The 72089-nt window shown below is 38.9% G+C and overlaps 3 protein-coding genes across 3 annotated transcripts in view; 1 reads left to right on the top strand and 2 right to left on the bottom strand.

Moving 5' to 3' along the window:
* LOC139121855 (dual specificity mitogen-activated protein kinase kinase 1-like) overlaps nt 1-4417 on the bottom strand; it is an 18990-nt gene extending 14573 nt beyond the window's left edge. The window contains exons 1-3 of the mRNA XM_070687083.1: nt 4153-4417; nt 3712-3946; nt 8-154 (exon numbers count right to left, since the gene is read on the bottom strand). Of these exons, the coding sequence (XP_070543184.1) occupies nt 8-154; nt 3712-3946; nt 4153-4244 (474 nt within the window). The 5' untranslated portion in view covers nt 4245-4417. The remainder of the gene's footprint in view (nt 1-7; nt 155-3711; nt 3947-4152) is intronic.
* A 20641-nt stretch (nt 4418-25058) lies between these two features.
* LOC139121854 (somatostatin receptor type 2-like) lies at nt 25059-26520 on the bottom strand. The gene has a single exon (XM_070687082.1). The coding sequence runs from the start codon at nt 26383-26385 to the stop codon at nt 25198-25200; it is 1188 nt and encodes a 395-aa protein (XP_070543183.1). The 5' UTR covers nt 26386-26520; the 3' UTR covers nt 25059-25197.
* A 7862-nt stretch (nt 26521-34382) lies between these two features.
* Nucleotides 34383-57698, top strand: LOC139121852 (fibropellin-1-like). Its single transcript, XM_070687079.1, has 20 exons — nt 34383-34478; nt 37578-37736; nt 38382-38668; nt 39856-39925; nt 40709-40858; nt 42412-42681; nt 43195-43279; nt 44764-44877; nt 45578-45691; nt 47179-47295; nt 49627-49740; nt 50518-50631; nt 50911-51024; nt 51789-51902; nt 52236-52349; nt 52509-52628; nt 52935-53048; nt 53499-53618; nt 54157-54273; nt 54877-57698. Exons 6-20 carry the CDS (start codon nt 42559-42561, stop codon nt 55725-55727), a joined length of 2445 nt encoding a protein of 814 aa, XP_070543180.1. The 5' UTR covers nt 34383-34478; nt 37578-37736; nt 38382-38668; nt 39856-39925; nt 40709-40858; nt 42412-42558; the 3' UTR covers nt 55728-57698.
* The last annotated feature ends 14391 nt before the right edge of the window (nt 57699-72089 follow it).

The raw sequence follows: 72089 nt of genomic DNA, 5'->3' as shown, positions 1-72089 counted from the left end.
TACTTACCATATATTCCATGCAAATACTTATTTCTCCATCACTGTAGAATGCTGCATAAAAGCCTACTATGTATGGGGAATTACAATCATGCAAGACTTTTAATTCACGGATAATCTGATTTCTGATTGCTGGCTTGATTTCTAGACGAATTAACTGTGGAGAGAAGATAACCATCGGTGCATTAGCTCAATTTGGGAATGAATTTATCATCAGCTGAAAGTGAGACTGCATACAGAACAATTACACAACAGTTAAATCATGCATGTTTTTATACAGCAACTGAAACCACCTGTGTAACGAGAAATCAGGGATTTTTACACAGGGTGAGGTACATGTACATGTATATCCTGGATGAACATGTTGCAATTTGCCAAGCCACTGAATATAAGTACGTTCAGACTGACGACTTTGCGTCGGCCCAGGTCCCGACCAGGGCCGGGGCCGACGTAAAAAACCAGTGTGGACACGCTGAGTCGGCCCTGGGCCGACTCAGTTTGGTCCCGGTTAGAAGGGGGGGTTCAGGGCCGACTCAGGGCCGACGCAAAATTTGGTCCGACGCAAATCGCCAGTGTGGACACGTTACGTCAGCCCTGGTCCCAGTTGACCAGGCCTCCGCTATGGATCGAAGTTGAACTAGTCACACTATTCGCACAAAACAAACGACGTTTGAAACTAAAGTTTACACCTATCGAAAGTTTTCAATCCAGTCTTTACATTTTAATATCATCCCATGTACGCTGAACTTCCCACCAACCTTTGTTCCGCAAACGAGACCATGTCATTCGATTCCACAGTGCACGTAATAGACTAGTAGAGAGGCATGTCAAAAATGCCGCGCACTGGTTATTTCTCCACCGCGGTCTTATTATGCTCATCCAATAAATGGTGAAGATCTCTCCGATGATTAAAAGGGTGAGTGGTAGTCATATTTGCCCTTCTTGTGCGTAAAAACACAGGAAAATCATGAACAGTAGAAACAGCGTGCCATATTCAAATGCGCCATTTTGAACTTTGACAGGTCAGAGGTCACAAAGGAAGGTAAAGTTACGTCGGCCCTAATTCTGGTACCGGTAAGTGTGGACACGGACCAAATTTAATCCCAAAAGGACAATTATTTTGCGTCGGCCCAAATTTCAGTTGGGTTGCCAATGTGAACAAGATAATTATCTACAGTGCTCTACATGTTTACTTTGATAGACTGAAAGGATAGAAACAATGATATTGATCAGCTGACTTTTGTTCAAAGTTAACAACAAATGCAACAAACAAGAGCATCAAAGTGATAGCTAGAAAGTGAGTTTTCTATTTGAAAAAATAAATTAACATTCAAATGAAGTACTGCAACATGTTTGAGGTTTCTCGGTACAGAGTCAATGGTAAATCATGCTTTGGGGTCATGGGTATTTTTTGCTGAACATGTGCAGTGTACTTAGTGGAAGTTCTGCACATACCATGTCATGATTTTTTTGGAAAAAAAAAACTTTGTAAAATAAAAATAAATATACACTGTTACATGTAATCACTGAATGTATTCAAGAGATGCTATGTGAGCATGTAAAAATTGAAGTTGCCAATGCTTTTGTATCACAGTGAAATAAATGTCAGCATATCCTAAAATAGGTGGTTCGTTTATCCCCAGGGCACTATTCTGTTCCTCCTATGGTATTTTGCAATACAAACAGCACAATGTTCAGCTAGCTACATACGGCTATGGGCGACTGAGTATCACTTGTTTGGCTTCATGATGAACCAAACATTCAGCTCTGATAAATACAGTACGTGTCAAACTTCTAATCAAAGAGCACTGAATGAACATACTGATGACATTAGTAATTTCTATGAAAACGCCCACAGTCCAAAAGTTTCAATGACATCTCGATCAGTGCAACAAACTGCCCACATATAAAACTATTTCATCCCACATACAGCTCAAAATGTTAAATAACAACATAATTTAAATGTCTGGAGATACACCATGCAAATCAAACACAGACACATTTGTTTAACTCCTAGTTTGTGATGCATGGCTGTATGTAAGTTATATTTAGCAACAAACAGAATTGCCACCATCTGAACCTGTATAATAACATGAACAACTGAAAGTCTCCATGGTACAGGCTTTGGCCATATACATGTACTGTAAGCCAGCAGTACCAGAAAAACTTCAGCTTTAGCTACATGTATGTAGCCTTCTTTGGTTCAGTGCTATCATGTTCGATGCCTATCAAAGCAACACACTATACATGGCTGTTACAGGGTAAAGGCAACAGTTTCACATCAAGAACAACAATTATGACAATATTCTCCTGCTTTTTTATTAGAAATTCAAAAATGATCACTTTTAATGAGTCTCCAGCACCTACAAGAAGTTTGAGTATTAATGGTACTACTACTAAATACATACTGACATTCTCAGACATTGTACAGAAAGTGTGACCTCAGTATTGTTTGACAAGACAACAAAACCATCACACAGTCATGAATCAATGTCCTTTCACCATGATTCCTTTCACCACGGTGTGGAGGCTGTGCTTTCACCTACATGTATCTATCCTTTACTGACTACAACACAGCTCAAACTGACTTTATTAGTGAAATTTTGTAGCAAGTCACATTGAAAGGCTAAGACCAACAGTCTGGCAGTACAGTTATACTTTCCAGGATGACAATAACTGCTGCTACAAGAAGAAAAAGTAAAGCTACAGAGAGGTGCTGTGATATTGTAGTACAGGGTATGGCCAAGTCGTACAATATTGTAGATTTTATGATTTCAACCAAGGGACTGGGTTTCTTCACTTACAATAAAATAGTGAGCCTGACTACTGACGAAACATGATTCCTAACAGATTTGTAACACTATGTGAGGGTACGCTGTGTTCAGTCCTCAAAGTCAAAGCTTTAAGATAGATTCTGAAGGGAACAGATCATGTAATCACTCACATTCTTCAAGATTTTCAGACAAAACTTTGTCACCTTTTTTAGGACAATACAAGGTGAGGGAATTTGATGTGAGTTGTAATAATAACATTCTGCAGGCATTTTTTTTAAACAAGCAGAGGAGGATTTTGGTTTGTACATGTAACACATGTTCCAGGGTTGCCAGATTACGAGGTAATCCAGATACTTTTTGATAGTGTACTGCAGCTGTGTGCCACAGCCCTGGTCACCAAACTTACAGAAAGTTTCAGTGCATTGTAACTATGCTGTTTACTTTATATTCTCAGAGTGTCTGGTGAGATAGACAAATCAGGCCTGTATTGAGAATTGAAACTACACCCACTGAGACTATCAATACAGGATGTCCTAAATCAAACCATGGAGGTAGCACAGAGATGATCAAATAATGTATTAACATCAACAATACAAGTACTTGTCTCACTACGGAGGAAATGTGTTTGGCATTAGTATTATATTTACATGTAGCACAGACAAGATTCCGTTGTTGGTGTATGGCAACATGACAACACACACAAGAGGTCAAATGCCTAAGGGGAATAGGGTGGAAATGCTTGCCACATGACATCACCTCCTGTTTCCAATGCAATCACAGTACACTTGTACGGAAGTTACGTGAATAACCGCCTTAAACGGGACAATAAGAACATTATGTTTCAATCTTACTTTTCCTTGATAACCAAGAAAACGGACTAAAACTGCTATCCAAGTCCACTCTAATATTTACTTGGCGAAGATAAATATTTGAAACTTACCTTTCTCGCCATGATCAACGAGCTCGGCTTGTGCAAAACTTTAGTCACGACCCCGCCATTTCCTTGGCCCAATTCTTCGATTTTTGTAAAATCGTCACCGTTTAGGTCCCCTAATTCATTTAATTTAGCTTTCTGGGTGAGGAAACTCTCCAGTCTCTGTCTCTGCTGCTCATCTAGGTCTAATTCATCAAGTTTCTTTGAGAGGGCTTCAGCTGTCGCCGAGGCACAATTTTTCCTGTACATGATCAAATAAGAAAACTCGTGTTTTACAGTGGTGAAAACAATTCACAGGCACTTCGTACATGAATATGCATGCCAACTATAAAAAACGTCAAGAGTTGCAACTAAGTCCAACAAATTACGAGAAACGAGATCTTTAAAAGATATTCAACGCCTTGGATTGAACATAGTCCTTTATCATGGGCAAAGATATGTACTTACTCATTGCTCCCCGACGAACCGTTGTCATTCGCTCCATCGACAGTGGTCAATGTCAGATTTTTTATGTTCTTATTGCGCGCTTTATACGCCATAGCGGCTTGCAATACCTTTTCGAATAAGCGTTCTTACGACTGCATGTATGCAATGACTGTAACCGTGATCAGATGGTGGAAATTTTGGCTGAAAATTAGTCAGCACTCTCTGTAGTACACCAACACAAGCAGATAGACTGGGGTCAAATTGTCGATATCCCATAATACTAACTAGAGAACTGCGCATGCGTGAAAACTAGGGCGCAGGAAATTCTAAAACTGTGACACGGTATACGGCAAATGTAGTTTGGCAATGTGGTGACTCAGTCATCATGGTCATGACCCGCATGTGTGTCAACTGAACAAAACTTGTATACGGGTACTGAAGTAATTCGTTGTTTCAGTGTTTTTCACTACCGAATCTCACTGCAAAACATTAGATGTGAAAAGAAAAAAGAAATAAAAACGGCGTAAAACGAACAATAAGGGGTGGTCCATTTGATTTGTCTGGGGGAGCTTGAGGAAATAGGTATGGCGACAATTTTTTAACCACCCTGGCAGCAATTTTTTTTTACTAGTAGAGTCAAAGCAATTTTTCCCAAATAAAAAATCACTCTTTAATTTTTGGTTGACGATAGAAATCATTACCATAACAATTACAATTATTGTTATGTACATGAACCACCACTCTATCAGAAATCCTGGGGAGAAAACTGAAGCGGGTATATCTAATATTGATTGCGTATTGTGATCATTGTTTGTGTATAGCATAGTTTGATATTTTGGTATGCTAGTTATCTGTTGTTGTAAAGGTCAGTTTGTTTGTTGTTTCTTGCGTGTTCTTGCAATATTTTGTTTTATTTTCATACTTTTCAAGTAACAGTTCATGTTTACTTTCGAGTGTTGAATTGAGTTGAATTTTGTGTTCTATTTTATCACACCTGTTTTTTTGTCGGCCTAGTTTATTTAGCAATGCGAATAGTATAGTAGACCTCATATACGTTGCTCATTTTTGAGCTGATATCTTGCAATGTCTGTATTTAATTTTTTTTTTTTTCATTACTGTAGTTTTATTTAGCTCTCTTGTCTGCAGTCGCTTGCCTGGTCGCTCTGAAAATTGTTTTAGAAGTAGACAGTGATCTTATCTTTCAGTTTCGTTTAAATCATGGCAAAATTTGTCATTTTGTTCAAAAATAAAAACATTCAGAATTTACTCAATGGCATCCTTTTTCTTTGAAATCTGGTTTATTAGGGTATTCTTATTATGAAGTTTAAATTTATAGTAAAATTATCAGTATCATACATTAGGCAACTTTTATTATTAGACACCAATGTTTTAATTGAAAAAAGTTTAGAGTGAATATCTAACAGGTAGACATCAATGGACTGTTAGAAAAGTGTTTCACAGAGATTACATGCTTTGTTCATGTTCCCTTATTTAAACGTAGTTACACATTTTCAGTTAAAACATTTGTAAAATTGTTTGAGTATATAACACAGTGTATTGTTCATTTATTCTTTGATACTTTTTACAATAGATTTATTTAAATATAGTAATATATATTGTTTATTTTGATCCTATCGGGAAGTTTACTAATCTTATCCTTAGTACATTTCCAGTCATTGTTTAAAGTACACCACCAAGGCATTATCAACAAATGCTACTGAAGACTTGAGTTAAAGCAATTACACACCCAATAAATATCACAAATCATACATATTTACTGAGATATGAATGGCAGATTAATATTCTTTTCTTCATCATGAAATATCTGATCAGATGGCATACAACATGACATTGACATTCACCAAGTGTTTTGTTTTCTGGTAAAATTTGAGACAAAATGTTAAACTTTAATAGACACATATCTATCAATAAAGTGTTACCGCTCCATAATGAGATTTATTTGTTGTTTTTTCATTTCAATCTCTTTTGTAAACTTGACAAACATTCTCACGTTTATTCTAACACCGGCAGCATTGCATTTATAACACAGTGCAGTCGGGGAGTTCAGCAGCAGAATACAAGTACACATTCAAACGGTCACGCTGTATGCATGGTCACTCTACACAGAGTGAACGTGATTCATGCTGCTGAGAAGAGGTTTCTGTTTCTATAGATACCCATTCAAAAATGCCGCCGCAGCTAAAAAAACCAATACAATTCGGTTTTCAAAGATTCTTGTTCAAAACTGCCGCCGTAGGCGTCAGCTTCAGAGACCACTGAATGCTGTCTACCACCCAAGGGTGCATCACAGCAATATTTTGCAACCCTTCAAGAAGCATTTTCTTCCTTCCCTTCTGCAGAGACAATTTTTTCCAGCATTTGGCCGGCAACAGTTTTTTTTCGAAAATCAACCAGGCACCCCCGAAATCATACTGGCCAACCCCTAACGACTGTTCCTTTCTTGAAGAGCCGGCGAGAGTGGCTCCCGTGCCCTCATATTGCAGATGAACTTGAAGACCATTCCAACTGCCACTATATATTTTTTCGGCAGCGGGGGGGGGGGTTTACGGGTCACAGATCATGGACGAAATCGTGTAACAATCTTTCGGCAAAGTGTTACTAATATCAGGGTACGTTGATCTATCATCTTCTATTCCATCACTATTTTATTGATGGACCATCGCGTAATCCCTCCCCCGGGCCCAGGGCAGTAAGTCCATCTGATCATTTGATGGGCTTATAAGAGTTGGTCTGGATCCAGTTGGGATTTTTCGGCCGAATGTGTCGGTCGAAATATTGACCTTTATGCTCAAAAGAATATGTAGGTCAACAGAAACGCAGCGAAAATAATAGTCTACCCAGTTGTGCTTCTAGCAGCACAACTCGCAGGGTCCACTTTTACGGGGTCTATGCTTGAACCTGCTACGTATGGTGGGTCAAATATGGAAAAGTATGAAAAAGTCATACGCATTAAAAATTTTCACAAAAACCAAAACAAAAACAGTCAATATTGGTGAACCGCACTCCTAAAAAATGACACCCCCGGAGGAGTGTCCAACTTTATTTCCATTAGAGCTGGAGGGTTTTCGGGGGGGGGGGGCATCAATTTATAACAGGAGGAATAGGGGTGGTCACACAAAAAACAAAAAATACACTTTACCATTATTAATGAAGCTAAAGGGACTTGCAATCTGCCAATTCTCGATGTGCTTTCCTAATAAATGTTCAGTGTCACCATTAAAGGGAGGCGGTCAGTACTCTGCTCAAAGGTTGCCCGGGACCCCTACGACCGATGTACATACTTTATCTAGGGTACGTTGGCGATTGTTGAAAGTTGAAACATGTTTGTTAACAATGAATATCGTAAAATATAAATGTTGCAGCTATGTTGAAGTGATGCATCTAGATATCATGCATGAAATACATTGTTTGTAAACAAGAAAGTCGCACACGCGCAGTTCCGACGACCGCCTCCCTTTAAGGCTGCGTTTACAAAAAACGGTGCAGGGGGCTGGAGGAATTCAGGGGGATTCGAAAATTTAAGGGGGACTAAGAAAGTTTTGCTCGACCTATAGCGGGATCTGAAAGTTTTTTGGTTCCCTTTTTACTTTTTACGTTTTCCGATTCCAAACCGGGGGGTGGGGGTCTAATTGCATCCATTGTTTCATCGTGACTGCCGATTTATTACTTAAAGCACTAGACACTCGCAATAGACTTTCGAGTGTCTATGCCCAGGGAAATAAAAAACAAGCGGTATTTTTGGTATTCTTTCCTTTCAATGTAACTTCAAATGAACCCTCTCTCTTTCAATATATAATAACATATATTCCGTCCACAGTACATGTATTGTGATAGGTTCGGCCTCTGTTATACACCCAAGGTCCAATGTATCACGCATAAATAAAAACATTTAGTTTGCAAAAATGTAGCAACTAATCAAGTTGCCTTGCCGGGTCGTGCCACGCAACTAAGTATCGTGTAAGTTTCCAGACTAAAAGGTGTCTATCGTATACTGAGGGAGCAGATCGGAGCTTTTTGCTTCTCGGTGCGGTGACATTTGTTAGCATGATCACCAGTATGTTGAGTGAATTTTGAACGGCAGCTTTTATTATTGGTGTTATTTCCATTTTATTTGCTTTCTAGCAGAAATGGGAACCCCAGTAAGCAGCAAATACTCACGTATTAGCAAATACTCACGTATTTGCAAATACTCACGTATTAGCAAATACTCACGTATTTGCAGATAAAAAAATGTTTTATTTACGAATTCGAAAGTGCTAAGGCAAAGTGCTATCATACGGTCACTGTCATCATCACTGTCTTAGATACTGACTGCTTACACTTTCACTTCATCTACTTTTTTTTTAATCTTAACTATTCTCATACAAGAAATATTTCAAATTTCTTTTTCAAAGTACAGGCTAATTTATTTCTTGAATTTAATGCCACAATTTATAGCGGAATTTTCTTGTTGAAATGTCACACCCCTTGGACTGATCATGTCACTATCATGATGACTATCAAATGGGAGCTGTGGGCTTCAGAATTTTCACGACCAACTTATTTATTGTGACTAATTTGACAAAATATATATGTTGAATTGAAGAAAAAATGCTCTGAATGTGTTTATATTGTGAAATACCCAAATATGCCTCGGCTGTACAAGACCTTGGCCTGAATGAGATCTATGCCGCCATGGCATCACTAATTCTCGTTTTTACTAAGCTTATGTTACGTGGGGTCTGACGCTCAATTTTCGCGGTCACAGGCTGAAATGTTTTCAGTTGTCGCTGAATAAATGTTGCGACATTACTATCGCATAAGGAAAGAGTATAAGTAAATACTTTGCTAGAGTTGAACACGGGATGGCTACCATTTTGAATTTTAAATATCGGTATAAATCTTGGGTTATTTTTGTTTCTTCAGGACCATTATCAGACAAAATTTGCACGGTGACCCCCGGTTTTACTCTTGAAATGTGAGGTTGAAGGAAAACCATTGGACGCGTTTTGCCACGGATTCCCTAGGGCATGCTGAAATACACAATTTTCAGTTTGTCGACAAAAGCATGTATATATAAATATGTATTTGGTGATAATTGAATTAGAGTCCAGACTGAAAGTCATTTAATTGTCGATGAACAAATGCACGGAACACATACACAGACTGTGCTGGCCAACTGAATACTGGACAGTTAAACATGCTGAAGGGAGTAGAACAAGAACGCAGTTGTACAAAAACATTGTCAAAATTATCATTGAAGTTAATACAGCTGTCGAGTGCAGTGTCACTGTCACTACATACCGGATAGCTCTGACTCGGATGTAGTTGAAAAAAGTTCGGGTCAAACGACGCTCAGTGAAATATACTTGTGCACAAGATCAGGCCAGAAAGCAACAAATAATATGGAAGACGAGGAGACTTGAAAGTATCAGGAATTTTCGATTCTGGCATACGAGAATAATGCTTGATTTTCCAAAATTTTCACATTTTCATAGTAAAATAACACAAAAGTAAAACTTTCAACAGTAAAGATTAATTTAACTGAAAAATGTGCAACTACATGAATTTTTTTTTTGTTTTTTACCAAATTTGCCATTATTGCACCAAAAATTTCACAGATTAAAAGTAAGGTTTATTTTATGGAATATGTTAACCCCCAGTATTATCAATTTTGAGCAGCATATCTAAGTCACATATACCATTTACTTCTGTAAAAATATTGTTTTGGTAGGTCACTGTGATAAGTTTTTCAAACTTTGGTAAAAATTTAGCCAGCAATTTGCAATTTGCATACTCTCTCATGATCGTCAAATCGTTTGCTCGTCAACAGGTGCCACTGATCTGCCCGGAGGTTGGATTAACTCAAATCGACTTAGACTGATAAATCCAAAGGTCCACTGATGCGTTTAAAAATGAATCAATTTAAGAGTTTGCCTTAGGAGTATGGCTCTACAAACTTCTAATAACAGGTAAGTTTAGTGTCGAACATCTGCAAGTAGAACTGCCCAATACATGTTTATTTTTCAATTTGATTGCATCCCTAATAAATATGCAGCTATATGATAATTGGGGGGAGGACTTGAAAAATTTTGATCATATGGACAAAGGGACTTGAATTTTTTTGAGGGTATTGAGGGGGATCTTAAAAAATAAGATTTCAGTCGCGATTTCTCCAGCCCCCCCCCCCTTCACTATTATTTGTGAATGCAGCCTAATGTAATCTGAAGTGCCTCCTGAGTTGTCAGTTTCACTGTTGCTACCATTCTCAAGAATTCCTGCAATGCTCTTATCAGAGTCACTACTGTCTTTTCTTACCTATCTGTGATTTCAGTGGAGAATATGGACCAGCGATGACTGGCCGTCCCCAAAGTGTTAGTGACTCTGTAAATATTGCCGTTGGTTTTTATAGAAAACCCAACATTTGATCCTCTATAAACTTTATATAGAGGGCCTGCTTTGATGAAAGGGGAATGGGTATCGTGGATCAAGACTGGATTAGTTTTTCGATCCTGATTATCACGGTGAAAATTCAAAGATGTCATTTTAGCTGCACATAGCATAGCAGAGTGAACCGCAACAATAATGCTAAACCGGTACACAGCTGAGTTCCTTTCAACCTTGTTTGATTACGTATGTAATGATCATTAAAGTATTTTGGTTATTTCCTTCATTTTCTCTGCTCCCGAGGAATGGAGATATGATGACATTCTCAATTTATTGAGAGATAAATAGAAGACAGATTTGAAAAGGCAAGTGATAGATGTAGGACAACATCTGTGACGAATGTTTTTTGTGTCTTTGTTTTGATAATATAAAAGTAATTTCTTGTTTTTCTTAGTATGATAAAGTTATCATATGGTGTGTGTATGAATGTATGTATGAATTGTTTGTAGGGGGCTATGTAAAACAGATCAGGAATTCTGAGGGGACGACATAAATTTTTGCCATGATTCCGAGATGGGAGAACCCATCAAAATACATCAGCAAAATGGACATCCTCCGTCCCCACTGGAAGTAAAACATTTACACTCCATTGGAAGATTATGAATATTTCATGACCCCCCCCCCCCCGCAATCATTGCTAGGGCATTGGAATTTTGATATTTCGATATTTTTGTAGTTTGTCGCGTTGTTAAAGGTAACGGTATACCGTATGTCTTACTGCCGAATTTTTTAGTATTTTTGATCAATGTACAATGTATCAACCAGTTTTTACATGTAGGGTTTCATACAGCATTTGGCAATTCTGAACCAAGTAACTAGTCCGTCAATAGCGCGTGCAGTGTGCAGTACGGTGAGGAGGGGGGGGGGGGGGGGCTGCTGTCCCAGGAATTTTTTGGGGCAATGCAACTTTTCGACTAGAGAGCGATATTATTAAAATCGTTATATATAACATATGACGATTATGAATACGCTTACACTTCAATTAGAGCTGTACCTTCGACATCAAAATCCAAACTTCAATTTTTATCATTATGACAATTGAGGAGAACAAACTCTATTAATCTCGGATTCAGAAACAAAGAAGATAGGAACAGAAAAAGGATGGCAGAAAAATCCGTTCAAAATGTTAGTTTTACTTCCCGTTTTTACCTGCAGAGCCTGTAGGACAAATAATGTGGCAAAGAAGAGGATTACTTTTCGTATAACGTACTTGGGAAGAAAAATCCGCTGTTTTCACTCTACTTTGGATGTGACACCTTTTCGGGAGCTACAGGATACAACAAAGGATGAGAAGCCAGCAGCCGGCGAATTGGATGGCTTTAACGGCCTTTATTGAATAGCACAGTGTTTGATGACCTATTTTGCAGGTGCCGCCAACTGGTAAATTTCATGAATTTCGCAAAATCACCACAAAACATGTTTTGAAGGCTGATATACCGATATTTCGTATTTTTGACCTTGACCCAAAATTTGGAGGGGAAAGTAGAGCTGTTCGTAACTGCCCTCCCACTGGCATACACGGAAAATATGCCCTCCCACTGAATTTTGATGCCCGCTGCCCTTCAGTATCTATAGTCTGCCCGCTCCCCACTCCCCACAACATTTCAAGCTCCCCTCTGCCCTCTCCCCACTGCTGAAATTTCCCATTGCCAACTAGATGCCTACTAGGCAACCCAGATCAACGCAAACCGTGGGAGCAGCTGGCAGTATAGGTTGGAACATTGCTCCCCTCTAAGTTAGGCGCTAAATCTCCCCTCAAGTTCTATAAACCACGCCGCTTTCCCCTCCCTCTACGTATCTTCCGGTGCCCACTGTAAAAAATTTTCTCCCCGCCCACTGAAAATAGTGAAATTTCTTCCCCGCCCACAGTAAATATAGATTTTTCTCCCCGCCCGCTGATTAGCTTTGAAATTTGCCCGCCCGCCGAAAAACTTCGCACGAACACCTTTTTGCACGAACAGCTTAGTTGGCGGCACCTGATTTTGAAAGCACCGAATATAATTTTTTTCTTACAAGACCGTTGGAGAGTAGAAAAGAGAAAATACAGTGAACGCTAACCACTCATTACATGAGGGACAAAAGTAAGAAACGGGATAAAAAGAAAGAAAACAGGACACTTGCTGAAAAAGAAGAGAAAAGTGAGATCAGAGTGCTATTACAGATGACAGTATTTACCCTGAAGGGCTTAGCACGATTAATAATTGAGATGTAAAGAATATGCATAAAATCACTGAAAAGGGAGGGGAAACCACATGCAGTTGAGACATCGATCATAATCACAGACTGTTATAACTGTCACATCATGACCACATTTTCCCCTACAGATTTTTGATGATTCCTGTTGATGCAAATGAGGTATCCGTGATAATTAGGTGTAAACGTCAATGTGTATACGCACTGATTTTGAACTGGACATCAATATAGCATGGTTATTGAATGGTCAAATAGGCTGTTCCTACTATCACAAGTACCCCTCTATGTTGTGAATATCCGTCAGCCATGAGAAACGATGGGGTGTACACCGACAGAGCAGACCTGATATTTAAAATCTTGTGAATAATTGGCTGGCGATGTTTGGTTGTGATTGGGTAATCAAATCAGCCAATGGCGCCATTGTTGGAAAGATTGAGACCTGTGCCCTATAAGATACATCTATTGACTGCATTGCGCTGGTTTTGCTTGAAGTTAAACCGGTATTTCCCAATCTCTGGTTCTCGCATTGGTTTTTGCTGACATTCATTGTTCATGTTATTTTAAACTTTTGTTATCCTTTGGAAGTTCATTATGCAACCTGTTATTAGACAAAGGTGATAAAAATGCTCAAAACTTTACTCAATGAAACTTTTAACCAGTGTCTTCCAAAATAAAGCATAAAATTAGGGGCTTAAAGACTCGAGCAAAACTTGGTACTGAAGAAACAAATTACGACAGATTTACCGATATTTGAAATTTAAAGTAGTCACTATCGCTGTAATATTCTATGGAGAAAATTACATTTTCCATTTTTACAAAACCGGGACGATGAAAAGTTAATTTACTACATAAACTACAAACCATGAGTCCACTGAAGCATCATGCCAGGAAAGTATTGTAAAATTATGAGAGAAAATCTCTCCTCAGGGCGCATTCTACGATGTACAAAATTAAAAAAAGAACCTATTCCGTAATGAGTACATCCGTTTGAAATTGTACTCAGTGTTTCTTCGTATCGCATGGTGTGTAAGTGCTGGGCATTCATTGTCGTAAAATATTATTGATTATTAAAATACGACAAAACATTCACTATATAGCCGCTTCTGCTTTCTACCCAAAATATCCTATGGATACTTTTATTTTCTCTTTTGCTTTACTTTGTCGCCGCTGATGGCGCAATACTAGATCTTCATAGCTTTCCTAAAATGTTCATTTCAAACATGCTTATGGCGAAATGATACAAGGCTCCGCCAGGTGATAAAATGTCATTTGGTGCGTGTATAGTTACTGTGGTAATTCCAAGTTGTTAGTCAAAGTAAAAAGTCTACGTTTGAAACTAGATAAAACATTAAAAAGATTGATTACACGATACTTATCAACGATATTAAAACGATCTATTTCATCTAAACACATTTTAATATTTTAAAGTTGTAACGGGTTGCTGATTATTAAAATAATCAATTTTACAGGTTGAGTCGAATATTTCTGAGACTGACGTCAGAAGTCATTTTAGTTCCCAATCACCTGTCAAAGCTCATCAAATTGGCTGATAGCCATCGTTATCTGACGTCATCATCGTCTATTAACTTTATTTTGTAAAATTGAGCATATTCTTTCCTATGAATAATTCGGTTTGTGGTACACAAGTACCTCGGTATGATATGATGGAGAATTTACTAAAAATTATACAACTTTCGTTCGATGCCACCCTTCTCTGAAACACATTGGCCGGTCGCTCGTACAGAGATATCTTTGGATGACATAATTCAAATTTGTTCAAATTATTATGGTACATTTGTACTTTTAGGGTCACTTTTATAAAATATAGGGTTTTTTTTTTTAATTTTCCTGTGGGTTTGATATCTGAACATTGCAGATCTCTTCGAACAGCATTTTTAATGTTTCAGAATAACCCAGTTATATGATAATCATTTAGTAGAAGAATACATCAGATATATGTCAGGTTATGATATCGAAATTCAAAAGAATTATGATTTCATCGTGATCCAGCTTCAAAACCATACATAGTACGTTGATAATCTACCACCAGAATAAAAAGAATACAATGGAGATGTGATATTAAAATTTCGAAATTAAAAAACAAAAATGGAATATTAACTCAGAGTTCTGTGATACTAAAAATCTGAAAGGTCGGCGGGTTGATCATTGCGCTCGCGTGCCACGCAGTAAACGTTCCTTGAGAAGAAAACAACGTAATACAAATACTTCGGCTTAAAAGAAGAAGATGATGCGGGCTAGGTGTAAAACATGCTGGCACTGTTATTGAAATACCCATCTTACACACGTTGTTCCCTAGTCCTTTGGCGATTAGCACGTTTCTCTTCCGACGACGATATCCTCTCATCTATATGTTTGTTAAATTAGTCCCCAAATCTTAGAAAACTACAAGAGCAAAAAACTTTTGAAAGATCGACTTCTTCAATGGAAATTTACGATACAAGAGGTGAGAAGTTTAGGTTGCAGGAGGTCAATTGCACGTGAAGAATCCATAGTTTTATTCTAAGCGATGGTATCTGAAAACGTTATTTCATTGTTCTAATATTCGTTATGCCCGATTACGTCTAATTAGATAATTACTGCCGTCAGCAGAGTTAAGTTTGAAAATCTAATTCATTTCTCTGTAAGTAGGTTTACCAGCTTCCATTGTTATCGTCATTAACGGTATTCAAGAACTTTACTTCAATAATAATAATTTCAATCACTATAATGACCACAATCCTCGTTATTATAGTCTGATGATTGCCTTCATTCAAAACATTGCGCTAATGCTTGGACCTCTTCGGGAATTCGCTTCTGGTCGGAATGGCCACTCTTGAATAAACAATTTCTCCCTATACGAAGAGCCATGAAGTTTCCCTATACAGTGTAATGTTGTAAGATTAATGTTGTAAGATTGTAAGGTTACTACATACAGTACATTTATCTAGAAGTGAATATTTACACTTTAATCCCAAATTAGTATTTTAAGATAAATGTTGCATCCATACAAAATTCTTTTTTGCTGATTTTGTAAATTAATTGTGGTGAATTTGAATGTCCGGGGCTATCCTTGACAAACCTGGTGCGCTCGCTGGTACGTTGAAAGGTCACTTCATAGACAGTAGAGCCAAAGACTCTAGACTTCCACTCTCCTGTCTATGGTCACTCTAACAATCTATGAATCCGAGTCTATCACAGACGTTTTAACACGGTCCCCCCGTTCATGGAAATCCTAAGTGCCTAGACATGACAATTGATCTGCTTTTCATTTTATAATTGTAATATTCTTCGACAAGTCATGCAAAAGCTCCTGAAAAAACGCGTTTATGCAGAAAGGTGTGGTGAGCAAAACAAGCGTATAGACCCCTTTCCAGGCTCATCGCAGGACTTTACATTTTAAATTCCTCGTAATAAGTCCATTATATGATTATCTTCCTCCACGTTCACCCTCATGTGTTGGTTTATTCGGATTAGCAGCATCTCTGCAGAGTCCCTCCGAAGACAGTGATGTAGGCCTGCCGGGCATAGTGAATTTTGTAATTTCGCAAAGTTTTTTCATCTATAACATTTATTGTATTAACTTCATTAAAGGAATATACACTTGGTGTCAGACAAGTCGAAATATACTATTTGTTTCTGCGAGTTTCTCACTATTACACTCCAATACTCCAGCTTCCCTTAATATTTATCTGATTTGGTTCATCTCAATATTTCCGTCGGGTCGACCCCATAAGCCAACCGTAACTCTCCTTTGGTGGGAAGTGTGTTATCATCATCAGGTAATAGCTGAATTCCGTTTCCAGACAGTGAAAAAATAAGTCGATCTGGTTTCTAGTTCTATATTAATGTTTGCATGAATTTGAGTGCTTGGAATGACCAGTATACACAAAACTTAAACAAATCTGTATATATTTTTTAAAACATCGACGAACCTTCATTAAAATGATATTTTGATAAATTATTATCCTGATATATACCAAAGATTTCATCAATTGAGTACATTTTCATGGAGATTTCACAGAACCAGCATCCATTAGAACTTTATCAAATAAGAAGTATGTTAAGGGGCATCGTGTAATCGACAGGCGGGTCTCATTTGGTGTTATTCAGCATCAATTAAGATGACTGTGACCTTTGACCCACCCACTGACATTACCCTCTAGGTGTCTCATTTTATTCGAAACATAGCTGGGTATGATTTACATTCAACCATGCCAAGTGACAAACCATGGCATATTTTGCAAATTAGCACCGTGACATCCTGTTTTTTATTGTGCAAAATGATAAGTGTACAGACATGTGTCATTCTATTACTTTTCAAGAATTTGACTTTGTTAGGAGGTACTGTGTAGTAAGAATGAAACCTTTGCTTTCAAGCCATACTGACATCCAGCTATCATCAGGTAAAATAATTTCGTTCACGATGTTCTTGGCAGTCAAATATCTGAAAGGCAATTCATGTAAAACATGATAGCTATAAGTCACCAGAGAATGTCATTACTTTATGTTGAAATCCATTGTATTTGAAATTCATATTTTTCCATATCTTTGGGTCCCTATTTAGATCCAATTTCCATGGAAACAGACATGGTGACTCCCATTTTTCATTTTGTTTTTAAATGGTACAAACCTAAAAATTGTATTTGCCAAATTTCATGAAAAAACAATACTTTGTAATACTTTTAATTTTAGTAGTACTTCGCCTTACAGCTCCTGTTTACCGAAATATTAATGAAATTGCTCTGTATAATGGCAGTTGGTAGATATACTCCACACATCGTGTCGTGTCTAAATGCTCTGTGTTCAACTTTTCTATGCATTCTGTATGTTTGTAAAGTCCAATATTACTGTTGACAACGACTTTCTAGTAAGGACCAGAAATCAATTGTAAGCAAAAACATTGCATATATTGTACACAATACATTTGTTTTGGCAATGCTGATATTTTCTTTATTTTCTGATACTTTTGGAAGAAGAACAGATGCAATCGTCTTCTAGAACGCAGACGATAAAAATATCATTTAAAAAATGTCATATTCACCAACCTTGCTCACTGACGTAATGCAGTGTTGTCAGTGACTATGTTGCATGTTGGGCTATTCTGTTATTATTGCATATCTATCATTGGATTGGGAGTTCTGAAGGATGATAGAGCATTGCCCTCATATTCTTCTAGCATATATACTAGCTGTACCTAAAATAAAATCACCATTATACTTACATTATAATCGGATGATCTGCTCCAATAATTCGATAGGATCCACATTGTAAAATAATCAAACAAATAAGAGAATTAAATAGTGTAATAAACGTGTATTTCCAGCACATATTTATGAATTCGGAAGTACGTAAACATACAGCATATAAGTACTGCATGGGTTCCCTTCGGTGATAAAGCCCAGGGTTGTCAAAAGCTATTTCTCACCACAACTTAAACTTTGCTTGAACATCTGTTATTTGTGGTCAAAACGATGATGGCCGCCCTCAGACGGCGAGTTTCAAGTCTGCGTTTGTTGCACCAACTCACAGTCCCTCCACTGATAACGCTACTTTGTGAGCCAATTCAACGGTAATAATGTTCCCTTGTATACCGATGCAGTATAATAACTTTTGATCACACCAAATCTCTCTCTCTCTCTCTCTCTCTCTCTCTCTCTCTCTCTCTCTCTCTCTCTCTCTCTCTCTCTCTCTCTCTCTCTCTCTCTCTCTCTCTCTCTCTCTCTCTCTCGCAAAAAAGGTGAGGGGGGGGGGAGAAGTTAAGTATGATAATTGTTATCATTGTCGTGTCGTGTCGCACCAATTCTTTGACTTACACATCTCAGCATATTTACCTCATGTCCTCATGATCTGCCGTACGCTCCTGTGGGTTTACCCTGTGAGATGGCTAGCCTTGAAGGTTGGCGAATCACCGAGATGAAATCTGTCCGTGTTTGCCACAACCGAATCAATTTGACAGATGATAGAATTACGACAAACGAATCAGGGAAATAATGAAATAATTAGACCTTTATGAAGTTTAATTTTCAAATGATGAAGACAGGAGATCACATGATTTTCATAACTCTGGTCAAAATCCAAAATCCGACCAACAAGCTGTACTGAGCTGCGAGAATTCATTTGTGTTTTGTTCAGACGTACTAATGATGTGTATTATAGAACACGACTGGGATCGATATCTGGGCGAGACAGAGACCTCTTCAGAAAATGGAAAACCGATAGCACTGAAATTCATTTATTTCTTCCTTGCAAAGGGTTAATTTTTTTGTTCGCAAAGAAACCTGCATGGCATCATCGTACAGAAAGACGGGCCGTAACGTTCACGGAAATACCTGTCGGTGATGCGACAGAAGGAGTGATGTCTTGACGTACTCCTTCGGTGGAACATTTGCCCGATGGCGTGTGGATGCTGGAAACTCAAAATTCAAGCTTGATTGACCTCATGCCGAGGCGGATATTTCATCTAGGCCGTGAGTTTCAAAGCAATTAAGCGTGTTGAACCAATGATAGCTGTCACACCGAAAACCACCCAGCCGTAGACATACCACGAACTTTACCGTGACCGCCTCAGATATTCCCGGATGCTAATAAAATTTACTATGATACCATCATCGACTCTTTTCCCAAAATGAAGCCGTATCGTGGGAATTAAATAAAGCTGATTTAAAAGTAAGATGGCAGGAAATAAAAACATGATTGAACTGATATAAAGTTAATGAAGGGCAGTGGGCTATTTTGCATTGGGAAGTGGTCTCCGTCCCAGATGCTACCTTTCTGTTTCATTTGAGCGATATTTATAGTGCCAGTATATTAGCTTTTGTCTGCAGTAAATTGAATCAGTCCTTTAAGCAAGACTGTTCACTTATTCTATTTACAGATTGTTACCATGATTTTGAGTGGAACAGCGACTAAAACGTCCATTAAATGTTTTGAATAATTTCTGTTAAATTTGTTTCTGAAAATATCACAGAGGATTATGTAAATCGGGGAGTTTATTCAAATTCGCAAGAAGCGACTCGTTATTAAAATGCCATACCTGTTCAGAATAGGATGACTATAGGCCATGGTAAGACAAAATTGACTCTATTATTTAATATGTAGGTTGCTACAGTGACTGCGGTGGAAAATTCCTTGTAGGAGCGACCCGTCCACCTACTAGTTAATTAATAAGCCGTGAGGCATCGATTTGACTTGAGCCATGCGTTCTAGGGCCGACAGCTAGGGCAAGGCATGTGTAGCCTGTTTGATACATTGCAATCACTTCATTACAAGCCACAAATCCCTCAAAGTAGTGAAGGCGAGTTATCGGCTTGAATCCAATAATTCAGTCTGAGTCCAGAGTTAAGCAGTATTAATCGTTAACAAAATCCGACCTTTAATCTGTCTTCAAGAATGAACAGGACTAGAGACTTTTCTTGAGTTTCCGTCAAGCAGCGGATTTATTTGTCAAGTTTATAAATTTGCTTCTGCCATTTCGCCATAGGAGATATAGCTGCGACATATTTCACATGGATGTTATTGATGCCATGCCATTCGCTGGAAAATTTACATGCAGTCGATCATTAGTCGAATTTTTACATTTCTTGTAGTCATTCTGGGGTGACGAAAGTGACGTATTCTTATCATTGCTACACATACGTCACAATTTTTGCTGTACCTACAAACAAGCCGAGCAAGATATATTTCATTGTGTTTTTGCGAGAGGAGAACTGGTTCCCTTTTGTACCAGACGAAAAAATTCCACATCTCTGAAGAGAATAATGAATCCATCCTATTGTGCTAAATAGCTGCGTCAAGGACGTAAATACTCAAAACGAATGCAAAGCGACCACAGTCGGCAAGAATTTACTCGGTCAAGCTTATGTTATTGCACGCAACTGTCAAATCAGATCACTTCAATCGAATGGTTAAACCAAACACCAGCCCAGATTTAATAACATTAAAGTTGTCACTTAAAATAGATTGATCGAATTTATCTTGTCACTTCGAAGCTTATAAATAAAGATTGTCTGTTTCCTAAGTTGCTATAGAGACATTTGCAAGTTATTATTTTGACTTCATTCATATGCTCCCGCTTCTTATTTCCATCTGTCTGCATGGTTATGTCTGTCTGTCAGTCTATCTGGGTGTCTACCGGTCGTGTCTCTCCTCATCCATTGTCTCCATCTCTCAGTAATTGTTTGACTTTGTGTTTGTACCCCTCCTCTGTGTGTGTGTGTGTGTGTCTGTCTGTCTGTCAGTCTGTCTGTCTCTATCTGTCTGTGTCTGTCTGTCTGTCTGTCTATATGTATGTCTCTCTCTCAACTCTCAAACCTCGTCTGTCTATAAATTTTAGAGTTTATTTGATAGGTCATCGGTCATCATTGGAGTTTTGATGGGCGTTTTTGCGACATCTTTCTATCTATCTGTCTCCATATTGATTTTGGAATCACATCTCCTGTTCAATGAACACCACCGACCAAGCTTCATGAGTGAGCCAGGACCTACATAATATTCGACTTTAACAATTTGCAGATCGGTTGCTGAGAGTTATGGATGTAACCGCTGGGAATGTTGACCTTTTAAAGAGAATTTCATCATAACCCATGCTCGTTCGTCATTGATAGATGAAACATTACTAAAATGTAACGTTTTTGACATTTTCCTGTGAGCAATTTTAAAGAAGATCAAAAAATTGAAATTACGGAAATGTCTGACTACGATAGCATAAAGCTTATGACAGAATAAGTCTTGAACAGGTCTTAATACCAAGCATTTGTCTTCCAACTGACTCAGTTCATTTCATTTTTGAGAAAGAAATTTCAGAGAAATGTACATAGATTTCTGAGCAGTAGCATCAATTATTTTCGGCTTTCTATCGTCATCGGGCACCGTCAACACCCGATTTTTTCACCGTTGAGTCCCAACGATCATAAACGTCGGGCCATATCTTCGCCATCGTTTATTTTAATTGTTCATTTCCTTGGAAAGAATCGGTGATTGAATTAACGAGAGATTTACAGCTTTCCTATTAAGTACTGCGAACATATTCCTGACAGTTTTAATTCGTTCTTGCAAATATCTTGTCTGTCACAAGACAGCATGATAGCATTTGCGACCGTTTACAAGGAAGGAGTTAGCAAAACGTAATGAAAATATATTATTTTAAGTGTAATTTATACCCGGCTTAAAATCACATCAAGAATTGAACGAGGCAAAAACAGGTTTACAATTTCTATCTTCAAAGATCTTCAATTCGAAAACCCGACGTTTAGGCGGCATAATAATTTCAAATATTCGCTAAGATTATTGATCGAGGAAACCTACATTTTAATGTCAGATATGTTTTCAGAAAAATGTTGACCGCTTGGCATTCTGTTTTGTCTACGTTAACGGCTAACTGGATATATTGAAATTCAGGGACTTGCTTGGGGCTTGCTTGAATTGCAAAATGGAGGGATAAAATTAGAACACTGAGCCAGATGGAATTACAGTTTTTTTTGGAGGGAAGAAGAGTTGAATATCGTTCTTTTACTCTGCAATAGATAACTTCGAAGACGGCGGTTTTGATCTTTCGAGCTTTCTGGTTTTGATTTGTGATCGATGCTTTGATAAATGACGAAAGCCGAAGATCGCCATGCAGAGATCTTTTCGAAGCTATCGGCCAAGGTAATATGTAGGAGAAAACAGCCAGCGAGAAGCCATTAGCTTGACCTGCCGTTGACTGTGGGAGATTGGAGCATGATCACTTAATTTAACGAACTCACCCATCTGTGATTCACAGCCAGATAAATTTAATCGATTCCTTTTTTTCAGTCATTTGATGCATTTTAACATCAACACCATCAGCAAACCGATGAAAGTTTTACCCAAATATATTTTCAGCGACGAAATGTTAGAATTTGTACAATTCGTCATACTTTATCCGTTCAAAATTCTTGAAGTAATAAAAATCTTAAGGATTCCGATGATTTAAAATGATTAACTTTCGATGATGCACATAATACTGAACACCCTTTAATGAATATTGATATTGATCAATCAACACTCGCTTGTGTTGCTTACATAAGCAACACTTTTGGACTGCTCATGCGTGTGACGCTTCAATGGCCAGTTAGATGAACCAATCAGCGCACCGATCTGCTTTTCACCGTTACGTTCGTCGAGGTCGCTCCAATCACAGTCCTGGAGGGATCGCGCTCCAGTCTATCATTTCAGAGTTGCAACGATCAGCTCGGCGAGCCAATTGGAGTAAGCCGTCCTCTTTTCGATCGAGCGCCACTATATTGGAACAATAATAGCGCTGCCCTCGAATTTTCTCGTCTGTACTGACGGTAGTGATGACAACAGAGGTCGCCAATTGGCAATTGCACGTTAGTTTAAGTCATAAACCATGCTCAAATACATAGAGAATCATGGACGATATACAAAGAGTTTAACTTACTTCACTTGGGCATATTTTGCCTCATGTACTAAAGAGAAAATTCCCCAAAGTTCAATTTAGGTACTTTATAAGCCTTACTTACACTGCGTGTGTGAGAGGGGAGGGGGATGTTTTCTTGCAATTAGGGTTTGAGTCGACAATCATTTCGTAAAATCCATGCGGGAGTCAATGTTTTGCAACGTAGCAGGTTAGCGAAAATAAACCTTGGGGACGAATGATCGTATCGCGTCTCGCTGTATTGCATGTACACTATCTGATACAATTATTCGAGTTCGGTCGAATGGGCCTCGGCAATTGTGTAGAGGGCGTCTTATCACTTTAATTACATGCAGTGTACAAAAAAAGCAAGGGGGAGGTCAAGGGGGATTTAATTGAAAATTGATTTTCTAGAGCAAATTGATCGTCAGGTGTACAGCATGTACGTCGTTTTGAGAAGACACCAGCAGTAAATACCCTGCTGGACTAGATGGCTCTGAATTTGTTTCATGGGCTTACCGAAATGAGTTGATCTAGGCAATAACATCTATCATGTGTCTGTTTGCTCGTTAACCGTTTCTGTATGAGCGGAAACTTCCTCACTCCGGCGAAAATTGATTGCCTAAGGCTCGTCCCTGGATGATTAATGCGTCAAAAAAGTCGACGAAATCGAACAGCAACGATCTCCATAACGTACAGGTTGTCACGGGTCCGCAATGTCTAATCATGATCCATACTCTCCGTCCAAAACAAAAATCCATGACCATCTTAGAACACGGATATTTTGGACAGAGCATTCTCCCCTGACCGATGTTAAATAAAAACAGCATTGCTTTTCAGTTTCATGGAAAACAAATCGCAATTTTCGCAGTGTTTTCTCTTATTGGTCAACTTGCCATGCTTTGAAAATTTGAAGTACACGCTGTGACTCAAGATTCCAAAGCTATACAGCGATTAATATTTATTCTATCACAGACGTCAGTGAAATATCTATATTGTACATGGTACATGTGGCAAACTGAACGGGTTATATTAACTCTCTACGGTGCGTAATTAAGTTTAACATTGCAAAAACATATTTTCAATCAATTTAATGAGTACAGATACAAGTTTGACAATATAATAATCCCTTTTCCGAAGTTTTGAAATATATTAACCAATACTGAGATAGACGTAATGATGAAAGGTATGTCCATTCCATGGGTTACATATCTGACTGATTATGGCAGACTATATCCGCTTATCAGTCTTGTGATGAAATGAAGACCTCTTTTGTCGGCCCATGGAACTGATTAAAAACAAAATACTTCATTCCACTGCTCATTGTGGTTCAGTTACATCGAGCATATGTCCGATAATATCGAGGGAAAAATCTTGATCCTCTTATAACATCAACAATTGTTATAAAGTATTATTAACAGATGTCATCTACTCTATTAATTACCACAGAAAAATTCGAACGGAAACAAGTTCGTATTTGTATGGAAAATACTAATTGGAGATTCCTTGCCACGGGAACTAAGATTTGTGGCGACGTGCTTTGGTCTTTGCCAAAGCGCTTAGCCGTGATAACATCATTCTGAAGACATGTTCGAACTTAATTGAACGAACCTGCCAATTTCGGCATCGTAAGATCCTGTAAAATCGAAGCTGCCGCAGTCATAACAGTCATTTGTCTTAGAATCGACAATCACTTGCTGTGTACGGCCTGTTATGCAGTCACTATAGAGATTAACAATCCCGCAATGATAAATAAGTATGGTAGAAACGATCCCAACGGTTTTCTTAAAACAATAGAAAGAAATGATGCCGTAACAACGGTTGAAAGAAGACGTTATGATCACGAACAGTATATTTTGAGATACAAGACAGATACTGTCAATTTTGTGAGAAAAGTTAACTTGAATTAAGGAATGCACAGTGCGGGGGATGGGATATACAAACGTTTATATTGGGGATGTGAAAATACATCACTGAGATAATTGAAGACAAACTAAGGGAGTAATCTTGACTAATGCTAGCAATCTTGATTAAATCACTGAAACAAGTTCACTAATGACCTCTCGCGAATTGTTGGGAATCACAACGCATGACGTGTAGGTAATCTCGGAATCCATGTGTAGGGTTTCATTGCGGTGGCGTCGATAGCGACGTTTTTGTCGCCAGTTTTTGTGGCCCCTCTCCTTGTGCGAGCCGTCGGTCACGCCCCGCCGCACTGTGGTTCGCATGTCGGATGTTCGGAATGAACTCCTTCGACTGCCCGATCGCTTCCTCATCTTGGCCAGATTCTTTCTGAAATTGCCACCGGTGTACGTGTATATGAGCGGGTTGAGAGCGCTGTTGGCGTAGCTGAGGCACAAGGTGATGACGAAGAAGGGTCTCAGAATACTACTGTGAAAGTGGAACACATAAAGGAGCCGTGTCACATAGAAGGGCAACCAGCACATTGCGAACGCCGCGACCGCCAGCGACACCATGACGAACACTTTCCGCGAAGCAGACGACGACTTGCGGTTGTTCTCCGACTTTGGTCCCGAATGGATGACGTGAAACAGAATGAAGATGTAACAGCTTGATATAATGACGACAGGTAGCACGAAACCGATCACAAATGTGTAAATGATAAACCATGCTCCATCGATGTGCTCTGGCCATCTGATATCACATAGGCCGGGTTCGTGCTCATCTGAATAAATCCATACGGGCAAAGTTACTAATGTAGACAGCAGCCAGAGCATGCAATTGGTAATCTTAGCCGCTTTTACAGTTCGGTATTTCATAGAGCGTATACCGTGTACGATGGCCAGGTAGCGATCTATACTCATCGCCGTCAGAATGAATATGCCGGTGAACATGTTCATGCCATCAATGCCAGAGACCACTTTGCACACAATCTTGCCAAAAATCCAATAATTAATATGATAAAAGTATGTTAGAAAGGGCAAACTGCACAGAAAGAGCAAATCGGCCAGCGCAAGGTTGAATATATATACGTTGGGGACAGTCCGCAGACCCGTGTAATAGAGCAACATGAATATGACAAACCCGTTTCCCAGCATACCGGTTATGCATATCACGGCCGAACATATCGGGAAAAACACCGTACTCAGCCACTCGTCGGTGCGGGTGGAATTATCACCGGTGTCGTTAAACATCGTTGCCGTCGTCGTCGTCACATTGGAGGCGATATCAGTAACGGTGGCAAACTGTGTTCCCATCACGCTTATAACGTCTCCTCCAGAGCAATGCGACTAATCCATAATGAATGGATGTGTGGGACTTCACAGCTGTTGAAAAGGTTCGCAACGTTTTCTTGACATGATCACATTATACTGTTCACGCCGATTGGATCAGAACTAAGCTTTGATGTGAGTAGCTCGACCCTTACAAAACGAATAGTTCGGAGAAGCGCTCTGAGAGAAAACATCGGCGCATAGCTGCCTACGCCGCGTTCAAATACATCATTTGGCGAGTTATCTTCTGCACATGCGTACCAAATCCTCAGATTCCTGCATCCTCTTTAAAAGTATCATCACAGACGAGGGAGAGACAGTTTCGAAATTAGATTCCGCTAATGAGATAATAAACTTTATTGTCATAATGATCGGTTCGAAATTAACCTTGATATCTGGCAAATCGCATCGTCTTAAAAGACAAGTGGACTTGACAAACATAACGATTGAAGGGAAATCCCGTAGTGTCCATAGCGTGAGGAAGTTCTGACCAACTTGTCAAAGTGATGCATCAGACGTTAATTACGCGTCTACTTTATGATATCCCAAGTTGGTCGTTAAGAATGGCGTGAAAAAGAATAGAGGATAGACTCAGTATTAAACCAAAACCACGCCAAGAAGTCCTGGTACAACAAACTTATTCATGAAATACAAACAGGTAAACGAGCTGAGGTTATTCTGGACTCAGACCTAGACACGCACTTTCTGATTAACCCATCATTCTTTTCAGTTACACAGTATAGTTGGCTGTCGTCGGTTTCCATTCGTCGTCCATCGCCGACGAAAATGTCGCCGGCGACTTGTTCCCTCGGGCGTCGTTTTCATCTCACACTTGTTTGGAAACTGGTCAGTCATAATGAACCGTCAATTCGGTAGATCAGAGCGGGGTATACTTTTTTTTAACTTGATGCTGCAAGAGTTCTACGCGGACACAGATCATCTCTGCGCATTGAGTATATTTGTGAACAGGTAAGTCCTGAACAGCAAAGCTGCCCTTTATTTAGCGCTAACAGTTACAACGAGTAAAAATTATGAAATGGCAATCTAGTTATTTCGTTGCTCAATTTTCTCGTTCATATCTCGTCCTGCATCGTAATTTCAACACAAAGCTTGCAAGTAAATTTCACAAGTACCATAGGCTCGATAGTAAAACATCTCAGTCAAGTTGTATTATTAATTCGTCACGCCGCGGATGAGCATATAGCAAAGATAGGCTGACAGATAGACAAACATGCCTGTCAGCTAGGCCTGACTTAGCAGCTTAGATATAGGAGCCGTATACACTGACCGCTAAAAGAAAACTTAATGTCAGACTGACTTCAATGATTAAAATGAAACATGCCATACCGACAATATTATTTTTCCTAGACCGACCAGCGCCACTTAACTGTCAGGAAACGTTGATAGTGTCTTCACATTTTGACCCAGGTTGATTCAACGTCCATTTTTTCACATCATCGGACGTACATTTTCAGAAGAAACTAACAAGAAACACGCTGGATTCAAACCCATTAAGAGAACAACATACGTGTATAAAATAGATAGTGTTATTGATAACGCCAATTGGGAAGCGTACATTGTACCCTTCTGTGAGAGCATACTATATATTTGAATTAAGCTCTTGTGAATGTTCCTGTCTGAATGATACGAAGTCTGTTTTCCTTGTAAATAGCTTAAGTAGATACGGTGGCAATGTCTCAACACTCGTTGATTGATATTTTTCTGGAAATGGACACATTATCGTGCACGGCCACAAGCCTAGGTGTTAGCACTCGCACTGCTCAGAATAACCAGCGTATACGATGCGCGCAGCGTGAAGCAATGCGGTTTTAAGTGCGCGTGTGTATTGCGTAGATGCGTACGTACACGTAACGCATTTCAGTCGAAGTTCATATCATTCAACTCAGCCATCGCTAACCTTGGCAATGAACAATTGAACTGAATGATGAGTGGAAACACTGTCGTGATGATAACACAACGCCTTAGGAGATGAGAGTTGCATCAGTTAACACAGGCCAATCGAATTGTGCCAAACCAAACAAATCTTAAATTATCTATTCCCGCCAGTGTACTTCTCTTTGGGTAAGGGTGATATCTTTAAGACGAATGACAAAAGAAATCTAACAATTTGAGATTTCGCAATTTGCGTTACTATACTGATATATTCAGAAAGAGTGGTACGTCATGTTTAATACAGAATTTTAAACTGAGCATTGCACTATTTGTTCCGTGATATCGGACGGACCCAGCAGACAAGCCAATCTGCTGTTACGCTGGTCATTTTAGTCGGCGAATTCTGTCTTCTCATTATCTCTCGCTTTCCTTCACTCCTTAACGGCCACTCGAAAGCTCGTGCGGGGAAAACACGACATTAAGAAAAAACCCTTCGGGTCTGGGAAGATGTATCTCTCCGTGGTGACTATTTGTCACCTGAATCGGCGTCTGAACGAACGACCGCTGAGTTATTGAGACTTACCAGCAATACAACAGCTACTAAGGATACCTATAGTTAAATTTAATTGCCCTGAACAAGCTGCCTATTGGCTAATACTTAAAACAAAGCAAATGTCTGTGAGCCGTATTGATATATAGAGGACGGTTTAATCAAGTAGGGGACCATAGCCAACAGAATATACGTTCGAAAACAGCAGTAGACACATGCTGTCTAGTTTTAAATACCAAAATATACACAAAACTAAATATTTTCTTTAAAAATGAAGAAAATAGATCGTTTTGTAAATAAAGATAGACAGACTAATAAAATGTCAGTGTTCTTTGTCGCAAGTATAAAGATAAAGATAGAAATTTCTCTGGAGTCGGGGTATTATTTATGCAGTCAGACGTAGCCTACGGTTTCGTTCTGAATATGCCGAAAGTATGACGTCATGTTAGAAGATCACGTGATACAATAATTGCCATTTCACCGATCCAAGGTTGAATCGATTTTGAAGATGAAGGAAAAGATAGAGAGTTATTCTAGTCTTTTACTTCCATTCTTATTATTAATGACATCTGTCTTGCTGTGTAACTATTTTCCCAGGTGATTCCCAATGGAAGACGACCGTCTCAAAATTCGTCGGTTAATTTGGATCTCCTTGATTGCGTTTGTAAAACTTTTGCCGAGAGAAATTAATGCCAGCTTGATGTAGGGTGGCGTTTTGGCACAGTTATGCTTTTACACTTTTGCAAACTTGAATAACCGATTGCGTGTAGAGTTGAAGTCTAAAAATTCGAGAGGGTAAGTACAAATTCAATGAGCACGAAAAGTAGACGCACAGAATTGTCAGGAAATGCCCCCCCCCCCCCCGAAACTTGACTGACAAAATGATAGAGAAGTTCCACCGCTTTATCAAGATATGTTTGGAATTGCTGGATAAACCCAATTTCCTTGAAAATCGACTGGGGAGAAGGCAATTTGGATTAATGTAAATGGTTGGTTAGACAGCGCTCCACCAAAGCCGCATCTCCCAGGTCGTAGCCTTAATAGGAAGCCAACAGCAGATAAAGATCTAAGTTTGAAAGAACAAGCCACTCCACTTAGCATGCCCGGAGAAAATCATCAGCCGTGCTGCCGCTCCGTGGGTGTACATGCACAGAAACACATCATACCCAATTCTCGACTGACCCCTGGGTCTCGTTTCGCCCAGAACGAAACCCTGCCATAGACCTCACCATCCATTATTGCCCTACGAAATCTTCATTTGCTGGGCAATGACCAGCTAGCGTCAATGGTACGGTTCTAACGTCCGCCTCCTTGGTACTGATAATCGAAGTGGGCCGCGTTGAGAGTTCCGTGGTCGTTCCTTAAATCAGTGTTTTAAACGTCTAGTTTGATTTACATGACTTTATGAATATTTCATAATTTTAAAGTTCTAATTACATGTTCACAAATTGAAGACATTCATCTCCCGACATTGCGATATTGTGCCCAACCTTCACCGCTGATGAACGGCGGCAAACTAATTTGTACATGTATGAATCAGAGATTTTTTCAAACGTTTCCATAATCACATCAACTGACCGGTCATCGGTCATCGGTCAATCGGTCCATGCATGACACAGCGAATTTACCTGAACGGCACAGCTCTTGTGTGATTTCTTTAGATGCATCTACTAATTTAAACAAAGGCGGCGAATCCACGCGTCTAATGAAGACCGTTCTTTGATAAAATGAAGACTAACATGCTATGAAATTTGCTGTGATCAACCATAGATTGGATTCGTTTATTTTACTCCCATCTTCCCAACCGACAAACCAACCGACATTAGGCCTACCTGCTGTAGAGACTGCCACGTAAGAGTAAAGAAGACAATACGATATCTTGAATTTGGTTAAAAACCGAAGACTTTGTTGCAATTGCCGTGTGGTTTGTCAGAGTTAGGTACCTTGTAATAACATGCAATTACTGATTTACATGTATCTGAGGTCAAAATTTCAAACGGAAGTTGTGCCATTGATGTCGAACGGAAGTCAATCTAACCTTTTGCTGCCTGAGGGCAAAGTATCGATGTCTTTCATCTTACTTTCGAGCTGGCCTTTGGTCAGCCCGTCAAGGGCGTGACGTCATTTGATTTTCAATTCGTGCTAGTATAGTATGTCTTTAATCCATCAAAGACTTAACCTTCAAAGATCAGGTCATCATTACTCGTTAAGGATATTTATGTGTGATGAACCCGAAACAGCTCCAGCGAACATTATCATTATACTATTCTCACTTCAGATAGAAGTACACTCTGATCGTTACCATGAAAACGCACCGTAAATGTTAAATTCTCCAGTATTCACCACTTGCCATTACAGTAAATGTCTTTCTACATGCTTGTTGTGTCACTGAGGTTCTACTATACGATGTTGTGAATACCATACAGTATTTATTTGAAAATACCTGGTCAATATAGGCGGTTAGTTTTATGAGAAAAATCTACTTTCAGTCATATGATGTGTAGGTAAGGCTTGATGAATTCATTCATGATTTTAATACACACTTAATAGTACTTTAACCCACAAACAGTAAAATTTCCAATGCAGTTTGGCAACTTAACAGTGTGATGCAGTTAAGGTGTGTTAAATTCAAACTGACATTGCAGCTGTAAGCTACAAAATCACTACGATATCGCTGTTTTTGACTGCGCCTCATTTGACTTAACGCGGGAAACCCAAGTCCCGTCAAAATGCACTCAAACAAGTTTCGACAAGTTCAAGAATCCCATAGAACCTTGCACCTGACAAGATTTCTCAAGATGATATATGACATAAAGACATGTGTAGTATTGTCACTTTATCAATGAACGTAACAAGCATCTAAAACTTTCTACTATTTTTTAGTGTAATTTTTGACCGTAAAGTCATCTAATGGAGAGTTTGCCATACCATTTCCTATTCAAGCATATCAATTCACGCGCGACTTCCGTATTTTCCGTGTATATGACGTCATATCCCCTATGTTTTGTTACTGAAGGTGAAGCATAAACAAGATGATGTCCACATCCACGTTTCTGAACTGCAACTCTAAGTCAATTCACAGTAACCAAGCAAGGCGAGTGTACATAGGGCTGTCTTGGAGGAAGTTTTAATGAACGCATATCTTTAGGCACGCGTTTTATGTACGCGTATTGATCACACACTCCTACGCCATGTGCTAGTCTGCAATTGACTGGGCACGATAAAGATCCTGCTTGCATGCCTCATGCTGTATCCATGGTCATGGCATTCTCGTTGGCTGTTATTTCCCTACACTTTTCACGTTTTTTAACCTTAACCCTACAGCCCCAGGTGCTCAAGGCTTTGATTCCCTACCGGGCAAGCACTTACGGCTAACCAGTTTCCTGCGACACGGCCGGTCTGTACGAGGTAAATCTGACACTTTTAATTGCCCACTCAAAACGTCGTTACTTTGAACTCCGAAGGTGCGCCTATGGAAGCGAACCGACCACGTTTTCGCTCAATAAAATGTAACAATCCTAACGAAGGAGACATGTCGCAGACTATGTCCCGTTAAGGCGGTTGCCGAGAGCCATTTTCCTAACCTAGGAGTCTCTGTGTTGTGGATTAATAAATACGTTTGACGCCGATTGCCAATGTATATTAAAGTAACCCGGCATCAAAATTACGCGTAAAGTGTTTCTAGTCCACGTAGAGAATCGATATCTCCAAAAATGATACTATAATTGCGATGGAAACACAAGACGCTCAAATAAAAGATCAGTAAAACTTGCAATCTAAAGGGAAACTAAATCGAATATTATTTCACAGATTTAAATGAGAAAGGAAACCCAATATTGCGTGTTCTTTTATCACCAGATTTGAGAAAATTATTTAACGCAAAGCTGGGAGAGAAACCTTCATTACATTTCACCGGGGGAAGAAGAAATCCCGCTATTGAAAAAGTGGCAAATATTTGTGTTTATCTATGAAAAACGTGCCTCGGATAAGAATTTCTGATATTGAGAGATGATTACTTGCGCGCGCGTCAAAGCAGTGAGTTGTGGGAATTAAGAGATTAATTGACAAGAATCCCGCATTGCATTAGACGCTGTTCCGTACTGGCAATCTCCTACACCAATCGATATCTTCCTATTGACGGCACATCAATGGTTACAATCACGCCAGATCCGAAACGGCTCTTACCGACACCTCTCCATTGCAAATGGACTGAACTGAAACTACTAATAAAGAGCAAACATCTGCCACTTAATTGCACAATGAGTTTTCAACCAGTGGCGATTTATTTCATAGTGGACGCTTTGCTTCTCCAGTTCTGGATAGATGCTCATTTATTGAGGAGAAACCTCACTGCAACCGTTTGCAATGTGTAAATACAATAGTTTCAAACAGCTGTGGATAACCTAAAGCTTCATCCTGAATGCAAATTAGTTACTGTTTACCGGGCGGTTATCTTATCTGAAATTGAAAGGCAGTTGTAAAGTGTGAATCGCGGGATACTACGCAATACTACTTTTTGATGAACCAGTCCGTAAAATGCGTATCATAGTTTCAAAAGTCTTTCAAACAGCGCACGATGGATTTTTGTTTAATATTTGCCTTACTACAATGCTGTACGTATGTCAGAAGCTGTTCCCGACGTCAATTGTCGTTTGTTATCCCCGAATGTCGTTTGTCCCCTTCGATATATAGTTCGCACATCGTAAGTCTCCATTTGAACTTGAGGTGGGTCGTGCACCCTGTTTCGAGTAATTTATGCTGTTTGTATTCGGGTCACCTCAGGGAGCTAAGTGCTGCACTTAGCAGCTCTGTTGAGAGGGTAACGTCATGTAGTGCAGGTACACATCATGGCAACTTTATTAGAAAATGCTGCCATGGCAACGTTTGACGCAATAAAAAAGCCCGCTCTGCTACATCATGAGTAGGAGAACAAGTCGCGTTATCTTAGTATTTCAGTACACAAGTGTTCGATTGCATAAAAATGAAGACCTGTTTCCAGTTTCAATGATGCCTGGAAACGTTGAACAGAAAAGTACTATTGCGTACTTTTGTAAACATTTGCCTTCATCCGGGACACTGACACGTGAAAACCGAATCAGTAAGCTATTTCTTACATAGGGGAGTCACTCTGAGATTGGCTAGTCCTGGTAAATGAGGAAAACTAGGCAGACTTACATCACAGTTATGTCTTATCTGGCGTGCGAGATATCTGTAACTTGCTAGAAGTGCATGACATGCAATTTAACAAATCAACACAATGTAAAAACCCTGACAACTTCCTAAAACAATAAGCTCCTTTAATTTCAAAGTCGAAGAGTTTAACGGATTAAGTGACACGAAACAGACTCTGTCACGGAGACTTCCTTTTTGACTATTTTCGGCACTTGGCTTGATTTCCCAGCAACTTATCATTGCTGACACACTTCCTACGTGGCTTGTTATCTCTCTGTCCTTCTCGCTTATTCAATAAACTTCCTGGCTTCGTCAAATTTCATATTTTCCACACCATTTTGACGTACGGACCGCTGTTCCTTGGTTCATTCAAGTTTGCGTGTTGTCTCGATTCACCAGAACTGCAACATGGCCTCCGGCAGTTTGCGATTTCTCGCACTTTCAATTGGAATATTATCTCTTGGTAAGTACCTGCGCATACCGCTCTGCCGCTAAAGCATTCTCCGAATCAATAATCCTATCACTCATTAATTTTCTTGAGCAATGCCAACACTTAGGAGGGGGCCACCGGGACCAAGCCAATTTTCTATACGTATTACAGAGTGAAATTGATTTGAAGGACTTCTGTGTACTCATCCTCACACAATTGTATTACAGTGGTTTGCGTTGTACCGTTGACAATACGGGAACTGGACATACTGTCTATATTGAGGAGTTGCTAACAATGTCAGGCGCAATACTTGTCTAGGCAGTAATATCAGTCAATAGCAAAGAAATCAACTACAAAAGTTAAAACATTGTCTGGAAGGAGGTCACGCGAAGTCAAAACGAGACAACACATCCATACATACATACAGCTGACTGTCCAGAACGCATCATTTGCGAGTCTCGTTTGTGCCTATCTTGTGCATATGTTGTTCTGACTACGTCTGACCTTCTAAATAATGTTTCAACTTTCGCAGAGATAATTTCTTTTTGATCGACTGATATTAACGATAGAGACGATAGTTACACCTGCCAGTGTTTGCAACTCCATGTAGACATTATGTATTGCCACAGGTTCAACGCGAATCACTGTATCTATATGAATTCGAAGTGCAGAGATACTTTTTTATCACAAAATAATTGAACGATTTCAAAAGCATTTAAATTCGCCATTCATTTGTACTAAAAATATTGTAGATTCACTTGTTCAAGGTCACTTGATCTAAATACTGCACCGGATATATTACACTAGTCGTATATTGACTTTGGTCTATCTGAAAACCGTTAAAATGTATCGATAAACAATATCATTTCGATTTATGACGTTAATAAACAAACTTTATTCTTAATAGAAAAATGTGGGCGATGAGAGAGTGACTATACCTTAATTCTGAACATTGCCCTTAAGTCGTATTTTAAGTTGAATTTAATTTGACTTCAGCTAAAGCTTTAGGATAAAAAGAAGAAAGGAAACGAGGGTTCGTTGTAACTACAATGAAACATTAAGAAATGGTTAGGCTCCAGATGCGAGTATCTGTTGATCTTTCTGAACGAATTCATAAAACCACCATCGTGGGTACATATCCATGGAATGAGATGTTGCCTACGTGTAGCCCTGTCCTGACCTCCTCACGAAGACGAGGGTGGACGTGTGAGGGAAGAGCCCCACTGAGGGTATTCGTTTTACATGTATATCATAACCTTTGACATTTTACTGGTTTCATTGATATGATATATTTCAATTTATCAAGGCAACCGTATCTCTCAGTTGCATTTCCAATTCTCAGTACAGAATCACGTGCTCTTTTCGTTGTAATGGACAAAATGCAACACTAATGTTTATGGTTAACGTTTGCCTTTGGGTCAAGGTAAAGAATTCTTTGAAGCGCAATATGATTTGATTACTGATATCCGTTAAATTGACACACGTGGAAAAACATGTTTTATGGCTCACGAGAATATATGAGAAACGCATTAAACTTTACACCAAAAATTGTTTTGTGTGGGATTTTCCTTCCGTACGCAAAAGTAACAATTTAGATTTCCTTTACAAATTTAGAACACCTTACTCCCTCCTGTTACGTATATATGAAAAGGAAGAGTGTATCGTGGAAGTTAATTGGACCAATGCATAAGTGAAATGTACAAGTTAAAGGTTTCAAGTTTCTTTTGCTGTGCGACAGTAAAAGGAGAATTTCTAGAGAAAATTAACTTGCCTGTCAATTTATTTGGGAGGGACGACTTACTTCTGTTCGTCCGAGCCTTGAAGTCAATTACGGCTTATCTGCCGATCCCTGATTTACACAACTCGAATAATTTTGCTTCGTCGTTAATACGCCGTCATTTCATATTTACGTCGGCACTTTTGGAAGAGGTCAAATCCCAGGACATGGAAGTCATTGCGAAATAACAGCGACCCCTTCTGAAATCAAAATCGACTTTCTCCAAGATAAATTATATATGTAATGCCTGCACACACACTAATGCCGAGTTTCCTACCTTGCAAAATTAAACTTTCGATAAGAGTATTTCTCCCTGGAGCGGAAGAACATTATCAGTATTTCTGTAATTCAATACCTCCAAATTCAGCTGTTTTTCCAAACCACGGTGATTAAATACATTGGATTACTTCATCAATCCAATTCTTGGATAATTTTCTTTGCTATACGATCGTTTACGTTCCAATTTAATTTCCAATATGAAAGATTGGTTGTTTAGGTGAATCTAAATTAGGCAACGGCGTAGAGGATACACAAGACCATATTAGCCTGTGTCCAATTTTTAATTGAATTGACCCGTTGTTGAAATTTGAGAATATCAGAGATTTTTAAAGCCCCGAAGACATCTGTTTCAACCCGTATTTATTTACAGTTTTATCTTTCGCTTGATTTTTACTTCACCCTAGAGAAGGCTTTGTCACTCAGGGATGGATGAAAAACTGACAGACCGAGACAGACAGATAAATGTACAGATAGATAGAAAGACAGACAGACAAACAGATAGATAGATAGATAGATAGATAGCTAGCTAGCTAGCTAGATAGATAGATAGCTCGATTGATGGATCTATCCATAGATAGACTCTAGCACGGTATTAAGGTAATGCGCTCTTGAGCAGGGCACTTTACCCCTTATTGCTTATTGGGTAATGGGAAGTGGGCACCTCATCTTCTAATTGGGCGTGCGCCTGTCAAATGATTGATTGAATATAAGAGAGAGAGAGAGAGAGAGAGAGAGAGAGAGAGAGAGAGAGAGAGAGAGAGAGAGAGAGAGAGAGAGAGAGAGAGAGAGAGAGAGAGAGAGAGAGAGAGAGAGAGAGAGAGAGAGTGAGAGTGTGAGTTGTTGAGTAGGCCGAGGCGGTCAGTTATTAGACAGGAAGACATACAATGGATGACACACTGCTTTAATCAAGTGTGTTTGAGAACTTCAAGGTAGAGGTTGTCGTTTTACTTCAAATTCATCGTGGATATCTCACCATCTACATGCACACTGAATACTCTATTATATCCTCATTTGTCACAAAACGGCACCAGTTCCTACATAAAATTTTATTTTTACCTCTCTTTATTGCTATACAGTTTTATGTAGTGTGTTAGGCCAAGAATGTACATTCGATAGCTTGACAGACAGGTTATGTGGGTGGCATGCCAGATTTGGAAGAGATAACTTCGGCTGGGAGGTCAAACAAGGTGGCCCAACCGACAAGAAAACGGGACCTTCACAAGACCAAACTGGGGGTAAGTGACGTAATGGGTCAAAGTTGACTTGAAAAGTTTAGACGCGAAAGTTGCACGGAAACAGGCTTGTCCTTCATATTTTTGTGAACCGTCGATCCTTTATGTCATAAAGTCAAATATTGTAGGCCTACCCTAAATCCGCAGCTGTCCATTACGCAGTGACTCTACATTGCCAATGCCTTTACTTATAATTCTACACAATCCTTACAACGTAGACGCTGCTTGTATCCAAATATTGGTAGCCTTGTCGTCTTAAATCGCAAATTAATGTACATTGTGGACAATTTCATTTTAACTTTACAATTATCAATTTAAGCAGCTATACTGTATTTCACACTTTCATATTCTTAACTGAACATCGGTAACGGACAAAAGTAAAGTGATTGTTTTAGTATTTATTCTTGTTTGATCCTGACAATTCCTGTCAACCTTATTCCTACACCATGTAGCTTTCAACTAGCACATTGTCATAGGGACCAAGTACTAGCGTGACTGTGACTCGATGCCAGCAAGTTAAGGGCTTGAATAAAGCCATTTATGACTTTTCTCGAAATACATTGAATATAGTGATAGGCTTTTATGGTTGTTATGGTAAAGTTAGAGCAAGGCTTTTGGTTTTATCAACTTTTTTCTTTTCATGAAAAGGCGGATTTTACATGTTGGCCAGCTCCACCTTCGTTGCGGCCGGAAATACCAAACTTCGACCGAAAGGAGATGTGGCGAGATTTGCCAGTCCTCTGATGAACACCACCTACAGTCAAATCTTCCGCTTTTGGTACTTCATGTACGGACGAAACATCGGTTCCTTGAATGCTTACATACTGATTAACGGTACTGGCCAACTTGGAGACGCTGTGTGGACGCGTAACGGCAATAAGGGACCTAATTGGTTGCTTGGAGAAGTTCGGATACCTATCCACCAGAAATTTCGGGTAAGAATTTCCCTCTGTCAATATAACAACGAGAAAAGATTATAGTCAATCAACCAATCAATCAATCAATAGACTTGAAGTTTTATGTTGCTAAAATCACAAATAAAAAAAAGCTAGATCCTCATTCAGAACGACAATTTGTAATATTTTAGACTTATCTTGTCCAAACCCTTGGAGATAGGTTACAACTCTTTTTATTAAAGGTATCGTTTTACAGCCTTGAAACCGGATTTGAATTCGTTTTGTCATAAACAGTGTCTCGAGATGCTCTCCCCTGGATGCTCTTTCATGTCAAAAGAACATGTAATTCTGCTCTCTCATTATTGAAATCACGATTCGAATCGAGTACAGCGATAGCTAGATGCTGTAGCATCTAAAGCCCTGTTCTCTCAGCTGGAGTCGGTGAAATTGACTATCAGTTATAGGGGTTTAGTTCCTGTCGGAAGTAAAACGTTTATTGCTCAGAAATGATTGATGACACGAACAACACAAGTCGGTATCTTTTTATATTTCTCGTGACCACTTCATCAATTGATGCCAATGACAAGAAATCGTGGCATTTCATTATCTTGTGACGATTAAAAATACTCATTTTGTTGATGAAGAAAAGTGAGTTTATAATACTGACGAGTTTAAAATTTACTGATTAATGTTCACGGATTGCTCTTTCACATTTGAAGGCTGAATATTGAGACATCATTTTTCAAAACTGAAACCCCTCTTATCGACAGGGGACACACATGCAAAGTCGGTCAAATAGCCACGTGAAACTTGGTATTTATATGCGATCAGCGATTTGCGGATCAGGGTCTCTGACGTGACTCGTTGATAACAGAAATTAAGTATCATCATATTTGACTTCATTATTAGACAGGCTCCATAGATCAGTTTTGATTGACAACACGGAAGAATTTTTTTCCAAAGATTAATAGTAGACAATTCGACTTGAAACATTCACACTATATTGAAAGTAAATTTGAACAGCTACTGTTCGTTTGAAATGATGTATTGTTTAACTGTGCCCTTTATGAGAATACGGGGACTGTCTGACAAAAGCAATAGTGGAATACTCGGACGCTTCTTTTGTAACAAAACTTATTTGTTTTATCATCCCAAGGCAATGAAAATCCGCGCTCGTCTGAGATTGCTTATTAAGCTCGCACGTAAATATCTATTTCCCTTGACAGGTCATTCTGGAAGCCGTGGTGGGCAATGGTGTATACGGTGATATCGCCCTCGATGGCATCTCTGTCAGAGGTAATGGAGTTGTCTCCTAACGTTGAGCACGTAGTTGTAAAAAGCAAGCTCACCCTGCAATTTAGATTTTGATGTGAATTGCAAAGGTCATCTGAATGATTTGCGTATTGTTCGAACATTTTCTAAAATATAACTTATTTCCCCTCTGTGTAATACATACTGTACTCCGGGGAATTAATGATTACGCCAACCAATTTCATAAAATACTGTTTTGTCTGGAAGAAATAAGTCATAATTCATATTTCAAGATGACGTTTGATAACGTAGATACTCGCGTGCAAATTCATTCTTTATCAAATTATATTGCAGGAAGAGGTTTAGCAGACGTCAATGACGTCTAGTACTGTTTTTATTATATTTTGTTTTAAATCCACGCTTTCTTTGATAAGGGTCTTCTCCAGCTTTCTCGCTACATATCATAAAATGAAGCACTAGACGTGAAAGAGAACTGTTCGAAACTTTGATTGACTGTCTCTCAAGGCTTATATTGTTATCAATATTTCGTGTTGCTATTATTGAAGACCTCTATACAATTCTTGAAAGCATATGTCGGATACAGGATGTTTTGATTGCGGGATTGCCTTTACATCTCACATATCACGCTGCATCCTTCATCGAAAGCGTCCTTTGGTCGCTTGGTATATAAATAAAACCCGCAGAGAAATAAAACACACAAAATTCTAGACACTTTATCATAAATAAAAATTAATTCATGCCACACGTTAAATTTCGACAAAGAATTTGATAGGAGCTCACTTTATCAGCGCGTTCTTGTATTTTTAGACATGGCCTATGATTGTACGTTTGAAAGTAAAAATATCTGCGATTTCACGCAAGAAAATGGAGACCATTTTGATTGGACGCAAGGCCGAGGAAAAACGCCGACCAAACGAACGGGTCCGAACAGAGATCACACTTTCGGAAACACAAAAGGTAAGAATTTTTGATGAGTGACAGGAAACTCATCCGGGACATGCAATGAAATCTAGTGAAAAAGAACAGCGTGGCTCTTTAAGTAAAGCTGCGTTTATTTTAATCTTTGGGAAAGTGGTTTTTCGAAATTTCACACTTCAAGCGGCCAATGAGGTAAAATTGATGATTTGAGGTCGACGGTTGCTCTTCAAGAGGAGATCAAATTAAAGGAAATCGATTATGCTATGTCTTGCTACAACATTGCGATGTCGTTTTTTTCTACAAAAAATCGAGTAAAAGCTTCTTATATTACCAAATTTACAAAGCAGACGTTCACGGTGAGCTGTTTTCGACGTGCTGCGTTACACTTACATAAAAATTTCAATCGATAAACATGCTGTGTCCTTGTAAACACCACGCAAGAATCCTTCATGACATATACTAGTTTGTCTCGTTTGATCATTTACGTAATTAATTTAGAAAAAACAAACAAACAGAAATTGAGAGAGAGAGAGAGAGAGAGAGAGAGAGAGAGAGAGAGAGAGAGAGAGAGAGAGAGAGAGAGAGAGAGAGAGAGAGAGAGAGAGAGAGAGAGAGAGAGTAATCTAGTTACACAAGGGAATGGAAGTTGAAACATTGTCATACAGCTCACTCATAGTGATAAAAGGTAATACCATAGTTGCTTTTTTCATCACCTTTCTCCATTCTAATTGGTCAGCCCGTGAGACAACCTAAATACGGTTTTGCCTCATGTCGATATCAACCCTTCCGTACAACAATAGGATGAATATAGCTTACCATTTCATTAAAATGACTAAATTATAGTCTTTTGCTAAATGGATAGTTTTCATTTTTTAGACGAAACGTAGTTCACGAAACTATGCTTGAATATAATACACTGTTTGGTATGATTGCCATGAACACAAGGCGAACCAGCACCAGCAATAACCCCTTAGATCTATGTAAAATATTACTGCTAGAGGCGATGTAATTTCAGTTTGGGTGTTATTATATCTGCAAACTTTCAATCCGGTGAGCACAGCTTGCAATGTGCATATCTGTTGGAAGTGAAACATGTTGATTTAGTAGATGAATTATAATCTAGCACGGAAAAAATTGTTTCTTGTAAACCGACTTGCCCTATAATTCAAGTATGCCAACTGTGACATTTGTACGTTCATCACATAAGCGCATAAGCTAGAAAATTTGAAAAAATGGAGAATTCTGAACTTATTTGTTCTATATTCAAATAACACCACAGTCAAATAATAATTTGAAAATGTTCGAGGTCTACCTAAAGGTATATTATATAACATGTTTCCCATTTTGGTTACATTTGGTTAAATTTTGATTTTCTTTGTATCCTTTGACTGTTTTACTGCAAGAGTATTGACCGAAATAGATGTCTATTTAAAACCAGATATATTTAGTGGTCTTCTGTTTTAACAATAACATATTGCTTTCTGTATTAGAATTTTCAATAGCGAATCAATGCATTTCCAATGTTTATCGCGGTCAAGTATTTCAAATAGAGTACAGTACTGTCATATTTTTCTCTCTTTAATTTGGCATAGGTGCCTACATGTATATTGAGGCCACTGGACCGAGGCGCAACACGAAAGCCATGTTAGTGAGCCCTGAATTCGTCAAGGGACCTGGCCCGTGTAAAGTGTCTTTCTTCTATCACATGTACGGAACCTTCATCGGAGAATTAGCCGTGCATGTTAAGAGCGCAGACACTGGGAAAACGTACGGGCAGGAGAAGATGGCAAAAGGCCGGCAACCAAGGCAACGTCTGGCAAGTGGCTGAGGTTGATATTGGGGACGTAGATGGACGCTATCAAGTAATTTCAATTTCTTAATGTATCTTTCGTGTTTCCATGGCCACCCTGAGTTATCTAAAAAAGAAAAAAAAAGAAATGCCGATCAAAGCATCTAAGGCAGCATCTCTTTCAGTAACATGTGCCTATGTGTGAAGGACGACAAGTGGTTTTGAAATACTGAGAGTCGGCTGTGAGTCACCGGGTCTCACCGTCACACTATGCGGTCGTCTTGGAACCGGTGATTTGGTTGAAAACGTTTCTGGCAAAATATCACCGCGACACGTTCACATTTTTATTGTATTTTGAAGTTATATCCATGAGACAAGACGTCCATTTTGTTGATACATGATTAATACTGTGATTTATAATCCACCACAGAATGGCCTTTATTACTCTTCTTGCATACTATATTCATCCGATCCTCAATATCGCCGTTGTTACTGCCTACCGTTTCAGCGTATCGAAAGCAGTCTGCAACGGTAATGACATTCAACAATTAAGCAATTGAAATGCATTGCCATATTTTTCACCTAGGTGGCTTTCGAAGCAAGCAGAGGAAGAGGATCTTTGGCTGACATTGCCATAGACGATTTCAAATTACTCGGAAAGCAATGCCAGGGTGAGTTGTACCTCAATAGTTGACCCACCTGTTGTTGTTTTTCAAGGGACCGGCATTTTTCGCCCAGGAGACGTTGTATGTAAATAATTGAAATACATATATTGCGTGGATGATAAAAGCTAGAGCGTTGACGTCACGAATCTGTTATCTCGGAGTCCCTTCAGTTTGGCAATGAATACTTATCGATATATTTGACCCAACTATACTAGGTATTGAGCGTGTAATCTTTGATATTACTTTGAAAGTCATAACACCCAAGTTATCAAATGAACCTCGACATTTCCTCTGTTTCTATCACCACCGTTCTCCGAAACAACATCTGGTCTGATTGTGCATAAACTCTGTGATAAATAGTGATCTCATGCGAATTACAATTGATGGTGCATTAATATACGTAGATTACAAAGGTATATCATATGGGGCACCCATAAATAGCCTTGTTCCCTTTAGAAACAAACCAGGCAAAACAGTTAATATCTTTCAGTTATCAATCAGATTAGAAACATAATCACTAATCTGACCTTATCACGGGTGAGGAAGACAATTAAGATATTCTTTCGATAATAAATGATGTTGTCAGCATTCTTTCTCAGTGATATATCTGTTGACATGATACATAACTATTTATCAAAAATACCGATGTTACAGTAATTGTGAAGACCCATATCATACGTCAAAGTGAAATCTGTGTACAAGTGTAAGATCATTTCAATAGCAGTAGCAATATTTTAGAATCATGAGGGTATTGATTTATATCTGATCTTCCGGTGACCGTATTATCAAAAATGCACGGCGCTGTTCGATTTTTGTGTCGCGGTATATAGTAATACAACCGCATGCCTGCAACCAGACACAATATTTAAACATAGCGTCTAGTGTCGTCGATCACTGCTACGTTGTCATGGGCATGTACAATTATTCGTGATATATGACGTGATTGCCTCCGCAATGGTAATTTAAGAAAATGGACAAAATGGTATACGGCACTGCAATCCTCGTCCCTGACCTTATTTCAAGTGTCTTTACATGAATAGGGTAATTAACCAAATTCATTCAGAGGACAGTGATGAGGCAATAAACAGACAATTAGGGAAACTGAAATTGACGTACAGGTATATAGATACAAAATACAGTGCTGTTCAACGAAATGTTTACGAAGCGCCAAATGTAAAAAAAATAATTTCCACAATCACGCTTAATAAGAGATAGGTGGTGGAAAATGTATATATATATATATATATATATATATATATATATATATATATATATATATATATATATATATATATATATATATATATATATATATATATACATATTTACATACATACATACATACATACATACATACATACATACATACATAAGTACGCACATCCATCCATCCATCCATCCACACATACATACCCACCTCACTTCCATATCGAAGTAAACATGAAGGGGAACATGAACATGACTCTATGATGAACTGTCATGTCTTACAGATCCCTGTGCCTTCGACAATCCATGCGAGAATGACTCTGAGTGCCTTGTACTTGAGAACAATGACTATATGTGCAATTGTACGGAAGGCTGGAGTGGGGATAAATGTGATCAAGGTAACTGATTATTAAGAAAACCATTTTTAGAGTGATTATGCTCTCTAAATTTCACCTATGAAGCTTGCTCAGACATCTGTTCGGTGTTTTAAAAACTAAACATACTGTTTTGATCTGAGCTTAATCTTCCGATTCAGCAACACCGACAGAAGCCCGTCCACCCTAGGTCCTATGAACACGACATTCTAATTGCCCACGCAATTTACTATCTTCACATGTCGCTGGCTTATTTGAAGTTTCAAATGTTGATGTTTCCGACACGAAGGTATTACGGGATTAACGTGGTGGTAATTGGCCACAGCTTTCCATTTCATTTTTGTTGTAAAATGATATAATTCGGAAAATCTTTCAAATGCATCGGAAGTACACTGGCGGCAATCGACGCAAAATATGGGATTTATCCTATCAAAATACAACCGCAACATTTTAATGAGAGTAAATTCATAGAATCCTGATCGATTCCGATTTCCACTTCGTTTGAGATTAAGACTTTCGTAATTCAATCACTGTATTGCACATTGACAGACTATACGATGAAACATGTCAACGAAAACTTTTCCCGTTCTCGGTACAGCGAGATTTTCAATCTAACAGATGCGTTCAATATTTCAAATATTTCACAATTTTGGTTTTTTTTCAGTTGATGATTTATGATTATAGGGGGTTACGTTCACTAATGATATTCATTCTTTTATTTTAGATTTTGATAACTGTGTATCAAATCCTTGTTTGAACAATGGAACGTGCGTCGATTCGGTTGGCCAATATAACTGTTCCTGCATGCCGGGCTTTGATGGCAAGATTTGTGAAGAAGGTAAACTTTTCAACAGAAATTTTACTCTACCGAGAAAAAAAACAAGGGCAGCGATAAACGACTCACAGACATCTATGCAATTTATCATTTATCAGTACTGAAACAGTAGACAGGTGGTCGGGCGACGAATCTAAAGACATTCATGCAGACAGAAAAGCTGACAGTCAAACTGATGAACGTGTCACACACATCCAGACAGAATCACTTGCAGCCTGAATAGATAGTGTCAAACAGGCGCTTTAAGCTTGATGACCGGACACCAGCACCAACACGCTATCAAAATATTGCAAATCTTCACAGAAGTCCTAACAGACAATGAAATAGACGCTTTAGGATTTGCTTGAGGATGTTTTCGGAAAGCGAAAATATTATCCTGCTATACTCGTCAAGTCTAGTGAATTTTAAATTTCTAACATTCAATACATTTTTAGTAGGGCTACATACATATTTTTTTTATGATTGACGATCAAACGAATGCCGATACAAGTAGGTATAGCAGCCCGAATGACCGAAAAGAAACACATTAGCGATTATGGTCAGACTCAAATCTTCACTCCAGTTTTCATTCAGAATGTGCAATAAAACACAAAAATACATCTCTCTCTGAAATCAGTGAAAGCACGCGCATGTGTCATGGAAACTGAGAAGTTGAAAACTATCACAGCTAGAAAAGCTGATTCTCTCTCTGTCCTGCAGTGTTGATAAAATCATGTGCGTCTTATGTTCCTTCAATTTTGTCATGGAGCATGGCAAAATGGATTTGGATATGAGATAATAGATGCAATTAAAGTGTGAGAGAAAAGGGGTTAAGGCAATAAGGAGTGCTCCCGGGTAAATAGATGCAAGCTCACACCGACAAGGGCGCTACAAGATTGGGTAAATGGATGAATGAATGGTGTGTGAATCAGAATGGGGAATACATATATCTCTATAAAATGTTCTTAACTGGCCATGAACATCAAAACGGGCGGTAGACCAAGACCACAGCTTGCTCTACATCCTCCCATTGGAAACCTTTTTGTGGTTTCCTAGCAACAATTCTGTCATAACAGACTCCGTAATTTTAATCATACTGTGTTTGCAACGACCGTTTCTGAAAAAGAGATATCGATATATCTTGGTAGATAAGAAAAAGCCAGTCAGCGTCTCATTTCAAAGATAAACAGTACTCCATTTTTATTCAGGCGTCGGAGGGATTCAATAAATGATACTATGTACATTGCTGAACACTGTAGTCTGTCTGTCTCTTGGTATTGCATTAGTTTTAAAATTAGTCGCATCTCTTTAATTCCTCTAGAGGAAATTTGCATGTAATATACAGCGGAAGTGAGCGTGTGGATTGATAGCTAAAGGGCAATGCCGTCTTGAGAGTCAAATCGTAAGTTCGTCAAGTGATTTTGTTCAATTGCTCTCCCATGTAATGCTTTCTAAATAGTAATTTAATTGTAATCTTCCATGTGCTGTGTCTATGACATGAACGTTTCCAGAATGCGTCGATCTGAACAAGAACTGCCCGTACTGGGCTGGAATCCAAGAATGTGGCAAGAACCCGGATTATATGCACGCTTACTGTCGCAAGAGCTGTGCCATCTGCGTTGAAGCAGGTAAGCCTAGTCACAGGGTGTATTGTGCACTAACTTAATAAAACGCATAATGTGTAATTATGGTCGCTCATCCGTGTAATTGTTTGTTGGTATTCGTCTGTTATCGGATTTTACATGGCATTAGTTAACAGTTCATCGCGTATGTTAATTGCCTGGACTTGTCGAGTGGCTATTTGCAGCAACCTTTCGTCCTGCCCATCTCGTGTTTTGTCAAAAGCGTATCATCATACGTACACACTCTGAGCACTTTTTCCTGCTCGTTTTTTTCTTTTTCAAGTTGAATGCTGTACTTAATGACAGTCTTGTTTTCATGTGTCTTTTCCGTGCAAAAATGTTTCTTTATCTTATTTAGTACTGATCTTGGTAAAGCTAAACATAATTTATACAGCAAAATGTTACTATCTTCAGTTAAACCTAATCACACTAGTAAGGGGGCACACAGATTGCGTAGATAATAAGTTCATCCTTTCATACTATTGATCTTTCTGTGTTTTGCTTTCCAAAAATGTTAAAACATGTGTTACATACTCAGATCAATGTACAGCAAGAACACGAAATACCATGACACAACATTTTCATATTGATTTGAAATTTTGGAATCAACACTTTGTCAACATGATGTAAAGTCTAAGCCATGGCACAGTGATCTCCGAAATCGTTTGTAAATAGTTTAAATTTGCATGTTCGCTAACTTTAGAAATTTGGAAATACATCCTGACATAAAGGATTCCAAATCGGGTATAAAAAGTCATCAAGATTGATCTGTTAATCTACCTCATGCAATTGGATGCTTACATTTATGTTTGGAGCGATAAAAATAAATGTAATCCACGGCACTGGCAGACATAAAGCTTACTTGGTTTCGAATATTGCAGAAGCTAATAATTTCAACAAACGGAAATTTTTTTGACTGCTTCATATCATAAGGGAGGGCGTTGATAGTAGATGGGGAAATTATAAAGATGAAGTGATCTCTTGATGCGAAGTCCTGACCTTAGGAATATTGACAACAAGGGTCTTCTGAGACCCGAAGTTATCTCTTCGGCAATTCTGCCAGACTACTATCTTTTGAGTGTGGCATTTAGACAAGTCATTCTCAAGTGTTACTTCGCTTTATTGCTTTAATGCGGAGAAGGCTTTGCCATAAAATCAGCAGGCCCTGTGCTGAAATTAACTCGGGGAAATATGTACACATAGGACAAAACGAGAGAGGAATTTCACAAACAGAGGTTTCGAAAATTGATGGTGGGGAATTTGGATTTGGATCATGTCTTTGCCATACGTAGAATGGCGGCCATTTCGGTCGCTATAAGGTAAAAGATCTGTTTAAATTCGCTTGTTTATAAATTGTGAGCAGGTAGTTGTACTTTAGGGGGTATATTAAAACAGGGTCTCTCTCTCTCTCTCTCTCTCTCTCTCTCTCTCTCTCTCTCTCTCTCTCTCTCTCTCCGTAACATCACACTCACGACGATAGTTTCTTATCTCGTCCATGGATAACTTTGTTTCATGTATGAAATTCAATGCGCATGGATTTCAAATGGCTTAACTTTAACCACAGCCGCGAGCTAAATTTCACTGAAGCCCAAATTGGTCAAGTTGGATGAGTTAACACACTTCACAATGATATACCACAATTCCTGCCACGTTCGTTTTCCTTCAAACAAAAAAGTTTCCATGAGAAAGTAGCTTACATGATCACGAACGACGACGTGATTGACAGTCGCTTAAGAATTTGTTGTGGCACCCTAACGTTACTATTCTTGCATCAATGCCCTTTTCCTGATGTGATATTCATGGCGAGCGTTCGACCCTAACCTTTTCCATAGGTCATCAGAATTCAGTAGTATATACATCATAGCATTGCAGCAGTATTAGCCTAAGTTAGCTGTGCCTTTAATGGATGTCATTAGGAGAGCGAGCAGCATTTCATCGGAACACAATTCTTAAGAAGTAGATTCAAGAGCGAAAAAAGACAGTGTGAAATGTATTCCGATCACGAATGCAGTCAATTATTGGCGATTTGGAAAATGGGGAAGGAACGTCCACGAGGAGGAGGTATTCCCACGTCGTGTGACGTCATCGCCTGATAGGATAGACTAGAGCGGATGTATTATCAGCGATTAGCCATTGCAAACCGATCATTATTGTTTTCAAATCAGCAACAAGAAGCTTCTGTGAATTCAAATGAATAACTATTGACTGTTTTCGAAAAAAACCTGAAAAGTGGTTTAGAATTGCATATGTTTGTCACTGTCTGAAACCTTTCTTAATAACACTTCTTATTGACGACACCCAAGTGATTTCATCTACGAGACGGCTGTTTTTTTTCAGTCTGTGAAGATAGCAGTCCGCATTGTCCGCTGTGGGCGAGTCTCGGCGAGTGTGAAAAGAACCCCTACTACATGGTCGCTTACTGTCAGCGAAGTTGCAGAAGTTGTATTATTGGTAAGACGTACATATACACCCGTCACAAGGGGTGACCAATGTTTTGTATGATTGGCAATGGCATTAACAACGACAACAACGTTAGCAAAGGCGCCTACAATTACACCAATAACAGCACCTTTATTTCTGGCGATTCTTATAACAGCAGTACTTCTACAACAACCGTTGCATGACAATTTATTTTTACAATCGTAGAATAACAAGCATGTCAGCAGGATACTTTAATGTAATTCTGTTGAAGAGCCTGTGGTGTGCAAGATCTGATCTGCTTGGTAAAGTTTTCAACGCTTTACATATGTATGCACTCATTTTTAACTGCATATGATAAGAACAACTATGTAACTTTGTAACATTTTTATTAATTTTGTGATAAAACATGTATTATCCTCATCTCCAAAAATATGTTGATATTTATAGCATTAGCCTGGTAAACGCCAAGCATTGCGTCTACATCATGATATGTTATTGTTGACAGTTTCCTGGGCCGTAGCCTGACGTAATTTACCAAGGTTGCAGAACCTAGCTTTACCTAGAATTTGGGTAATTTACATAAATTTACATATTGACGGTGTGGAGAATTCTAGGGGGAACAGCCCCCGGCCTTGGTTTCTATAACTTTGGATAATACACGCATGTAGACAGTGTTGACAAACTGAATATTTATGCGAATTTCGAGATGATTTTAGGAGCAATCTGAGAAACTATTTTATACAAACAGAAGATAAATTATGGAAGTCCGGCGTTACCAAACTTTCTAACACGACTGTTGTGTTACAGATATTGATGACTGCGACCCGAATCCCTGTCAAAATGGCGGCGAATGCCAAGACGGAATACGTGACTATAACTGTACCTGTCGCTCTGGCTTTCATGGGAAAGACTGTACTAACGGTAACTATGGCAACGAAATATTTAAGCACAGTATCGCCAGACCGTCGCGGTTGAATTCTTTCTTTCTTAAAATATTTTGAAGATATTCATCGCACTAACGACAATGACAGGTCATCAAATAATACTTTCGTTTCTTGTGGGCTATGCCCATGGCTGACATACGACTCTGGTTTTGGAAAAGTCAAAATCCTGAGGAACAACTTACATGTTTTCAACTTAGATGTTTTCAAAAGAACTTCAAATAATATGGTATTATTTTTTTCTTTCTTGTCTTTGCAGAAATAAATGAATGTGAAAGCTCTCCTTGCCTGAACGGTGGTACATGCATGGACCACCACGACTACTTCAACTGTTCGTGTCTAAGCGGATGGACCGGTCATTATTGTCAAATCAGTGAGTAAATTCGTGTTTCATTGACTGCATGGACGAAATTAGTCTGGTTCCCTGCCCCATTTCTACCGCTGGCTGCGCTGCTCACGAACATTTTGGTGAGACGTGCAGCCAGCGGTAGAAATGGTGCAAGGGACCAGACTTGGACGAAATGTGAGGGCGCTTTCTTTATGTATGGGGACAATCAAGGTAAAAGCAGGTCTTCTCTATACTCTCATTCTAATAAATGAATTACGTTCCACTCCATTCATTCATTGATGATGGATCAGCCAGAGTTGGCAGCTTTGCATGCCGTCTAGGAGAAACCAGAGGTAAAAAACCTAAGATAAGGGAAATTCTCTAGAAACTTGTGTCCGAAAACAATGCATAACACAGGACCACGGGGTGGTATCGGACTTCACCTCTTTTGTTCATTCCCTCAATACGCAAACAAAACAACATCTTTGTTTTTTATGATAACCTGGACGAATCCATCTGTAGGCTGCTGAAGTGGCTAGATAGAGTGAATGTCTAATTCCTAACTTTCAAGTAATAGCTCCGTAGCCCCGCCCACACAGTATCTATCAATGCCGCGTGTCAAATTCACGTAACGCGAAGACATCAATTTCTTTCTATACTCAGATACCATCCAACCGCGAGAAATAATATAAGGCACCTCACGACTTTTCACTTGGTAAGGAAAGCTACATTAAGTTAATGTGCTGGCGATATTTGCGACTTAATCTCGGTATAGTTTATATAAGCTCTTTTTTACTGTATTTATCTAGATGTCGACGAATGTGAGAGTAATCCGTGCCAACATGGCGGAACTTGCATGGATTTACTTAACGGTTATAAGTGTGAGTGCACACTGGGATACGAAGGACCTGACTGTGAGGCAGGTAGGTGTCAGATACTGACCTTCGCTAGGAAAAGGTAGCTACATTCTCAACTACAGAGGGCGAGCTCAACAAGATTGGATGTAATGCGATACAGCCACAACACCTGCGCAATATTCGTCAGATTCCAATACCGTTACCATAAATCGTAATATAGTCAGAATGACTGAAGTACTGTCGTCTAAAAAGGGTTGTAGGTCATGGGTATCGGCACCCACATGTGTACCAAAGACTAGATCGAAATCATAGTTCCCCGTTTGCATAACATTAGCTACATCAGAATTATCTATTCAATTAATCGATCAATTTTCCGGTCCACGCCAACTTCTTCGACAGATGTCAACGAGTGTGCGACTAATCCTTGCAGTAACGGTGGCACTTGCACAGATGGCATTGCTAATTATACATGCACGTGTGCCCCTGGTTGGACAGGACCAAACTGTACCGTTGGTGAGTATTTTATAAACCAGCAAATTAAATTTCCTTTGCATATTGTTCATAAATGAGTTTAAATCAGTACTTTAACGGTGAGTACGTGTATTTTTCATATGTCAATACCAGACGGAAACTTTTAAGAGACTAACCTTTTCTTTCCATGTCATGTTTAAGATTTTGACGAGTGCCACAGTTTACCGTGTCAGAATGGCGGTACCTGTTACCATGGAGCCGGTCGTTATATCTATGTCTGCCACTGCCCGTCAGGCTGGGAAGGAACAAACTGCGAACAAGGTAAGTAATATTAATAGTATTTCATATTTATTATATGTATCATCAGCATCATCCTAATTGCCAAGCAAATCAGTGATTACACAATCAACCAAATAGACCGACCCTATCGGACAGTAACGATTTCGCTGAACATGCGAGGGTTTTTCATATAAACTTTCAGAACGGCTCCTGACCATCGATCTGCAAACAGACGCCATATGTGCGCTCTGTATGGCCAAGGTTATCAAAATATCAGAAAGTAATAGTCTCCCCCTCTCTGTCTCTGTCTCTGTCTGTCTGTCTCTGTCTCTGTCTCTCTCTGAGAAGATGTGGACGAGTGTTTGAGCAATCCGTGCATAAACGGTGCAACATGTTTAAATGGACAAAATCACTATAACTGTACCTGTCCAGAAGGATGGCAAGGCAAACACTGTGAAACTGGTGAGCAGTCATTACCAAACCTTTGTTAAATGTTTTGTCATTTTTTCAGACGCTACTCGTTGTCTTTAATTGATATCGTTATTTCAACCATTGTCTTACTGCCCAGTTAAATTTATCTGTAACTTGTTGTCAGTTTTTCATCATTTTTGTTCGCGTAGCAAGTACATTTTTTGGTCTTCTTCCCGAAGCACCTTGAAATACTCATCATTCGCCTTGTCAGCATAAGCTGCGTATATATGTGTGATTTATTTTGTTTGAGAATGCATTCATGTCTGGACATAAATTCTTCCGTCAGCGACAAAAAATCCGTTTCATAAATACAGTTTGTCTAAAAACCTACTGTATCTCCACGTGCACGTAATAGGTATTAAGCGCCGAGCCTGTTATTATATCAGTGATTACAATCAGTACATCCACAAGTATATTGGATACATGTTTTTGTTTCGACAGACACCAATGAATGTGAAAGTAGTCCGTGTTTGAATGGCGGCTCGTGTTTCCATTCTCTCGGTGACAGCTTTTACGTCTGCGCATGCCAGCCAGGCTGGGAAGGTGATCGTTGCCAAGTAGGTAAGCAAACGCGTGGTACACAGTTGACATAAGTTCCCGATGGTAAATTATGAACTCAAGACAGGTTAAGTATCAAATATCGAAACACTTGGAAACAAAACTTAACGTTTCATTTGGTGTGTTGCCAATGCTTGCCATGGCCTGGATTTGTTAATAGAGCCTTACCTACCCCATGTCTGGGAACGTATTGCTACACTTTCTCTCTTCACAACAGCTTGTCTCGAAGTTGGCATTACTAACACAATGTTTCCTTGTTTACTAAAATAAACAAGCAAACAATCTTGAAAATTCTGAAAAAGAGATCTGCCAATTAACAAAACTTACAGCTATGAAACCATATGCATAAAGACTCAAACATTGTCGAAGGTTTCATATTCTCCGCATAGTCGTTTAGCTATCTATGCTGCGTTTTATCCATTGATTCTTTGATCAGATCATTGGTTCAGATAATCGTGTTATTGCAAATTCTGGCATCATCAAGATTTCGTTCACTGTGTCAAACAAGTAACGACTTCCTTTGGATGTACTTATCGGGCAGATATTGATGAATGTGGAAGCAACCCGTGTCTGAATGGCGCCACCTGTGTTGACAAGTTGGCGGATTACTCTTGCCAGTGTGCAGAAGGTTACAATGGTGATAATTGTCAAGATAAAGGTAGGTAATTTTAAAGGCCCAATAGCCTTATCTTTTAGCATTAGTTTTGTCATTTTACTTTCAAACTAAAATAAATTCCTTGGAATGTACTGATTGAGGGGTGTTTATACAAGTATAATAAAGTGTCCACTGGGACTGCATGTGCAATTTTGAGCAAGATAAATAATAAACGTTTACCCAAATGTAAAATGGCGCCCTCATCCGAATAAAGCAAAAAACCTGTAAATTGTGCATATATGCATTGGAATCTTCACAGAAACAACAGAGTAGTCCAATATAATGCATAGTACTGAATGTTTTCCATATGCCTTGTTTTCTTTGTAATATTACCGGTTTTTAAAATGGCGAGAAATCAAAATAACCGTTTAAAGTCGAACCTTACTAGTCCAATATTTCAGTAGTAATAGACTATATCCTTTAAATTTGTAGAATTTAAAGAAAACCACAGAAAATAGAAAGCCTTTTTCAGGTCAATGAATTTCAAGAGTTAAAACTACAGGGGCTTTAATGATTCATCCCCCTCACACACAAACACCCGCACTTTCGCTTGTGACATGATCGAGAAGTGGCTAATAATATCATATGTGTTCTTTCTCGTCAAAGTTTTTGTGTCGACCACAATCAAGACCACGACAACAGTTTCACCGACAGCGCCATCATCGACCACAGTTTCAGACGCTGCAACTACTGCTGTCGAAGCAACCAGGAAAAATACGGAAACTTCAACGATGCAGTCAAATGAAACGGGCACATCTACACGGAACGACGAGCCATCATCGGCAATACCGATGAGTACGAGCGAGCGACGCGTTTCAAGAATACCCGAATCGACCACTGCGGAAGAAACGCAAACATCGAAAGCTTCAACAGAGAAATCGGTGGTTGGCACGACCAAGCGACAGGACAGTTCCACGGTTGAGTCACAATCAGCAACGCAGACCGTCGACCAGGATGACGATGATGATGACGGGGAGTACGACGATTCTGACTATCAGAACTCTGGCGAAAGCGAAGAATCTGTGGATTATAGTGCACAGACAGATACACCATGGAAGTCAAGTACCACCATTGAAAATTTTTATACCTCGCCTGGGGACCGGAAAAATGACGCTTTAACACAAGTCTCAAGAGCGGTCGCTGAATCTAAGGAACCCTTTACGCCCACAGTCAACCAAAAGCACTTTCAGAGACAAGATAATTTTAAGGGAAACAGTCACGTGGCCACAGCGGCAGCGATCGTCACTGTCATGATCATCTTGGCCATTGTGGCGGTGGTCTTTGCGTACGTTTACGTCAAACGAAGTAGGAAGTGTTCATCCTATAGCAGTTCGACGTCATCCGACCATTTCAATTTGACGAGGCACGACCATGGCGTGAAACGAAACAGTGAGGTATCGCTTTCAACCAGCGTAGGATCGGAGGGCGCTGTTGACAATACCTTTTACAGTATCTAGCAACACGAAAAACTCCCACCTTCCGTATTTGTGACATCAGAGCGGAATAATTTGAGTAAAACTTAAAGATATTGGGTTAATATTAATAAAACGTTAGAACGAGTGATGTGATATTGTCTCATGTGACACAATGACAATCTCACAACACATCTGAGCTAGCACTAAATTTCGAAACAATAACTCCATAATCAGTCCGGGTCATTTCCAAGATTGGCGACTCATTATGATAATGTAATCCGGCTTTTAGCCAATCAACGATCATTAATAAAGTACAGGTCACGCTGGGTCACAAATTACCCACCAAGTGTGATCGGCAGTTTTTGGCCGCTTATTAAGCCTCTGTCTTGTGAATTTCGACTGTCAACATAATCCACGTTTCTGCAGAAGGTCATGTCCAACAAGGAGTCCGATGAGTGAAGAAATATTCGAAATATTGACGATTCATTTCTACCCCCAGTTTATCGATTTCGCTCAAGTACTGAGAATCATTTTGTGATTGTTCGTCATCTCTATTAGAAATACTGTTAGAAAGGTTATTTGTGTAGGTACGCATATGGCGTTTTGCAAGAAGGAAGAGCGATGTCAGAGCTTTAAAATGATATCTGTTTTGTGTTGTCCTACGCAGACTAAAAATGGTACGCGATTTTGAAAATGTGTTGACAGAGTGGCAACACAACTGTTCGACATAGGCGGTAGAATTTGTGCACGCTGCCATCTCCGATACAAATGGGGTTTTCTGAACGATCTGTGTGGGTATACGATTTATATTTCGCAGGACTTCAGGCCAGAGTCCAGGAATCACAGTGATATATGGGGTTCGGTTGTCTAAGCCAGAATAAAAATGGTTCGCGATTTTGAAAATGTGTTTTGACAGAGTGGCCACACAACTGTTCGACATTATATGACAGAATACGGCGCGAGAGTTCGACACAGTATGGCGTACGTAACGAAGGGCGCATGTGGAGGTTGCCAGGAAATGCAATTTTTACTGATGGCGCGCTGGCCGCTGATTGGCTAACGAGAGGGGAAAATATTATGGTATAGCGTCGCCAATTTTGGAAATGACCCGGACTGATTATAAACCATTCGTCCATTCATAGAAAACTTCGATCAACACAGGCGGAAACCTTGGTCTGATGTTCTGTTCAGATATAGACCAAGGGGAAGCCTTTTACAGGACAGTGGTTACAAACTCAAGGCCACCTATTACTGGAAAAGGGGTGTTTCACACTAATTATTCACACCCATATGATTATTGAATATAGTTCGTTTTGTCATGTCATGGTTATTCCTCATGACCTCAGATATCTGTGACAACACCTTGAAGAAGTAAAGTTAGAAAGTCAAATGCAAGGTCAACAGAGGATGAGTCCTCGGTGCACGATACAGGTTATTTCCTGCAGAACCTAAAAATAGTTAATCTCTGCTATTCCATTTCCCTTCCCTTAAAACAAAGGGGAAGTTGAGATCACATTTTAACTCATCATCTCTTATTAATAGATTATTAGAGCAAAAGAACTTTAGAAATGACCTGAACGGGACGTGGAACTGTGCTCCTGACCAACTTATTCATCCAGTGGTACTAAAAAAATTGATTTTGTTTTTTATCGTGTTTGTCTCTTATTAACCATTATATCGAAGCATCGATTAAAATACCATCTGGTATTGTAGTATAGTGAACACAGTTTTTCGTGAGATTTGTATAGATTAGACGTGTGTACATTATCAAAACACTCCTTTATAATTTTAAACCGGCAAAAGAAGCAAATTATAAATGACTGAGAGAGAAAATTAGGATTTGAGAGCAGGTCTCATTTATAAGCCAAATGCTAAGCTCTTTTGAATCTCTACAATCTTTTTAATTTCATTTTGTTTACAAGGCGAATTTCCTTCCTGTGGCTGATATCAGCATTGTAATTGTATATAGTCGTGGATGTATCATGAATAAAAGCATCCATATCATTAAAAGTATTTCTTAAGATTCCGTCAGTCTTCATCATTAATATCTAAGTTGTTAATGATCAAACAAAATTTGCTCACTGCTGGTTAAGTTTAAACTTTGGTTCACAACACTAAATAAAAAGTTTTACCTCCAAAAATTTTCGAACAACCACTGTGTCCTTCATCAGCTGGACTTATGCTGGATGACGTCAGAGCGCACATGCGCTCTGACAATCTTGATGTAGATCTCAGCTAAATGATAACAACCCCGCCTTTATTAAGGGACGGTTGCAGGGCCCGGATGTAGATAGCCTCCTTGACACCTCGTTCAAACCAACGTGGATCTTTGTCTATTATGCCATTAAGGGGATCCAGACGTGTTTCAAACCTACCAATACTCTTAGACAAATTCTGGTTGCCCCCAAGGTTAAATCCAAAAAGGAAGACACTGTGAACTCCATCTATCTCATTCAGTGCCTCAGTGATTCATACATCGGAGAGACTGAACGCATTTTAAGGCCAGATTAGGTGAACACAAACGCCCCATCTTGTCGGGGAATTCGGAAGTGGCACACCACATTCATAAGACCAGTCCGGATCATAAAACATGTTAAGATCCTAGACAAAGATCCACGTTGGTTTGAACGAGGTGTCAAGGAGGCTATCTACATTCGGGCCCTGCAAACCGTCCCTTAAGTGACCACAAAGCTAGCACATATGTAAAAATCATCCTTTGTGAACTTCCCCTTTAATAAAGACGGGGTCGTTATCATTTACCTGAGATCTACAGCAAGATTGTCAGAGCGTATGTGCGCTCTGACGTCATCCAGCATTAGTCAAGCTGATGAAGGACACAGTGGTTGTTCGAAAATTTTTTTTTGGGGGGGGGGGGTTAAAATGTTCCACTTTGTGTTGTGAACCAAAGTTTAAACTTTTCTGGTACAATATCCCGACACTGATAAACTATCATAAACGATTGCTTATTATAATGTGGTGACACCTCAATCTTAGATTTTATTTACTACGTTTCATTGAGATGGAATCAGTGTACGTCGCTTACTTTTGAAAAATTGCCGTGTATCTTTTAAGAAAAGAAATGCTAGCCAATGTGTTAGTTAACGCCCCCTTCTGTATAGAGGCATTGCGGTGTCTCTGCTTTTCAGTCGATTATATAGTAGCGCCACCAACGGCAGTAATCATTGGCTTCTATGTTTTGCGTCGAAACGCCATGATATACTGCGTGTATTACTGAATAAATTATCGCACAATTTTTCCGTAATGTGTTCGAATTATTTTGTTAACCCTAGGTCAAGGCCAGAACTCTGGCCTACAATGTCTACCATATTAAAATCACAGATGTTCCTGCTTTATGACATCCATTCCCTTGGTTTTAATCTTCCGCCAATAATCAGAGAGAGAGAGAGAGAGAGAGAGAGAGAGAGAGAGAGAGAGATGTATTTTCAGAGAAATTGGAAATAACGTTAGGAAATTCTCGCCCAGGTAACAAACAACATTGGCTCGAATAACTTAATTTATATCGATACATCAGACACGGTATCGACTCTAACAAGGTATATCATGACAGATTCGTCTTGCCAGTGATATTGTATTCAACACTTCTTTCCTTGCAGGAATGATTGTGTATCTGATAAACAGCTGTAGCGGAATAATGGTCATCAATTCATTGGCCGGCATTAGCGATTATCTTTTGGTCTCGTTAGATAAGAGATGTAGAGCCTAAGCATTTAAGTAGGGCAATCAATACTATGGTGTCAAGCGATCAATGAAATACGACAAATCGATTATGTTCAAGTGCAATTTGGTAAGAGTATCCTTTAACCAAAGTCGTACGTTTTTCGCAGAATACGTGAATTACTGTAATCGAGACAGAAAGGATTTAAGGTGTAAGGAGAAATAGGAACGCAAAGAAAGAACACATAGAGGAAACAAATCTCTGATACAAAACCGTCCAATCAAACTTGAAGGATTAGATGTTGCAAATCAACAGACGGTGATGATTGCCATAGTAATTGGATAAATAGGGCTTCACGGCAGGTGTCAAATTCCGGTTCAGAGGTGAATTGCAGTAGATTGATGGCTAATGCGCTTTGTTACCTGTGCAGGTCTATCGGGACTTAAGGCATCAGTCACTTGACAAGTTTAAATTGGATTAGAGTGGAAATCAACGGCTAGTCCCATGGTCTACACCATATCTTAATATGCCAAAACTATTATCTATAGCCACATGATATATGAAATATTCAAACATGTCCAAATATACTTAAAAGTCCAGTTTGATCAGTAGTCATAAACGTGTCAAGACAGATTCTTTTATATTTTATTGCCTTGTATTCCTTTTCTTCGAAACTTTTGGTCTTTTCAAGTCAGCAGTGCCTCTCTCAAGTCTTGATCGATTGGTTTTCATTTGATCCACTTTATTGGCTGTTTGCCAAACATGTGTATCTTTGATCTTTGATTTTCTTTGTAGATTTCTCTGCTGCGATTGATATCAGGGTTACTTTGTTTTATCGGCTGCCTATATCATAGCATTTATTAAATTACCGTTAACATTGTTCTTGTCTTTCGATTTTATTGGCTTTTATGTCATTTTAAAAGAAAAAATCATTTGCTGCAGAGTAAGTATACAGTTCAACTTTCAATTCTAATACTGTACAACGGATGTTTCAGACAACTTAAATAGTCTTCCAAGATGATTTGAACAGGGCTGAGTTCTGATAACGGCATTCACGTAATGTTCGTTCACTGCAGATAATGGCCTATATTCAATCAAAACCGAGTCCCACCTGTGTTCTATTCACTAATGCAGAAATCGCTAAAATTCGCCAGGCATTCTAGAAAGAACGTTTACGTAAAAGCACTGGGTAACTGTAATCGCTTATTGCGTAAACCCCGATGGCGTAGCCTTGCAAATGATTTAAATTCTTAAATTGGTAAATGGAAGAACGTTCACACAGCTCCTTTAGAGTGAAGATACACACGATTTGATAAAGGAATTCAGCCATAATGCCATCAAAGAATTCAATAATATCTCGACAAATCTTTGCAGTTGGCGGTTTTCATTTTAGCCGCGACAGTATTTCTGAGAAACGGACGACTGTATGACCCAACAGAACGTTTTTACCGTGTATTCAAAGCTATTCAGGACACATTTTCCAACAGACAAACGATATATCTCCATGTATGCCTGGAACGCCAGACAGGGGTTTTGAATCAAAAGTATGGCGCCAAGGTTGTATCTGTCGGACAAAATTAAGTGCCACGGCTTTATAAGTAATACCATATGAGCTAAAATCTCCGGTCACGGAAGGTTTAAAAGGAGAAAAAGGTCTTATGATTAGGTTCGCTACTTGTACTTGCGGGCAACATCATGGACGGCTGATTCGTATGACAAAAATTCGGCCGACTCGAATATCATCTACAAGACATGAATACGTCAACCTCACTTCAAGCTTCGGGCAGTTTTGTTCTATCTTAATTTTGAAAAGTATTTTCGCTGTTATTTTAATCCCGCCATTGGTTGTAGTGTGACACTGTCTGAACAACGCCCCCGGCATCTTCGACTGTGGTTCTCTAACGTTTTGGGTCGGTGGTGTTGGAGCAACCATCGGCAACATTATAACTTGAAAAAAACTGCGTTGATTTACGCGTGTAATCATGATTTATTTTCAGGCAGTGTTTGGCTTACACGCAAGAGGTGTACACCGGAGACCCATTGGTGCTCTATCATGACTTTAGGTGATGCGAAATTGGAAATAACACGATGGCGATGAAGACGATTGAATGCATTGATCAAACATCGCATGCTCACATCACTCATTTGATATTTTAGTTCCATGCCAGAATGTGCTAAGAGAGCACTTCAAAATCGTGTGGTGAACGTGCCCTGCCTTCTTAGAGTTTTTAAATGCCATGATCAGACAATTTTCTTTTAAGCCGTTGCAAGCTTCCCATGCTTGTGCACAACATTCCAATATAGGTTTAATATACATTACATTGTAATCGCACACGTCCTTAAATTTCTCGATGTGTGCAGAAACTTTGACTCCTTTGTACGCTTTCCGAACTACACAGATGTTGGCGTGGATGTCCATTCACGAGGTAAAATGCTGTCAAGTCAATGTGATGGAAAAAAATATTTTGCAAACGGTTACAGGAATTATAGCAATTCACCGTTCAGATTGTTTGGCCTAATAAACATTTACATGACATAGCTGAAAGTTTGCTTGCAAGTGCAATACTAGTGATTGTTAAAGCCTGTATTTCAAAGTAAGTCTTACATACACTGTGTATCACTTGTACACTCCTACTCAGAGATCAGAATAATGGTATTAGATGATTAACGTGAATAATATCTTAAAAATACCGTAACGCTTGTGTAAAGTGTATGTTGTCCCTACTGTTAATGATTATTTCATGGCGGCAGCTAGTTTCGGCCAAGATTGAAGTCACCGATAAGTGTTGCAATTTCAAATACACTTTCAGTTATTTCAAGTAAATTTTAAAACACCCGAGTTGTTTAAATGGCGAATGGCAACAATTTCTGTAGGAAAGAAAACACACTGATTGGTTTGTGTGTTGTCTGTAGCAAAATGGCGCCATCGAGTAGAGGGGAATGGTACTTTCTTGCATATCTGTCCGGTTTGAACCAGTTCCAGTCTAGGATAGCTGGAACTTTTTTACTGTCAAAGGTCATACAGAAGGGAGTTAAAATGTGTCACGAGCAAGCTACACAACTTTGCCCGTTGGGGTCACATTTTAAGATGAATATTACCATCTGCCTGGAAAATACGACTATTTTCTGCACCAAAAATTAACCAAAGAAACCAATATTATAATTGCATGTGATGGCGCTCTTTGTCATCGTCTGATTTCAGAAAACCCACCAATAATATCAAGTACATTATAACAGTTGATTTTCTGGCAGTCTCAGACAAAACCATGAATATTTTAGTACAAGTTATTATCACGCAATGTCTCTATTGGTAATGGGTACCACCCAGCAATTGGTACATGTTCTATCTTCATAAAATTCACCAGTCTTATACGGTTCTTACTGGTACTGATCTTATATTAGCCCATCTTCCATTTCACAGGACTTAGAGTACCTTCAGAATGGTGACACTTTTACCTTTTCATCCACATTAACACTCACATAACCATTTAGTCTTCTTTAAGGCTTCCAAAAGAACATCATGCAGTTTGTTAAGGTTTTGACTATTAGGTGATGGGTGCCGTACGTTGTGAATTCAAATCCGATTGACAATTTTCTGAATTATCATACATCTGAAATACCTCTCACTCTATCCCATCATTAGAAACGTTTCTACTTCCTCAATCTGACCATATTTTGCGGTTCATAAGGCATTCCCATAAACTTCACAAATACTTGTGCAAGTCCATATATGTACTTCATAAATACTAGTACACGTACTTGCAAAAGTCCTGCATAAGTTTAAATAAATATTCGCATAAGTCCAATGTAAGTCTGTTTATCACATGCACCAGCCAAGTTTGTCGTCTCTGAACAGAAAATACCGAGATTTATTCTCTTGTTGTTCTACGTCACGACAACCCGCATCTATGTCACAAATTTGGGCGCGTCGGAACTTTTTTGCATCGATCTTCGATGCGCTCGTCAATGTAAACAAACAACGTGGCTGCCCGTATTTCTCCCGCGATCAAAATTTGTCAGACGTCAAAATTTGTAAAACCAGTCATTATTTTTTGAGTCTGACAAAAAAAATTGTAAGTCCTTCTATCATACTTTTGTCGCTTATACGGCGGTACGTATCCGTATAGACCCTCACCGCCGCCTGACACCTTGCCAACGGCGTATTGATATTATTCCAAAAGTAGTTCAGAAGTTTAAACGTGGAATTGTTGAGGAAAACTACTTTTAAAATAATCACTTCAGGGCTTGTGCAAGTGATAAGCTGTTATTCCCTAATATTTGTCTTCGTTCGGCGAAGGAAAATACGAGTGACGTCGGCTTAATGACCGTGTCACCACGAGTCGAACGAAGAAAAATATAAGTGAATAATATCTAAATATAAGTCATACACAAGCTGTTAAAAACCAATCACATGTAGTAAATAGTGTTTAACCCATCACCCCGTTGGACAAGCCTCTGCCTGCATACTGCATGGTCATTCTTATAAGCTGGACGCCCATAGCACCCTGCTTTTTTCAGGCCACACACATGAAAAGACATTTACTGGATTGCACTGGTTTATTTTCATTCCAGTTTGTAAGTCTTGTATTCACTTTCCCTAGAGTAATCTGGCACCCAGTAAGGGCAGGCACTCGGTTTTATTTGTGTGTAAGTCATGTGTATTTCCCATTATAAAAGTTTTTCAGTGTCCTTGGCCTTGGCCGGCATATCCACTGCCACCAGTGTATAATTTTAATTTCATCGTAGATTTGCTTTCACCCACAGTGTAATAGCATGAAAGAGTGTAAGCTGGTATGTAATAAGTTGAAACTAGTGCCATACCAAATGGTGAATATACAGCAGTTAGGATGTCATGAGCATTAAGTCATCAAGGTTTATAAGAGAGAGCCCGAGAGTATATATGTATAAGTTGAATCCGCATTGAGCCTCTTGCAGACTATTTGTCAGAGCGTCTTGTGGACTGTCCATCAGGGCAGCGGTGTCTTAAAAGTGAAAGTGCCGGGCTGACTTGTGAGACAGATAAGAACCATGTTCATCTGGAGCACGTTTGCTGATATAACAACCTGTCACACACTGCAAGTGGAAGCAGCATCTTTAAAGTGTGTCTAGATAATGGAATGGATGGTATTTAAAGTAGTCTGCAATAATATACCCCTTCATATCATTAAAGGAAGGTATGTGTGAGTTTGAAAAAAGGCTTTTTACCATCCATGTGATGGTTGTTAAACGGGATGTAACACGGGGTTTCAGTCTAGCTGTGATTCCTGGCCGGGTAAATGCATGTGTGGAAGACGTTTTGTGGCCATTTGGCATGTCCTCCGGAAGGTCTGCATGGCAGGGTGGAAGAATGTGCGGAAAAAAAAGGTTGATACCTATCCAGCGTATACCTATCTAGGCTAAGACTGAGGCTATGAGGGCTTAAACCAGGATGACAGCTGTTTCTCGTGTCAGAGAAGCGATGTTCCCCATGACAGATACATATAATAAGTAGACATCATCACCTGAAGGTTGGTCGAGTGATGAGGAATCACTGTGGATATCTCGGAGTGTTGATGGTGCTGACCCTGAACAGGAACCATCTACAGAAGATGAGAAGGTATCTGATGTGTTACGCGGTCAAAAGGATGAGTATGATATAAGTTCTCTGAAAGATGTGGGAGATAATATTTAGTTTGCCGGAGTGCTATGTACCAACAGTTTTCTAAGCCATACAAACTTAGTATGGCACAGAATAAGAAACAGGAGAAGAGTGTTTTTACAGACATGGAAATAAATACTGCTGGATGGTTTGGGGTTAACAGTAACATTGTGGAATATCAACCGGGAGGACCAGGGCCTTATTGAGTACTCAGAGGTATTTATACAGGATGTTTGCTGGATATGCGCATCTTGACAGTTTGATATAAGTGTGTGGTGCAAAGTTTCTCTGAAGTGGGTGTAAAAGTGAAAAGTATTATCCTGTGCTCCCCATGTGGATTGAACACGAAGCTTTGCATTCGCAGGGTGGGAGGAAGCCGGGGAGATAGTAAGCCACTGTGCCACTCTGGTGGAGAGCTCTTGTGCTGGGAGTGAATACCATGTCCTTACCTTCATGGCCTGGAATGACGCACAATGAATATATTATAACAGTGAGATGTGGAGTCATAGTGCACGTAAGTATCTAAATGGGACCATGAGGGGTTGAATGATGCGAAGTTAACATGTGCCCGAAAATGCATATATGTGCTGAGTAGTGATAAGGGAAAGTATATGGTGATGAAGAAATGTGTTGGAATGAAAGGATTAAGCAGTTTACATGATTTAAGAAAAGTGAAGAGCGGCTTGAGGAATACAGTACCAGACATGGAATATTCTGGAAAGTTTAGCAAGATGGATGATGGTAAGATACTTAGGAAGAATATGGTGCATGCGGACCGGATAGAGGAAGGAGAAAAGTTTCTTACTGTGGAATTGAGTAAGTGATGCTTCTGTGATGCGCTGCTATGTACTCTGTGCAAAGACTGAGAGAGGACGCGTACTTATTTGGGCATTCATGGATGACAAGGTGAAAAGTGTCCGTCCTGATGAACGTACAGAAAGTCCCGTGAAGCAGAATGTGGGCCCAAAGAGAATCAGTGCCAGTACGAACTGTTAAGCTTGTCGATTTTATAAAGACAGAACATGAAGCTGCTACTGAGTGATAGCCTTGATGGACAAAAATTTCAGATCGTGGTAGCCGAAACTGCTAGTTTGAAATTTGAAAATGCTTGATTTTTTTCTGAGCAAACATTGACTGAACCAATCAGTTATCTCAAGAAGTATGATCTTTGATCCTCTTGTCACATACACTCATCATCGATATCATAGTATATTGGTTTATAATCTCAGAAACGACTAGATCATCATATCTACTTATTGAATACATACATACATACATACATACATACATACATACATACATACATACATACATACATACATACATACATACATACATACATACATACATACATACATACATACATACATACATGACAAAAAGGCAGATAAGCAGGTAGATCTAAGGACATATACACATGAATATAAACAGATAAATACAGACAGGTGGACAGACAACTTACAAAAGCTTTGTGTGGAGTCTTGCAAATGTGTAACCGTCAGCTATAGCTTGGGAGAAAACCGGTTAGAGTATTTAAAGAGTTCTGTCACGTCACTGGCGAGTAAATGGGCATTATTTTCACCCGTTTTAAATGACCCAATCATGGGCTGTGTCTCGTTTTCAAATATATCGGATACTTAAACACACCTGTACCCGGCGCCTTAAGTGCTACTTAGTCTAGGTATTCGTATGTCTCATAGTAGGGCAGAGGTCACCCCGAAGGTCAAAGGCAAAAGACCTCCATTAAGAATGGCAGACGAAAATATAATATTATCAGTCAGATAGACATCGACGCGACAGAACTGGGGAAAATTACACATATGGTCCATGTTGTGCTTTTAAGGCAAATTCACCATTGACTTTGAGATGTGTTCTTGCTTTTACAACAAGCACTTCCTTGTGAGACACGAAACATAGGAAGTAATGGCGCCGATGTGATTCTGTCAATTGCTATTCAGTTATGTAGAGCAGGCATTAGTCCTGGCTTAGTTTAACGGTGTACTAACACTATCCGCCATTACAAATGAGGTCGCGATTGTTCATTGCCTACAATCCATATTATTGAACTGCGTGCAAGAACAGGTAAATTATATTAGACGTTCGACATAAAAATATTTTTTTCAAACACTGTGTTGTGTATGGTCGTTCTCCGGACATATCCACGGTTGAGAGTGGCAAGTACGCGCATGCACATTTTTACGTACATGCGTTAGCACACAAAAGTGTGTCCAATACCACATGGGAAAGTTTTAATGCTTTTTATTTATTCATATATATATTTATTTATTGGTTTGTTATTAAATTAATTAATCTATTTGTTTGTTTGTTTGTTTGTTTGTTTGTTTGTGCATTTTGTTTGTTTATTTGTTTGTTTGTCTGTTCGTTCGTTCATATATTCGTCTATCCATCCATTCAGTAGATCGTTTGTTATCACTTGTTACATCCTTAGCTTATTCATACTTACATTGTTCTTCAAGATTGCTTGATTCGAGCGAGTTGAGAGACAAAGTCGTCAGTGTACTTGAACAACATGATACAAGAGGCCAAACTTTAAATTCACCAAACGTAATTAAACCAAATGTCAGCGCAAATATGTGAAAACTTTGATTTTGAACTATCTGTCAGATGATAGTGTCTGTACATGACGTTATCAGTAGTTGCAAATCCATAAACCCGACTTGGTCTAGGTTTTAGATTTACGAATACTGTCTGCAATTGCTGCTGTAATGTCATTTGGACAACTGATAAAATACATCATGGAGAGTAGTAAGTCTCGCAAGGACTGGGTGAAGTATATAGTACTATTTGTCAATCTCACTATGATGCAGCTGCCAGCATTTACATCTAAATTGCGAAAAGGCACTCTGACGAACACACAAGTGAAATCAATAGCCGTAACCGACTGAGTGTGAAGTACACCTCATAATAAAAGGTCAATCTGCATGGCTGGACTTATTTGAAGTTGTCACCGTCGAGGAAAAAACAATATTACGTTTTCTAAAAAGAAGTTCTCCATCGGAAATGGAACGGATAATATTCGCGATTGTTACTGTGTTGCGATCAACTTGTTCCATCGACACATTTCTTCGACTCATGTCGATTGATCGAGATTACGTTCTCTGAAAAAAATGCTCCATCGGAAAGAGAACGGATGAAGTTCTTGGTTGTTACTGTGTCTTCCTTGTGATCATCTTGTTCCATCGACATGTGTCGAAAAAAAATGAGCGACTTCAGCAAAGTCAACGATTCTGGACACTTCTTCAAAACTACCGACTTTGATAACGGCTTGATGGTACCCCATCACAGCATTCCTATTGGAGACAAAAACTGTTCAGCAGAGACCAGTAAAACCTTGGAGAAACAGCATCTCACTTATGAAAAAGAAACGATCAACAACTCTGAATTAGGCGCCATAATCTATCATCTTTCGCGCGAATCTGCAACATGAAAAAAATATTCTCAGTACGGCAACATGGACTGCAACATCACAGACAATCTTTCTATTTGTATGTGACAATATCCAGGAAACAGTTTTTCCAATGCGACAATTTGTCTACTTGGCAACTTTATCGGCGAATGTTACAGTACAAAGTGCCTTAAGTCAAAGGTTATACTGCCATTATTGTAAACAGAATTACACGCGAAGGGCTGTGATAAACATCAACTCCGAAAAAGAACCTTAAAATTCAATGGATTAATGCTCTTCTCTTGAATAGCTATGTCCGTGTACACATTCTAATTCTGGTCGCCTGATTTGATTCCGCGGCCGGCACGGTCAAATATGGTTACCGAATTATATTAAGTGATCATTATCGTTACTATCCTTTGTTCAGTCTATTAATCTTGGATGATGGGATGCAAGACCTACTTTGTGGTGCATATACAAAAAATACGGCAGGTGATAAATTATGCATGAAGAGTCCGTTTTTATGTCATCTGTGCGTCTCACGTTATGCCAAAGCAAACCTATAGTGACTATGCTAACCTTTTAGGCCGACATTTTGTCACACTAAAACTCCCTGTCTCCTTCAATGCATTTCAAGTAATAAAATGTATGATAGTGGGAACGCATACGTCGATCTCTTCTGAGCTGAATTACACTTGGCTGGCTTTGCTCAAGGTACATGGGAACTTAACTTGAGCTGGGAACATTTTCGAAATAGCTCATACGGGCACAAGATATGGAATGATCGTCGTTTTCTTGCGTGGGGCAAGATATTATTAGTATATCCCGAAAACTACGATATCTCGCCCAGATGTTCAAGTCACGACATAGCTTGCCCATAGTCTGTCTTCTTCTTCATTCCCTACTTTTTATGCATTTTGACAGAATTGTTGACTGAGAATTGAGAGCATTCATAATGCGTGTGTCCGTTACAGTGAGAACCCAGTTATACCGATCACTTATGCAGGTATGTCATACCGCCACATTTGCATGTAGTCTGAGTGTTACTGTACGCAAACGTGTGTGAAATTTCGTGCGTCAACACATGCGAATATGTCCAGAAATGTTGGTATGTAGTGGTTTTACACCAGTCAGAGAGTATCAGAGAAACGTGACATTTCAGTGGTGGAGTAGATTTGTAAGCAAACGCAAACATTCATTACATATTTAAGTGAGAAACTAATAATTAATTATATTTTCCTTCATGGAAATTGAATTGACGGCCAAATTGGCAGATGTAACATCAGCCGTATACCATAGAATCTCGTGATGCGTTTAGTCAATCGATGAAATACGAGAAGACACGTCTGACTCAGAAAATTATTGAATCAACCAATGAAGTCTTTCGATAATGTGTCTACTTCACCTATTAACTTCGTTAAAGAAAGGTAAATAAGGGTAGGTTTTGTGCATTGCTATGTTTATTGTTTTCTCTTTTGTTACTAATTTACGATGTTTCCCAGTCTGAAATAAATTCGATTAAAACGACAATAATAAAGTATGCACGTAATGGATAGCAATGTTTTCCAGCGTGGTTTGCACCCCAGTTAAGGAAAGATATACGAAGCATGGTATACGTTGAAGCAAGTAATGGTGATGTTTAATCGTAATGGTTCTTAGAGTGAAAGGTTTCCATCTTTGAGAGAGTTGTTTGTAGAATTCAGCACGGGTTCAATTAACATATCATAATGGAAGCGAAGAATAAACTCTAACCATTCATTAAGTCATGGTTCACGCTGTCACGAGCAGGGATGTATCTACATGTTTTTAAAATATGTTTTTTTTCTTCGTTACGGAAAAACTTCATATGGTTTACCATACTATCAAAGCTAACAAATATTCAAGGCCAGATGGACATTAAATGACAATACGATGTGCATATTGTATTCGACATTTCCCTGCGCTAGGAATGGTTCGATCCATCCATTCAATGATCATTATTCGCACTAAACGTAAAGTTACGAAATTTTTACAAGAAACTATTATATGATCTACGGTATGTATGTATGTATGTATGTATGTATGTATGTATGTATGTATGTATGTATGTATGTATGTATGTATGTATGTATGTATGTATGTATGTATGTATGTATGTATGTATGTATGTATGTATGTATGTATGTATGTATGTATGTGTGTGTGTGTGTTTGTGTGGAGTGTGTGTGTGTGTGTATGTATGTATGTATGTATGTATGTATGTATGTATGTATGTATGTATGTATGTATGTATGTATGTATGTAGTATGTATGTATGTATGTATGTATGTATGTATGTATGTATGTATGTGTGTGTGTGTGTGTTTGTGTGAGTGTGTGTGTATGTATGTATGTATGTATGTATGTATGTATGTATGTATGTATGTATGTATGTATGTATGTATGTATGTATGTATGTATGTATGTCCGATATGGTTATCATTCACTCTCTCGTATGAGGGAGCCGTCAGTATTTATGGCCGGGGGGGGGTCGGAGGAATGTGAGGGGGGGTCACTCAAAAATCGAAAGCTACAAAGGGGGGTTGCTCAAAAGTGGAGAACAAGAAGGGTGGGCTACTCAATTTTATTGATATATACCGAAGAATTTAGTGAAGTTATGAATTAATACAACAATAATAGTAAAGAACAGCAATATGTATGCTTGAGATATGTATGTTCATACCCGGTATATGTACACACACACACACATATATATATATATATATATATATATATATATATATATATATATATATATATATATATATATATATATATATATATATATATATATATATATATATATATATATATATATATATATATATATATATATATATATATATATATATATATACAGGTGGTTTCAAGTAGAAACTAAAATCTCATTACACTATGTGTTTCACGTTATTGTGATCTTCAGACGAGAATGATCAGCTATTCGACGTGGCAAGCCTTATGTTAGAGGCTAGTACTGAGTACATTTTTCAGTATTTCCTGATTAAAGATTGATATACTTGCCAGATCATTCATGAGAAACGACTGCTTTCTATATTCAACATTGTATAGGCTACAGATAGGGGAAAATGTGTAAAGCAAGCTTCTGCTTCTATAAAGTTTAAAACCAGTGTAATGCTTTGACAGCAAAGTCTTTTATTGCAGGAAAATAATAATAAATAATCAATGTGAATAAATGTATGTTTGTCGCTATTCTTTCGTCTTCAAAAAATGTAATCTTCATTGAAATCAGTAAACTGGAATATAAGTTTTGGAATACTGTCTCAGATTTCTGTTCCTTTGAGTTTTTTATACGAAAAAAATCTGAAAAAAATACTCCCCAAGTACCACCAAATAACACCATTTTAATTTCTATTTTTCAAAAGCTCAAACGGCAGGAGGGGGTGTCCCCCACGTGTGCTTTCGCAACACATCTTCGCCCTCTTGTAAACAAAACCTATGGAGAACACTGCATGTCATCAGAGCACTGGATACAGACCTATACATCAGCCCCTGTCACAGCAATGGAACCTCTTTCCAACACAGACCTGTACCACAGGGTTTAATCAGGGTCTGTACAGGGCCTGTCGCAGCAGCAATCCATTTTACTGTATAGATACTTAACTTTCCCAATTTTTTTTTTTTTTGGGGGGGGTCACTAAAAATTTC

Source organism: Ptychodera flava, chromosome 21, assembly GCF_041260155.1.
Source record: "Ptychodera flava strain L36383 chromosome 21, AS_Pfla_20210202, whole genome shotgun sequence".
Lineage (NCBI taxonomy): Eukaryota > Metazoa > Hemichordata > Enteropneusta > Ptychoderidae > Ptychodera > Ptychodera flava.
Note: the sequence above shows the minus strand (reverse complement) of the source record. Positions and strands in the feature narration are given on the sequence as shown.

What these genes read in the sequence shown, in the direction of transcription:
- LOC139121852 (XM_070687079.1), top strand. Translation starts at nt 42,559, where the DNA reads ATGTTAAGAGCGCAGACACTGGGAAAACGTACGGGCAGGAGAAGATGG. An exon ending in TGGGGATAAATGTGATCAAG is followed by an intron (nt 44,878 to 45,577) that starts GTAACTGATTAT and finishes CTTTTATTTTAG; the next exon opens with ATTTTGATAACTGTGTATCA. An exon ending in TGGCAAGATTTGTGAAGAAG is followed by an intron (nt 45,692 to 47,178) that starts GTAAACTTTTCA and finishes GAACGTTTCCAG; the next exon opens with AATGCGTCGATCTGAACAAG.
- LOC139121854 (XM_070687082.1), bottom strand. Translation starts at nt 26,385, where the DNA reads ATGGGAACACAGTTTGCCACCGTTACTGATATCGCCTCCAATGTGACG.